This window comes from Nomascus leucogenys, unplaced genomic scaffold (assembly GCF_006542625.1).
Source record: "Nomascus leucogenys isolate Asia unplaced genomic scaffold, Asia_NLE_v1 Super-Scaffold_349, whole genome shotgun sequence".
Taxonomy (NCBI): Eukaryota; Metazoa; Chordata; class Mammalia; order Primates; family Hylobatidae; genus Nomascus; species Nomascus leucogenys.
Genome location: NW_022095771.1, coordinates 238768 through 308771, shown reverse-complemented (window position 1 = coordinate 308771; position 70004 = coordinate 238768). Strand labels below are relative to the sequence as shown.

The 70004-nt window shown below is 38.5% G+C and overlaps 1 pseudogene; it reads left to right on the top strand.

Annotated features, from left to right (window-relative positions):
* Window positions 1-19351: 19351 nt before the first annotated feature.
* Window positions 19352-35632, top strand: LOC100589581 (annotated as a pseudogene).
* Window positions 35633-70004: the final 34372 nt, after the last annotated feature.

The following is a 70004-nucleotide window of genomic DNA, read 5'->3' as shown; positions in this document are numbered from 1 at the left end:
AGAAAGAAAGGAACAGAAAGCTTATTTAAAGAAATAATGGCTGAAATCCTCCTAAATCTGGGAAGGGAAATGAACATCCAGATTCAAGAAGACCAGCCTACCTCAAATAGGCTACATCAAAAGAAGTCCACAAAGACAAGAGAAAATTTTGAAAGCAGCAAGAGAAAAATGATTCACCATATACAAGGGACTTCCAATACATCTGTTAGCGGATTTCTCAGCAGAAACCTTGAAAGCCAGGAGAGAGTGGGATGATATAGTCAAAGTGCTGAAAGAAAAAAAAACTGTCAACCAAGAATACTATGTCCAGCAAAAATATTCTTTGAAAATTAAAGAGAGATAAAGACTTTCTGAGATGACAAAAGCTCTTCAAGGACAACTACAAACCACTGCTCAACAAAATAAAAGAGGACACAAACAAATGGAAGAACATTCCATGCTCATGGATAGGAAGAATCAATATCGTGAAAATGGCCATACTGCCCAAGGTAATTTATAGATTCAATGCCATCCCCATCAAGCTATAATGACTTTCTTCACAGAATTGGAAAAAACTACTTTAAAGTTCATATGGAACCAAAAAAAACCCCACATAGCCAAGACAATCCTAAGCAAAAGGAACAAAGCTGGAGGCATCATGCTACCTGATTTCAAACTATACTACAAGGCTACAGTAACCAAAACACCATGGTACTGGTCCAAAACAGATATATAGAGAATGGAACAGAACAGAGGCCTGAGAAATAACACCACACAGCTATAACCATCTGATCTATGACAAACCTGACAAAAACAAGCAAAGGGGAAAGTATTCTCTATTTAATAAATGGTGTTGGGAAAACTGGCTAGCCATATGCAGAAAACTGAAACTGGACCCCTTCCTTACAACTTATACAAAAATTAACTCAAGATGGATTAAAGACTTAGACATAAGATCTAAAACCATAAAAACCCTAGAAGAAAACCTAGGCGATACCATTCAGGACATAAACATGGGCAAAGACTTCATGACTAAAACACCAAAAGCAATGGCAACAAAAGCCAAAATTGACAAATGGAATCTAATTAAACTAAAGAGTTTCTGCGCAGCCAAAGAAACTATCACCAGCATGAACAGGCAACCTACAGAATGGGAGAAAATTTTTGCAATCTACCCATCTGACAAAGGGCTAATATACAGAATCTACAAAGAACTTAAACAAATTTATAAGAAAAAAACAACAACCCCATCAAAAAGTGGGCAAAGGATATGAACAGACACTTCTCAAAAGAAGAAGAAAAAAGTGTTTTAGGAATGCTTTTTTTTTTTTAAGTGTGTGTCAGGAACGCTCTTACACTTTTGGTGGCAGTGTAAATTAGTTCAACCGTTGTGGAAGACAGGGTGGTGATTCCTCAAAGATCTAGAACTAGGCCAGGCGCGGTGGCTCACGCTTGTAATCCCAGCACTTTGGGAGGCCGAGGCAGGCGGATCATGAGGTCAGGAGATCGAGACCATGGTGAAGCCCTGTCTCTACTAAAAATACAAAAAAAAAAAAAATTAGCCGGGGGTGGTGGCGGGCGCCTATAGTCCCAGCTACTCAGAGAGGCTGAGGCAGGAGAATGGCATGAACCTGGGAGGCGGAACTTGCAGTGAGCCGAGATTGAGCCACTGCACTCCAGCCTGGGTGAAAAAGCGAGTTTCCGTCTCAAAAAAAAAAAATACCATTTGACCCAGCGATCCCATTACTGGGTATATACCCAAGGGATTATAAATCAGGCTACTATAAAGACACATGCACACATATGTTTACTGCGGCACTATTCACAATAACAAAGACTTGGAACCAACCCAAATGTCCATCAAGGATAGACTGGATTAAGAAATGTGGCACACACATACAGCATGGCATACTATGCAGCCATAAAAAAGGTAAATTCATGTGCTTTGCAGGGACATGAATGAAGCCGGAAACCATCATTCTCAGTAAGCTATCACAAGGACAGAAAACAAAACACTGCATGTTCTCACTCATAGGTGGGAGTTGAACAACAACAACACATAGACTCAGGGTGGGGGACACCACACACCTGGGCCTATTGGGGGGTGGGGGCTGGGGGAGGGATAGCATTAGGAGAAATATCTAATGTAAATGTCGAGTTGATGGGTGCTGCAAATCAACATGGCACATGTATGCCTATGTACCATTGTGCACATGTACCCTAGAACTTAAATTATAATAATAAAAAAAGGAATATGAAAATCATGTCAAATATCTTTTCCAACCACAATGGAATGAAATCTATGACAGCAAAACTAGCACGAATTTATTTTTCCTTCTTCACAATTTCACAGATAGATTTTTTTCTCGTGGTATATCATATCAAACTCAGCATATGGATTTTTAAAATTCCTTTATTAAGTAAAAATCTTTTACCTTTTCACTTAAAGCACTTTATAGCTTTGCTTTGGCATATCCAAATTGCCAGCATTACTAGTCTTGTGCTTTGGGTCTGTTATTAAGTAAAATAATGGTTACTTGGACACAAGCACTGCCACACTGTGACAGTCAGTCTGATAACTGAGACAGCTACTAAGTGACTGCAGGCAGATAGCATATGCAGTGAGGATATGGTAGACAAAAGGATTAATCATGTCTTGGGAGAAATGAAGTCAGATAGCATGAAATTTCACCATGTCCCACTAATGGTGCACAATTTAAAACTTATGTATTTTTTATTTTGGAAATTTCTATTTACTAGTTTCTAACTGTGGTTGACCACAGGTAACTAAAATCTTGAAAAGTGAAACCACAGATAAGGAGGACTAGCATACGCTCAACTGATCTTCAACAAGGGTGCCAAAGTACACAATGGGGAGAGCATAGACTTTTCAACAAATGATGTTGAAAAATCTGTATATCTACACGCAAAGGAATGAAATTGGACCCTTATCTTTCACCACACACAAACATTAACTCAAAATAGGTTAAATACTCACACCTGTAATCCCAGCACTTTGGGAGGCCGAAGCGGGTGGATCATGAGGTCAAGAGATTGAGACCATCCTGACTAACATGGTGAAACTCCATCTCTACTAAAAATGCAAAAAAAATTAGCCGGGCGTGGTGGCAGTCGCCTGTGGTCCCAGCTGCTTGGGAGGCTGAGGCAGGAGAATGGCGTGAACCCAGGAGGCGGAGCTTGCAGTGTGCCGAGATTGTGCCACTGCACTCCAGCCTGGGTGACAGAGCAAGACTCCGTCTCAAAAAAAAAAATGGTAAAACTCCTAGAAGAAAACACAGGGGAAATCTTCATGACATTGGTTTTGAAAATGATTTCTTTGGTATGATGTCAAAAATACAGGTAACAAAAGCAAAAATAGACAATGAGTCTACATCGAACTAAAAAGCTTCTGAACAGCAAGGGAAACGACAGAGTCTAAATACATCCTACAGACTGTGAGCAAAATTTTCAAACCACAATTCTGATAAATGGTTAATATCCAAAATATAGAAGGAACTCCTATAACTTAATATTGATAGCAAATAAGCAAATAACTCGATTTAAAAAATGGGCAAGTAACCTGAACAGACATTTATCCAAAGAAGGCATAGAAATGGCCAACAGATATATGAAAAGATGCTCAATGTCACTAATCAGGGAAATGCAAATCAAAACCACAATGAGAGATCACCTCATCCCTGTTAGGATGGCCATTACTAACAAACAATAAAAACATACAAATGACAATAAAAACAAACAAGTGACAAAACAAAAAAACCCAGAAAATAAGTATTGAGGATGTGGAGAAATTGGAACTCTTGTGTACTGTTGGTAGGAACGTAAAGCAGTGTAGCCACTATGGAAAACAGTGTGGAGGTTCCTCAAGCCAACAGGTAGAAACCACCTTAATGAACACTGATAGATGAATGTATAAAAAAAGTTTATACATACAATGGAATATTATTCAGCCATAAAATTAAGGGAATTCTGTCATATGCCACAATATGAATGAACCTTGAGGGCATGATACTAAGTGAAATAAGTCAGTCACAGAAGGAAAGATACTATATGATTTCACTTGCACGAAGCATCTAAATTAAACAAACTTATTGAAGCCAAAAGTAGAATGGTAACTGCCAGGAGCTGGAGGATGAGGAAATGGAGAATTGTTGAATGAGTATAAAGTTTCAGTCATGCAAGGTGAAAACAGTTTAGGTATTTGCTGTAAAATATTGTGTTTATAGTTCATAATACTGTACTGTTCCTTTATCAATTTGTTTGGGGTTGGATATCATGTTATATGTTTTCTTTTTAATCATAATAAGAAATGCATGTAGAGGACAAAAATGAATGCTTGAGAAATGATGCAGAGTTTACTGGTTGATGTTCTCGGTGAAATATTCCATTAAATTGGCAGTATACATGGATATATCACTCTGGAAAACAAGGAGGTATTATTAAAGTTGAATAGATACATATTGTTGCATGACCCAGAATCTTCCCCTTAGGTGGGATACGCCTAAAGATACACATGTTTATTTGTACCAGGATATGTGCTCCAGAATGTTCACAGAAGTATTCATTTAAAATGCCTTAAACTGATTGTATTAGCCTGTTATCACAGTGATATGAAGAAATGCCCAAGACTGGGTAATTTATAAAGGAAAGAGGTTTAGTTGACTCACAATTCTGCATTTCTGGGGAAGCCTCAGGACTTACGATCATGGTAGAAGGCAAAGGAGAAGCAGGCACCTTCTTCACAGGGTGGCAGGATGGAGTGAGCACAAGCAGGAGAAATGCCACATACTTATAAAACCATCAGACCTCGTGAGACTCACTCACTGTCATGAGAACAGCATGGGGGAGGCCGGGCGCGGTGGCTTACGCTTGTAATCCCAGCACTTTGGGAGGCCGAGGCAGGTGGATCACGAGGTCAGGAGATCGAGACCACGGTGAAACCCCGTCTCTACTAAAAATACAAAAAAAAAAAAAAAAAAAAAATTAGCCGGGCGTAGTGACGGGCGCCTGTAGTCCCAGCTACTCGGAGAGGCTGAGGCAGGAGAATGGCGTGAACCCAGGAGGCGGAGCTTGCAGTGAGCCGAGATTGCGCCACTGCACTCCAGCCTGGGCAACAGAGCGAGACTCCGTCTCAAAAAAAAAAAAAAAAAAAAAAAAGAACAGCATGGGGGAAACTGCCCCCATGATCCAATTACTTCCACCCTTGTTCTGGCCCTTGACACATGGGGATTATGGAGATTACAATTCAAGATGAGATTTTGGGTGGGATACAGTCAAACTATATAACTGAAATTAACCAAATGCCCATTTATAATGGAATGGATAAGCAGATTGTGATATGTTCACACAATGAAATACTATATATCCCACTGGATGGGAACAGACTCTAGGTACACACAATAACATGGATGGTTCTAAAATCATAAGGAAGGGCAAAAAGCAGAAATTCATATGTATGATTCCATTTTTATAGAATTAAAAAAAAAGACAAAACGAATCTATATTACTAGGGATACATATAATGATGGTAAAAATATAAAGAAAAGCAAAGAAGTGATAACTGCAAATGTCAGATTGTTGGCCACCTCTGAAGAGAGAGTAAATTGTGACTGGTAAGTGATTCAGAGGGACCCTGATGAGCCAACAATGTCCTGGCTTTCTTGTCCTTGATAGCCAGTGTTTTATGTATGGTTCTGCAGGTTATAATAACAGTAAAAAATATTGTTAAAAAAACAGTCTAACGTCTGACCATACGGTTTCAAGGCAATAATCTAACTCTCTGTTTCTTCTTTATTAATGCTTATCTTAGTCTTAATTTTCTGCCACTGCTCTTTTACTTTCCAATTTGATTATTTCAAATTTTAAAAATCAGCTAATATGATGTCAACTTTGACTGTGGTTCTGTTATACAAAAATTTAACCCCAAAGTGTTTACAAAAATGTAGCAAAAGAGCTATTTTCAGGCAACACAGATAAATGTGACTGACTGGCTGAACTCATTGAAGAAATTTGTATGGAGAAACATTCAGTTAGTTACCTCATGTTGTCTTAAAAATAACTGATGTGGCTCTTTTAAAAGTCAAAATGATTAATTTATTTTAATTTTCATTTCATTGTTCAATGGAATACTCATGTTTAAGAAAGATTTGGCATACACAAAAATCTATGTTTTGTAGTTATAAAATGTAAGATAACCAGAGAAAGTTAACTTTTATGACACTTGTTTTTTAAGCACTTCTGTAAGTTTAAAAAAGAAAATATGGATCATATATGCAAATGAATAGGTTTGGGAGGCATATGCATTTTTGAAAATGATGACTTAAGTTAAAGCCATAGGCAAACTTTTTCCAATGAATTATGTATAGCAAATTTTATGATCTCACAAATCATTTATGAATTTCAATATCTCTTCTCCAAATATAATCTACAGGAAGATAGCTCCCCACATGTGTTTCTAAGACTAATGGCTTCATGTCATAAGATTTGGGAGTATAATATATTTGGCTATGTATTAATTCTTTGAATGCTTAACCAAAAAGAATTGCAGTCAGAAGACTTATTTGTTATTGACAACTCCCAGGCAAATGAAATCTCAGCCCAAAGCTTTGTAGCCTCACCCTTCCACCTCTCTATACAACTTGCTTTATTTATTTTCCAGCTCTCAAGTCCTTTGAGGAAGATGGGAGCTTCAAACAGTAGAAAAGAAAGAAATATGTTAAATAATACTGTGTGTGGAAAGGACTTTGAAAGTAAACTGTAACCTTTTTATCCTTGAATACCTGAAAAAGTAAGAACTCTTTTACCTTAGCTGTCATTGTTTTTCTTTGGTGTCAATTAAAACTTCATGTTTACCATCTCCTGTAAATGTTGGAATTTGAAGTAAAGGCAAATTGGTGTATCAATGGAAATTCATCATAAATAGAATTGTGTAAATCCTCGTCATATTTGTAAGAAATTCGTTGCTTTATTAACTTAATATAATTTCAAATTGAGAAACTCACCAAATCAAATAATAAATCCATGTCAAGAAAAATAACCTACTTGTCTTTCATCTTGTTTTGTGAACTGTGGCAGGTAGCAGCCTGCCTTCCTTCCAGGTGTATGGCCACTAAACTTGAAGAGTGAATGCCCAGCAGTATTTGGTACTTCACAGGTTCAGTAAGTACCGTATTCTTATCTTTGTGTTTTTAATAGAATGTTTCATTACTTAAATATACAGAAACAAAATATTAATTCACTGATGTTGTTAAATATCAGCTATTGAAAGCATTTAAGCATTAGTATTTAAATTATATTCATAATTTTAATTATTGCTAATATTTAATCGAAAGGTTATTTTAAAGAATCTTTTGTATAAAGAATCTCTGAATTCTCCAGTATGATTTCATTATATCTAGGGGCCATTTTTATCCAGGAAAACTCTCCGTAATTTTATAATGAAAGCCAATGCTAAATAAGATTAACTGCATAAACTCCTTTGCAAAAACCCCCTTGCCCTGTCTCTCCATCCGTGCTCATGTGGTACCTTTGGGTTGAACCCATCCACCCTAAATATTAAAGAAAGAAGTAATTTTTTTCTGGATACTTTTCTAAGTATAAACCTATTTCTCGTTCCTTAAATTTCAAGTTATGACACTTACTTGAAATATGACCCCAGAAAACAGGTCTTAAACAGTTGAGTCTTTTGGTAGCAAGATTGTTTTTCTTAAAAAAAAAAAAAAGGAGAGAAATTTATGCTTGTGAGGTTGGTGTTGAAAGAAGATTGACAGTGTCAGCTTAATGTATTCCGATTCACATCGTTCATCTATATACACTGACATCTTCATACATACACAATTTATTCATGATGACTAGGACAAGGAAAAGGAGAAATGCATTTAAAGAACATTAGGCTTTTTAAAGCAAAAAGACAGCGTTAAGAAGTCTGAAAAGGGATCTCATTTTTCACCTGATCCACCCATCTCCTTACATTCTATTCAACCTCTATTTGTGAAATCTGTATTTCAATGATCTCAAGGCATACTCGATTGTATGTCATTCATTCACTTAATACACATTATAGTGTCTATAGCAAAGAATTTGGTTTAGTAATCTCTCTTAGTCTCAGGTTCCCCATTGATAAAACAGTAATAATAATAGTATCTATCTCATAGTGAGGTTGGGTGATTAATATGATAATCAAAAACAGTGTTGAGAATAATGTGTTCTAGTAAGTGTTCAATTAATATCAGTTATTACAATAATCATCGTGATCATCATTATGCACTAGATTTTGTTTACTGGGGGTATGGAACCCTGGGATGGAGAGGAGGTGGTGAGAACTGTAGGAATGAGTTGTGAACCAAGACAGGGCTGAGGTTAAGGCTCTCAGTTTTTAGTCCTTAATCTACAGGGAATGGGTTTAGAAACACAGCACCAGCTTTTAGTTCAAAACACTTCAGACAGTGAAGAGAACCAGAGGAAAGTGGATCACTCCCATAACCCCATCTCTATATATTGATATTGTTTAGAGAGCAGCTAGAATGACTGGATTTAGATATGGGGAAATTAGGCTTGGTCACCTCTCATAGCTAGAAAGCAAGCTAGGGGTGATTCCACCTCTTACTTCTCAGTTGCCCACATATCTCTAAGTGACACGGAGAAGCTAGACAGAAAAGACTAATGGAGTTTATCCTAATGAGGAATACACCATCAGTTGGTGATCATGATGTAAAATTACAGTCATATTGGCTGGAAATGTATTTTAAACATACTCGCTACTTTGTTTCTGCCTCTTACCCACCTCCTTAGGATAAGTAGTGGCTAAACATTTAAATCAATATAGCTTAAAGAGCTGAACTTCATAATAATTCTTGACTGACAGAAAGGCACTTCACTTTTCAATCGCAAACATTCATAGCATCCTTCATTTGAATTATTATTATTTTTTTAAATTTTTATTTTTATTGTTATACTTTGGTTTTAGGGTACATGTGCACAATGTGCAGGTTTGTTACATATGTATCCATGTGCGATGTTGATTTCCTGCACCCATTAACTCGTCATTTAGCATTAGGTATATCTCCTAATGCTGTCCCTCCCCACCCCCAACCCCACAACAATCCCCGGAGTGTGATGTACGCCTTCCTGTGTCCATGAGTTCTCATTGTTCAATTCCCACCTATGAGTGAGAACATGCGGTGTTTGGTTTTTTGTCCTTGCGATAGTTTACTGAGAATGATGATTTCCAGTTTCATCCATGTCCCTACAAAGGACGTGAACTCATCATTTTTTATGACTGCATAGTATTCCATGGTGTATATGTGCCACATTTTCTTAATCCAGTCTATGGTTGTTGGACATTTGGGTTGGTTCCAACTCTTTGCTATTGTGAATAGTGCCACAATAAACATATGTGTGCATGTGTCTTTATAGCAGCATGATTTATAGTCCTTTGGGTATATACCCAGTAATGGGATGGCTGGGTCAAATGGTATTTCTAGCTCTAGATCCCTGAGGAATCACCACACTGACTTCCACAATGGTTGAACTAGTTTACAGTCCCACCAACAGTGTAAAAGTGTTCCTATTTCTCCACATCCTCTCCAGCACCTGTTGCTTCCTGATTTTTTAATGATGGCCATTCTAACTGGTGTGAGATGGTATCTCACTGTGGTTTTGATTTGCATTTCTCTGATGGCCAGTGATGATGAGCATTTCTTCATGTGTTTTTTGGCTGCATGAATGTCTTCTTTTGAGAAGTGTCTGTTCATGTCCTTCACCCACTTTTTGATGGGGTTGTTTGTTTTTTTCTTGTAAATTTGTTTGAGTTCATTGTAGATTCTGGATATTAGCCCTCTGTCAGATGAGTAGGTTGCAAAAATTTTCTCCCATTTTGTAGGTTGCCTGTTCACTCTGATGGTAGTTTCTTTTGCTGTGCAGAAGCTCTTTAGTTTAATTAGATCCCATTTGTCAATTTTGGCTTTTGTTGCCATGGCTTTTGGTGTTTTAGACATGAAGTCCTTGCCCATGCCTATGTCCTGAATGGTATTGCCTAGGTATTGTTGTAGGATTTTAATGGTTTTAGGTCTAACATTTAAGTCTTTAATCCATCTTGAATTAATTTTTGTATAAGGTGTAAGGAAGGGATCCAGTTTCAGCTTTCTACATATGGCCAGCCAGTTTTCCCAGTGCCATTTATTAAATAGGGAATCCTTTCCCCATTGCTTTTGTCAGGTTTGTCAAAGATCAGATAGTTGTAGACATGTGGCATCATTTCTGAGGGCTCTGTTCTGTTCCATTGATCTATGTCTCTGTTGTGGTACCAGTACCATGCTGTTTTGCTTACTGTAGCCTTGTAGTATAGTTTGAAGTCAGGTAGCGTGATGCCTCCAGCTTTGTTCTTTTGGCTTAGGATTGACTTGGCGATGCGGGCTCTTTTTTGGTTCCATATGAACTTTAAAGTAGTTTTTTCCAATTCTGTGAAGAAAGTCATTGGTAGCTTGATGGGGATGGTATTGAATCTATAAATTACCTTGGGCAGTATGGCCATTTTCACGATATTGATTCTTCCAACCCATGAGCGTGGAATGTTCTTCCATTTGTTTGTATCCTCTTTTATTTCATTGACCTCTCCTTGAAGAGGTCCTTCACATCCCTTGTAAGTTGGATTCCTAGGTATTTTATTCTCTTTGAAGCAATTGTGAATAAGAGTTCACTCATGATTTGGCTCTCTGTTTGTCTGTGATTGGTGTACAAGAATGCTTGTGATTTTTGTACATTGATTTTGTATCCTGAGACTTTGCTGAAGTTGTTAATCAGCTTAAGGAGATTTTGGGCTGAGACAATGGGATTTTCTAGATATACAATCATGTCATCTGCAAACAGGGACAATTTGACTTCCTCTTTTCCTAATTGAATACCTTTTATTTCTTTCTCCTGCCTGATTGCTCTGGCCAGAACTTCCAGCACTATGTTGAATAGGAGTGGTGAGAGAGGGCATCCCTGTCTTGTGCCAGTTTTCAGAGGGAATGCTTCCAGTTTTTGCCCATTCAGTATGATATTGGCTGTGGGTTTGTCATAGATAGCTCTTATTATTTTGAGATATGTCCCATCAATACCTAATTTATTGAGAGTTTTTAGCATGAAGGGTTGTTGAATTTTGTCAAAGGCCTTTTCTGCATCTATTGAGATAATCATGTGGTTTTTGTCTTTGGTTCTGTTTATATGCTGGATTACATTTATTGATTTGCATATGTTGAACCAGCCTTGCATCCCAGGCATGAAGCCCACTTGATCATGGTGGATAAGCTTTTTGATGTGCTGCTGGATTCGGTTTGCCAGTATTTTATTGAGGATTTTTGCATCAATGTTCATCAAGGATATTGGTCTGAAATTTTCTTTTTTGCTTATGTCTCTGCCAGGCTTTGGTATCAGGACGATGCTGGCTTCATAAAATGTGTTAGAGAGGATTCCCTCTTTTTCTATCGATTGGAATAGTTTCAGAAGGAATGGTACCAGTTCCTCCTTGTACCTCTGGTAGAATTCGGCTGTGAATCCATCAGGTCCTGGACTCTTTTTGGTTGGTAAGCTATTGATTATTGCTACAATTTCAGAACCTGATATTGGTCTATTCAGAGATTCAACTTCTTCCTGGTTTAGTCTTGGGAGGGTGTATTTGTCGAGGAATTTATCCATTTCTTCTAGATTTTCTAGTTTATTTGAGTAGAGGTGTTTGTAGTATTCTCTGATGGTAGATTGTATTTCTGTGGGATCGGTGGTGATATCCCCTTGTTCATTGTTTATTGCATCTATTTGATTCTTCTCTCTTTTCTTCTTTATTAGTCTTGCTAGCGGTCTATCAATTTTGTTGATCTTTTCAAAAAACCAGCTCCTGGATTCATTAATTTTTTGAAGGGTTTTTTGTGTCTCTATTTCCTTCAGTTCTGCTCCGATTTTAGTTATTTCTAGCCTTCTGCTAGCTTTTGAATGTGTTTGCTCTTGCTTTTCTAGTTCTTTTAATTGTGATATTAGGGTGTCAATTTTGGATCTTTCCTGCTTTCTCTTGTGGGCATTTAGTGATATAAATTTCCCTCTACACATTGCTTTGAACGTGTCCCAGAGATTCTGGTATGTTGTGTCTTTGTTCTCGTTGGTTTCAAAGAACATCTTTATTTCTGCCTTCATTTCATTATGTACCCAATAGTCATTCAGGAGTAGGTTGTTCAGTTTCCATGTAGTTGAGCGGTTTTGCGTGAGTTTCTTAATCCTGAGTTCTAGTTTGATTGCACTGTGGTCTGAGAGACAGTTTGTTATAATTTCTGTTCTTTTACATTTGCTGAGGAGAGCTTTACTTCCAACTATGTGGTCAATTTTGGAATAGGTGTGGTGTGGTGCTGAAAAAAATGTATATTCTGTTGATTTGGGGTGGAGAGTTCTGTAGATGTCTATTAGGTCCACTTTGTGCAGAGCTGAGTTCAATTCCTGGATATCCTTGTTAACTTTCTGTCTCATTGATCTGTCTAATATTGACAGTGGGGTGTTAAAATCTCCCATTATTATTGTGTGGGAGTTTAAGTCCCTTTGTAGGTCACTCAGGACTTGCTTTATGAATCTGGGTGCTCCTGTGTTGGGTGCGTATATATTTAGGACAGTTAGCTCTTCTTGTTGAATTGATCCCTTTACCATTATGTAATGGCCTTCTTTGTCTCTTTTGATCTTTGTTGGTTTAAAGTCTATTTTATCAGAGACTAGGATTGCAACCCCTGCCTTTTTTTTGTTTTCCATTTGCTTGATAGATCTTCCTCCATCCCTTTATTTTGAGTCTATGAGTGTCTCTGCACGTGAGATGGGTTTCCTGAATACAGCACACTGATGGGTCCTGACTCCTTATCCAGTTTGGCAGTCTGTGTCTTTTAATTGGAGCATTTAGCCCATTTACATTTATTGTTAATATTGTTATGTGTGAATCTGATCCTGTCATTATGATGTTAGTTGGTTACTTTGCTCGTTAGTTGATGCAGTTTCTTCCTAGCCTCAATGGTCTTTACAATTTGGCATGTATTTGCAGTGGCTGATACCGGTTGTTCCTTTCCATGTTTAGTGCTTCCTTCAGGAGCTCTTTTAGGGCAGGCCTGGTGGTGACAAAATCACTCAGCGTTTGCTTGTCTGTAAAGTATTTTATTTCTCCTTCACTTATGAAGCTTAGTTTGGCTGGATAGGAAATTCTGGGTTGAAAATTCTTTTCTTTAAGAATGTTGAATATCGGCCTCCACTCTCTTCTGGCTTGAAAATTCTTTTCTTTAAGAATGTTGAATATCGGCCTCCACTCTCTTCTGGCTTGTAGAGTTTCTGCCGAGAGATCAGCTGCTAGTCTGATGGGCTTCCCTTTGTGGGTAACCCGACCTTTCTCTCTGGCTGCCCTTAACATTTTTTCCTTCATTTCAACTTTGGTGAATCTGACAATTATGTGTCTTGGAGTTGTTCTTCTCGAGGAGTATCTTTGTGGCGTTCTCTGTATTTCCTGAATCTGAATGTTGGCCTGCCTTGCTAGATTGGGGAAGTGCTCCTGGATAATATCTTGCAGAGTGTTTTCCAACTTGGTTCCATTCTCCCCGTCATTTTCAGGTACACCAATCAGACGTTGGTTTGGTCTGTTCACATAGTCCCAAATTTCTTGGAGGCTTTGTTCATTTCTTTTTATTCTTTTTTCTCTAAACTTCCCTTCTTGCTTCATTTCGTTCATTTCATCTTCCATCAGCGACACCCTTTCTTCCAGTTGATCGCATCTGCTACTGAGGCTTCTGCAATCTTCGCGTAGTTCTCAAAACTTGGCTTGCAGCTCCATCAGCTCCTTTAAGCCCTTCTCTCCATTGGTTATTCTAGTTATCCATTCTTCTAATTTTTTTCAAAGTTTTTAACTTCTTTGCTATTGTTTTGAATTTCCTCCCGTAGCTCAGAGTAGTTTGATCGTCTGAAGCCTTCTTGTCTCAGCTCATCAAAGTCATCCTCCATCCAGCTTTGTTCCGTTGCTGGTGAGGAACTGCATTCCTTTGGAGGAGGAGAGGTGCTCTGCTTTTTAGAGTTTCCAGTTTTTCTGCTCTGTTTTTTCCCCATCTTTGTGGTTTTATCTACTTTTGGTCTTTGATGATGGTGAAGTACAGATGGGTTTTTGGTGTGGATGTCCTTTCTGTTTGTTAGTTTTCCTTCTACCAGACAGGACCCTCAGCTGCAGGTCTGTTGGAGTTTACTAGAAGTCCACTCCAGACCCTGTTTGGCTGGGTGTCAGCAGCGGTGGCTGCAGAACAGCGGATTTTTGTGAGACCACAAATTCAGCTGTGTGATAGTTCCTCTGGAAGTTTTGTCTCAGAGGAGTACCCGGCCGAGTGAGGTGTCAGTCTGTCCCTACTGCGGGGGGGTGCCTCCCAGTTAGGCTGCTCAGGGGTGAGGGACCCACTTTAGGAGGCAGTCTGTCCGTTCTCAGATCTCCAGCTGCGTGCTGGGAGAACCACTACTCTCTTCAAAGCTGTCAGACAGGGACATTTCAGTCTGCAGAGGTTCCTGCTGAATTTTTGTTTGTCTGTGTCCTGCCCCCAGAGGTGGAGCCTACAGAGGCAGGCAGGCCTCCTTGAGCTGTGTTGGGCTCCACCCAGTTCGAGCTTCCTGGCTGCTTTGTTTACCTAAGCAAGTCTGGGCAATGGTGGGCGCCCCTCCTGCAGCCTCGCTGCCACCTTGCAGCTTGATCTCAGACTGCTGTGCTAGCAGTCAGCAAGACTCCGTGGGTATAGGACCCTGTGAGCCAGGTGCGGGACACAGTCTCCTAGTGTGCCGTTTTCCAGGCCGGTTGGAAAAGTGCAGTATTAGTGTGGGACTGACCCAATATTCCAGGTGCTGTCTGTTACCCTTTTCTTTGACTAGGAAAGGGAACTCCCTGACCCCTTGCACTTCCCGAGTGAGGCAATGCCTCGCCCTGCTTCGGCTCGCACATAGTGCGCTTCACCGACTGTCCTGCACCCACTGTTTGGCACTCCCTAGTGAGATGAAACCGGTACCTCAAACAAATGCAGAAATCACCCGTCTTCTGTGTCGCTCAGGCTGGGAGCTGTAGACCGGAGCTGTTCCTATTCGGCCATCTTGGCTCCACCCTCCCATTTGAATTATTTTACCAAGTGACTAGACAGAAATTTCTGTCCACTGGAATGATGCGGGAATTGAATCTCGCAGTTTATGGGTGGGTATGCAGACAGTCAGGAGCAGGTACAGGATTTGTGGATTTTTCAGCTTATACAACTAGGGAAAGGTCTTTAGGAAAAACACAAATTTACAAACACAAATTTAAGGGCAAAAAAGATACGACAGCACATCACAAATTTCAAAAAGTTAAAAATATCCCAAACATAAAATCCAGGAAAATAATATAGTATTTTGATTAACTGCCTAACAAACCTATATCTTTCTTCTACATGTTTGGGTTGCATAACCTTTAGTTATCTCTTCAAACGACAATGATAATATAACATCCATTTCACAGTTCGGAATCTATAGCCTTAGGAAACTATGTGATTTTTGCACAAGTCTCAACCTTTTTATGTCTGAGCATTTTCAGCCTATATGAAAACCAGCCGTAATCTGGTAGGAACCAATTATGTGCAGGGGCATCTCCAGATGGCATTAGTGTCCTAGGAGATGAAGCCATGGATGGTGACTGATGGTGCGAAGGAGCAGGACTGCTGTAGGCTCTAGTTGTGTAGCCACAATTGCACCACAGCTCATCTCTCAAACCACCATCTATCTATGACTTTTGGTCAAGCTACTCCAGGTGTGGTTGCTGCAAGCCAGCCACATCTGTCTACTTTCATGGAGCACCACCTGGGGTTTTTTTACAGCACTCCCTAGCTACCTCATGTTTGCCAATGCACCCACCTGACCTTCAGGCATCTTCAAAACCCTGTTTCTTACTTCAGTTCACCTTTGGACACCTGCTTTTGCACCGTCCCCATCCAGCCCTGCATAGGGACTGCCTAAGCCTTGCTATAGTAAGGCCTGCTGACTAGGAACTAGGGTCTACTTCTCAAATTCCAGTTTTGCCTTTAGGAAATTGACGTCCTTTGTTGACATTCTTGCGTCACACACTTGCTGGCCCCTTGCCACAGGTATTTCTTTGCCAGCAACTCATACATTCCATAGCATCAAAAGCAAACTTAGATGTATGGAGGCCAGAATGTCAATATTTACCTGACCTGCTGATTCTCTTTTGACTTCATTTTTATAACAAAGTTATATTTTAGTGAATTTGGTTTGGCATAAGTAAATACTTAGCTTTTGATTAGCAACTGGGGTCTGAGATGCAGTCTGACATGTTATCCTACTCATTCAGGAATCACTCTGAAAATGTGTGCATGAAAGTTAATTTTCTTCTGTTCAAGCAATATCTAACATTTTAATTAGCATGTTCAAAATCTCCTTTGACCTTGAACTGTATTAGCTGGAAGGGAAAGTTCTCTGAGGATTTGAAAACAAGTTAGGGAGCTCAGACTCAAGTTCTATGCCTTCTAAGACCTATTAGATTCTTAGGAAAACTCCAGCTCATCATTTTGCTAGAGAAGTTTTTACACATACTATATGGTTCAACCATGAATCGCATTTCAAGTGGTCATAATATTGAGCAACTGAATACTAATCTAATCAAATGTATTTTTTTAAAAACTCTACTGGGGGATAGGGCATTGGAAGTGGGGGCAGTAGAGTGAAAGAGTCCTATAGGATTGCTCACTGGTGAGCCAGCACTTCTCTTCTCTGGTTACCTGGCAACAAGCCAATGGGACCAGTGCTCCTCTCCCCACAGGGTCTATCAGAACTGGTTTGCCACTCCCCTAGGCAGCTGGTATCAAGCTGCAAGGTGTTGGTCTCCACTGGCAACACTTTTATGTATGTAAAAGCCCTATTGTCACATTGTCTGCCCCACCCACCCAACCCCATATGCAAAGAAAGCAAGAGGAGCTACAGAGGCATTTCTCCCCTAGAGTACAAACCTGGCCCAAGTACACCTCTCCATGTGATGCCAAGGGGCTGCAGGCTGGGGTCTCCATGTATTCTGCCAGTTCTTCTGCCTCTGAGTTCCAGCCTGCACTGCTTGATTCTTGTGACATTGCCTGAGCCCTTCTGCGAATACTTTCATTGTCGGAAGTCAATATATAGTGCCTAAAGCAAAAAACGTGGGACTATAAGCAATTGTTTACAGTTATTTAGAGGCATTGACATAAATGCCAACAATCAATCAGTGCCTTGGGGAAGAAGGAAATGAGAAGCTGGGGTGAAGGATTGCTATTTTTCATAACACATATTGTAGAACTATACAAAACCTTCATAAAGATAAAAACATGTTTTCAAAAAGGTTAAGCAAGTTGCTTTACTGTCATACTTCCCAAATGCTTAGGTAAGTAGAAAAATTCTAAGGGTGGAATAGCGTAATCAGCATTCCCCAATCTTACTTGATTCTAGAATCTTCAAAAAAATTATTTCTTAAAACAATTACTTACTAATATCTACAAAGGCAGAATTGTTATATCCCTGTATAGTAAAGTACACAACTTTATAAAAAGCAGAAAATACCAAGGTCTATAGGAAAGACATCATCTAGCACTTGCTGTGTGCCCACCTGCTCTTGTCCTGGGCATTGTGCTAGAGGTCATAGTGTGTGCTTGCTCATTTAATTAGCTTCTGATCATATCTGATGCTTTAATTTTGAGTCAGCCTCACAGCTCATTAATTCAAGAGAAATTCAGTGAGTGCCTACTATATGTCAGGCACTTCTGGGGAAATTACACAAAATACATGTGGTCCCTGACCTCACCAGAGAGATTCCACAGTACTGAAGAAGAAAAAGAGAATGGCCTTCCTTCCTCTTTCTTTTTCTGGGAAGAAGTGAGGAGCACCTCTGCCCGGCCACCCATCGTCTGGGAAGTGAGGAGCACTTCTGCCCGGCCGCCCATTGTCTGGGATGTGAGGAGCGCCTATGCCCGGCCGCCCCATCTGGGAAGTGAGGAGAGCCTCTGCCCGGCCGCACCGTCTGGGAAGTGAGGAGCGCCTCTGCCCGGCCGCCCCGTCTGGGATGTGGGGAGCGCCTCTGTGCAGCCGCCCCGTTTGGGAGGTCTACCACGGAGGCCAGACACAATGTGGGGGCTGGACGTGGTGGCTCACGCCTATAGTCCTAGCACTCTAGGAGGCTGAGGCAGGTTGATCACTTGAGGCTAGGAGTTTGAGACCAGCCTGGCCAACATGGCGAAACATATGAAAAATACAACAGACAAACCAACCAACCAACCCAGCAACAACAAAACAGGTCTACCCTGGAGTCATACTCTAATTTTTTCTATTTTCCTCCCTTTCTGATCCTTTATCCCACTTTCTTTTTCTTCCTCTTCTTTCTTCTTCTTTGTCAAATAGAGGATTGGGTTATTACCATTGATCCATACAAAGTCCCTCTCTTATTTATTTTCTTTAATTCCTACTCCCCATTTCTATTCCCCATCTTCCCATGTGCAACCTTCCTAATATGTTTGATATGCATCGTTTTGTTTGTATTTTTAGAAAATGTTTATTGTTTTGTGTGCAAAAAAATTAATAATAAAACTGGCATGTCTTCAGGAAATAAAAAAGAGAATGGATATATACATATTCAGACAATCCATCACTGCACATCATTTTGCATTTCATTTATGGAATCCATTTTTGTAGGCTCTAAAGTAACTTTTACATTAGCTTTCAGCTGCTGCATGATTTGCTACAAGCCAGCTCAGCCCAGGTAGGTTAGAGCCAAACACTATTCTCTTAATTCAAGAGGCATGCCCATTTGCATCCTACATTCAGGGCTTCAAGGGTGGAGGGTATCTACAACTTAAGCTGTATTCTCCTTCTTTAGTTCTCTGAAGTTTAGAAACCACTGCTATACAGTAACGTGACTGAGTTGATTTTATCATGAAAGCTCACAAAAGTAACAATGAGATCTCTTCAGGACATTTCAGCTTTAGCTTTTCCCAGTGATGGGCCTGAGTCCTGTTTTCCTTAGACTTCAGTAATAGCTTAAGACATAAACTGATTTTACTGAACTCCTGAAACCTACTGAAAGGCAAGGACTCAAATTATAAAAACATCAAAATTCCTTTTTCTTTGTTAGAGTTTACTCAATTATTTTACCTACAAAAGTTACATTTGTTTACTTGAGCACATTTTTAAAATTATAGCAAATACAATTAAAATAATCAGCTCATATAGTCCCTCATCTAAAAAGATCCATCTTGATGCATTTTCTTACAAGATAAAAAAAAGCCTTTCCCATATAGATAATTGTCTTAATTTCTAACAAATTAAAAGAACAATGGCCTTGTGGGAAGCCACTGGTGGAAAAGCTGCAGGTACACACTGGGCCACTTTTCCAGGCCATGACTTACAGTGCACTTGATTTCCAGGGAGAAATGCATGCCTCATCACTGTGTTGTTAGAGGCTATGGATCACTTTATGACTGTGAGCATCTTCCTTTTGGATATAAGTAATGCAGAGAAACAAATCATTAGAGAGAAAGAGAAGCAGATGTGAGTTTTAATTGCTAAAACACAAAAAAGATATAGACTGCTGGAGCTGTGCTTTGCGGCATAGAGACCTGCTCTATCCCAGGAGCTAATAGAGTGCAGGGGCAGAAGCGCACCTGGGACGTCAGCTGTCTGTCAGGTGGGGGAAGGGTGCAGAGCTATATGGATTCCTCAGCTAGGGGTCTCTAGGGGCCCTTCATATGCTACAGGAGAAGAACGTTTAGCAACTGAAAACAGCTATGCTGAAAAACATGCCTTTCAATATAGTTCTTTGGCCTTTCTCCATTGTTTAGTGCTTCTAACATGCCATTTAATGTATTGATTTTCTTATTCAAACTACAGGTTAAGCATGTTCATCACAATCAGTGTTCATTTCTTCTTGGCTAAAATAACTCACCATATTTTTTAAATAATAAATGAAAATGATTTTTTTCACCCTTAATATTTGAAATCATTATAAATGTCTTGTGCCTTTTTCTAGGTTACACTTTAAAACAATTCTAGATAGCCAGGGTTGGGAATAAAATTATTGTGGAACTGCTTTACCATTTTTAAAAAGCCAGCACCAATTTTAATTTGACTACTTGCTAAACAATTACAGTTTATAATATCATTATAGCTCTGGTTATAATAACATTCAGTTAAATCTTACTCCTCCAACAGGCATCACCATACCTATACTTCATATAAAGGTGGTGAGAAAGCCAAGAATGAGAAAAGACAAATAATTTTACCTTGATTGCCATAGAAGGATACCTAGGAAAATCTCTTTTGGGATACTATGCAAAGGACCCTAAAACAAATACCTCTTTGTTATAAAACTTATTTATTTGGTCAGTGAACTATGCCTTAAGTTGGATGAAGCCAGCAGACCTCAAATATAATCCAGCTAATGTAACTGGATTACAATGCAGCAGTTTGAATATAGTCACCGATGCCATGCTTAAAATATGAGTGACTTCCATCAACATAATATAAAAGGATTACCTCTTCCTCAGTGGTCCAGTTCCAGAATGCATGGTCACATTTCCTACACCAATTTGACACCATTAACAAAAAAGACCCAAAGGCCATGTCTCCATCAAAGTTCAAGACAACAGGACAAACACTGGGACGGTGCTGCTATTACCGCACATACCAAGAGCTGCTGGTAAAAGTGATGTTCTTCCAATCCTGATGAGGCAACAGTTTCCACAGGGACCCAAAGGTTGCTGGAACAATGCTGACACCTCTTTTCTAAGGGAAGTGGATTGAGTCCTTCTCAGGTAGAGTTGCCAGTTAAAATACAGGACATCCAAATATTCCATAGGACATTCTTATACTAAAAAATTATTCATTCTTTATCTAAAATTCAAATGTAAATGGGTGTCCTATATTTTTCTTTGCTATATCTGGCAATCTTATTGCTGTGCTAGGGAGAAATTACTTCCCTTTTTGGATAGAAATCCTCCATTTTTCTCTTTGCTGAGTTTAGGGAAGACAGGAAGGGATATAAAAATTTTGCTCACAAGTCTGTGTTCTCCACTTGAAGACCCACTTATTTAGAGGAAAAAGAACTTAGAAAAAGAGTTTCTTTATTTTTATTTTATTTTATTATTATACTTTAGGTTTTAGGGTACATGTGCACAATGTGCAGGTTTGTTACATATGTATCCATGTGCTGTGTTGGTGTGCTGCACCCATTAACTCGTCATCTAGCATTAGGTATATCTCCTAATGCTGTCCCTCCCCCCTCCCCCCACCCCACAACAGTCCCTGGAGTGTGATGTTCCCCTTCCTGTGTCCATGAGTTCTCATTGTTCAATTCCCACCTATGAGTGAGAACATGCGGTGTTTGTTTTTTTGTCCTTGCGATAGTTTACTGAGAATGATGTTTTCCAGTTTCATCCATGTCCCTACAAAGGACATGAACTCATCATTTTTTATGGCTGCATAGTATTCCATGCTGTATATGTGCCACATTTTCTTAATCCAGTCTATCATTGTTGGACATTTGGGTTGGTTCCAACTCTTTGCTATTGTGAATAGTGCCACAATAAACATACGTGTGCATGTGTCTTTAGAGCAGCATGATTTATAGTCCTTTGGGTATATACCCAGTAAATCACAAGCATTCTTGTACACCAATCACAGACAGAGAGCCAAATCATGAGTGAACTCCTATTCACAATTGCTTCAAAGAGAATAAAATACCTAGGAATCCAACTTACAAGGGATGTGAAGGATGTCTTCAAGGAGAACTACAAACCACTGCTCAATGAAATAAAAGAGGATACAAACAAATGGAAGAACATTCCATGCTCATGGGTTGGAAGAATCAATATCGTGAAAATGGCCATACTGCCCAAGGTAATTTATAGATTCAATGCCATCCCCATCAAGCTACCAATGACTTTCTTCACAGAATTGGAAAAAACTACTTTAAAGTTCATATGGAACCAAAAAAGAGCCCACATCACCAAGTCAATCCTAAGCCAAAAGAACAAAGCTGGAGGCATCATGCTACCTGACTTCAAACTATATTACAAGGCTACAGTAACCAAAACAGCATGGTACTGGTACCACAACAGAGACATAGATCAATGGAACAGAACAGAGCCCTCAGAAATAATGCCACATATCTACAACTATCTGATCTTTGACAAACCTGACAAAAACAAGAAATAGGGAAAGGATTCCCTATTTAATAAATGGTGCTGGGAAAACTGGCTAGCCATATATAGAAAGCTGAAACTGGATCCCTTCCTTACACCTTATACAAAAATTAATTCAAGGTGGATTAAAGACTTACATGTTAGACCTAAAACCATAAAAACCCTAGAAGAAAACCTAGGCAATACCATTCAGGACATAGGCGTGGGCAAGGACTTCATGTCTAAAACACCAAAAGCAATGGCAACAAAAGCCGAAATTGACAAATGGGATCCAATTAAACTAAAGAGCTTCTGCACAGCAAAAGAAACTACCATCAGAGTGAACAGGCATCCTACAGAATGGGAGAAAATTTTTGCAACCTACTCATCTGACAGAGGGCTAATATCCAGAATCTACAATGAACTCAAACAAATTTACAAGGAAAAAAACAAACAACCCCATCAAAAAGTGTGTGAAGGACATGAACAGACACTTCTCAAAAGAAGACATTTATGCAGCCAAAAAACACATGAAAAGATGCTCATCATCACTGGCCATCAGAGAAATGCAAATCAAAAGCACAATGAGACACCATCTCACACCAGTTAGAATGGCCATCATTAAAAAATCAGGAAACAACAGGTGCTGGAGAGGATGTGGAGAAATAGGAACACTTTTACACTGTTGGTGGGACTGTAAATTAGTTTAACCATTGTGGAAGTCAGTGTAGCGACTCCTCAGGGATCTAGAGCTAGAAATACCGTTTGATCCAGCCATCCCATTACTGGGTATATACCCAAAGGACTATAAATCATGCTGCTATAAAGACACATGCACACGTATGTTTACTGTGGCACTATTCACAATAGCAAAGAGTTGGAACCAACCCAAATGTCCAACAACGATAGACTGGATTAAGAAAATGTGGCACGTATACACCATAGAATACTATGCAGCCATAAAAAATGATGAGTTCATGTCCTTTGTAGGGACATGGATGAAACTGGAAAACATTCTCAGTAAACTATCACAAGGACAAAAAACCAAACACCGCATGTTCTCACTCATAGGTGGGAATTGAACAATGAGAACTCACGGACACAGGAAGGGGAACATCACACTCCAGGGACTGTTGTGGGGTGGGGGGAGGGGGAGGGACAGCATTAGGAGATATACCTAATGCTAGATGACGAGTTAATGGGTGCAGGAAATCAACATGGCACATGGATACATATGTAACAAACCTGCACATTGTGCACATGTACCCCAAAACCTAAAGTATAATAAAAAAAAAAAAAACAGAAGTCTACTGTCTGCTGAGGAGTACTTTTCCCTCTCCAGTTGCACTTATCTCCACCACCACATTCCTGGTGCTGCTCCTGAATTTATCACTTACCCAAACAATTTTTATTAACCTAAGTTTCACCAGTAGCGTATTAAAACATTTAAGTATTTTTCTTAATAGAGAATGAAGAAATCATTTATGGCACAAATCCTGCTTTGTGATGTCATGAATTTTCATTTGTCTGGCATACATCTGATTGTTGCAACTGCATTATTTCATGTTATCATCTTTTTTCTTTTCTTTTTGGAATGTAGAAAATATTAGCCCTGGAAGTGGTTAACGTGATGAAAACCATATTAGAAAAAAAAAATTCACCTCAATCCAAAGTGATGGCATTAAGTGGAATCCAGTGTATCATGGAGCACCTAATGCACACAAGATGTGGAGCGTGTCCCCTTGTCAGAACTTTTAAATACTAAGTACCAATAAATGGGAGAAATAAATCAAATGGGAGGATAGCTGGAATAATAAACGGTGAAGATGCTTCATACTCACACTCCAGCAAAGCAAGACGAAAAAGTGATCCTGGTTGTCATGAGCTATTACTGAATGAAGAACTTCATTTTAGCTCTTCTAACTTGAAAAATGGAAAAAAAGAACGAAACAAAAGAAAAGAAAAAGAAAGAATGCTGGAGGAAAATAGCTTTTTTTTCCCTTGAGTCTGTCAAACTTGTTGTCAGTAAAACAAACTGCTATGTATCATCTGTTTAGTGACAGAAAATACATATATTGAGATCAAGGATAAGGTACACCTGGTTATTATTTGTAAAGACTTAACTGTAAGTTTTTAATGATTAATTTATCTGCCACATAACACTTTAATAGATCATATGAAACATCAAGGGAGGAATGTGGTACTGCATTTCTAAAGCCTCCTTCTCTGTCTCTGAATCATAATAGGCATGGGAGTCATCATTAGTCTTGTTAGACGATGGTTCCTTTAGGAATCTCTATGTGTTACCTTTTAGAGGAAAGGTCAAAGAAGCCACCCCTGGGGACTCTCCTGCAGGATACAACTAACACAAGCATCAACTGTATGGAAATAACTAAATTGTCTTTACTGAGACCTTGATCTTTTGCATCAATCAAGTCTTTCTGAACTCTGAACTAGTAAAACAGATAAGCACCCTGGGTGGCAAAATGTTACTATCCTTATGCTTGTCATGACTGGCACTACAAATTTAACAATAAACAGGCAGTTATTTGTCTTACTTCTTTAAAAAAAACAAAATAGGTGTGCCGAAAGACATACAGTTGCAAGGAAAACTCATTTTAATGGTGAAGAGAGAGACGAAAAAAATTGCTAAGTGGATTTGGTGTCACTCTCTTTCAGTGCTTCCTCAAAATACTCTGTATTCAGAAATCCAATTGTAACTGCTATCAGGGCACATGGAGAAGGTAATACGAATCTGACAAGCCAAAACAAAGCAAACCAGGACCCCTTGGCTGCCATGTGGGAGGAGGCAGATTTATCCACCCTCATATCTCAGCTTCCTGAGAGTGGAGCCTGTGTCAATGCCTCATCCTGACACCTAACTCATGGGGGAATTATAAGTCATCAATACCAATGACTGTAAAACACTTTGTAAATAAAAATGGCTTAGAAGTTCCAATTAACAACAGAAAGTAACCCTCTGGGATGTACCAGAGAGAAATAACCACAGCCATAAATAAGCAATGGTGAGTACAGGTTCACTTCTTATTTCAATGCCATTAAAAATGGACCTCCTTCCTTGGGAGGCTGACGCGGGTGGATCACGAGGTCAGGAGATCAAGACCACCCTGGCTAACATGGTGAAACTCCGTCTTTACTAAAAATACAAAAAAATTAGCCGGGCACGGTGGCGGGCACCTGTAGTCCCAGCTACTCAGGAGGCTGAAGCAGGAGGCTGAGGCAGGAGAATGGCATGAACCCGGGAAGCAGAGCTGGCAGTGAGCTGAGATCACGCCACTGCACTCTAGCCTGGGCAACACAACGAGACTCCGTCTCAAAAAAAAAAAAAAAAATGGACCGCCTTCCAATCTCCAATCTGAAGACTCAGCTATGATTTTTTTTCTCATTTACACTATACAAAGTCATGCTCATGAGTGGAAGCATTGAGGAAATACAGGATTGGGCATTCCCTACTATTTTAATATGAGTATTAAAAGCATACATACTCTTATCTACCTTCATGTCAAAACAAAAACAAAAAACAACCAGGAGTAGTATAACTTAACTTAGCTAACTGTATAACCACCACAGATGTGCCATAAACAGGGAGCATAGCAGGCCTAAGAAGTGGCTGCAGTGCACACCCTTAGCGTACTTCATGCTTGCCCCATTTAGAATTTTCACAGGCTCACACGACGGATTATCAGTCTGACCCAGGAAGTATCCACTGAGCCTGTAGCACAGTGTCCCAGGCACTGTGCTAATCACTGCCAATATATCTCACTTATGCCTGTGAGGAAAAGAGGCTTGGGAAGCAATTTGATATGACCAAATTATAATTAAATTAATAGCCATATAATACTAAATGTCATGAATTATTCTAAATGCATTATAGAAAAGTCAACCCGTTATTACTCAGAGTAGCCCTGTGAAGCAAGTACTACTTTTATCTACATTTTAAGATAAAGAAACCCAGAGAGATTGAATAATTTGCCTAAGGTCACAGAGAACTGAGACTTGAACCTTGGCAGCTGGACTCCAGAGTCCATGCTTTTAACCACTTCTCAACCTGGAAAAAGAGCCCAAGTTTTTGGTTCCACACTTAGGGTCTAGGGTCTCTGCTTGATTTTAAAAATTAAAAAATAAATAAATATGGTAAGACATGACAGCTTTTCCTTCGGGTCCTCACATGCCTGTGCAATAACAGACAGGCAAACAACTATAGGGTGGTAGAAGTCACAGGAATGTGCAAAATAGTCAGGAAATGTAAATAAGGGAGCATTTAGCTCAGATTGGGGCCTTCAAAGAAATCTTAGAAGAAGATAATGAATTGTGGTTGCCATTTCCTTAGAAAATCTAGTTATATGTGCCCCTATTTTTTGGCAGGCATTCTTGCAACTTTTGGCCTAAGTATGCACAGCATGTCCACAGGAACAATTTCAAATATAATATGAAAAAAAATTAGTGCCACCTTTAGCTTCTATTAAGTCTATTGTAAGATCAGGGTCCATAGTGGCAAAACTCAGGATGTCAGAGCTTGACCAGAAACCAGGGACCAATCCAGGCTACTCAGCTGCCCCTCTGAAAAGATGTTAGCCATGGGGCATCTCTAGAGCAGCTTTAGTTGCCTGGTGAGTTTGGCTGACTCTCCAATCATCACAAAGGTCCTGATGGGCAGAGGTTCTGACTATCCTGCCCAGATGAAGCATGAGGGGAGGGCAGCAGTTGTTCTACCCTGCAGGGACCATCTCTACAGCAAACATCACCTCCAAATCAGAGCTCCCAACCTTGCAGAAAGACCCCAGTTACAGGAAGATAACTCAGTGGGGAGAAGGTGTTTGGGGAAGATGAATTGTGGGAGGAGGAAGGGAGAAGGGAGTGGCAGATGCAGGCAGCATCCTCAGCTTCTGCTTGGTCCTTGATTTGTCTCTGTAGAGGAGATTGACCTCCAGGAAGAACAGACCTCCCTTCCCCCTCCACCCCTTCAGCACAGCAGTGATGCCTGCACAGGGCCTGTCCCTGCCATACACCTACCAAGAATACACCAAAGCCATTAAACATACCGATCTTTACTGACTAAAGGGCTGCCATCCTTTTAGCTTTTGTCTGTGATTGGTGTACAAGAATGCTTGTGATTTATTGGGTATATACCCAAAGGACTATAAATCATGCTGCCATAAAGACACATGCACACGTATGTTTACTGCGGCACTATTCACAATAGCAAAGACTTGGAACCAACCCAAATGTCCAACAATGATAGACTGGATTTATTGACATGGAAACATGTTCACTATGTATCACTGAGTGAAAATAAATAGGTTATGAGAAGTAAATACCAAATCCAATTTTGTAAATGGTTATATACATATAAAAAGACCAGAAAAATATGCATCAGGATATTTACAATGAGGGGATTATTACAAGTATTTTTCTTCCTTGTTCTATCTGTCTTCTTTATGAAGACTATGTATTATTTATTTATTTACTTTTTTGAAAGAGCTATTTTATCTTTTCCTCAGGAAGAGGGAAATTTTTATTTCTTATTTTTTATTTTTTGGAGACTCTGTCTCCCAGGATGAAGTGCAGTTTTCTGAACACAGCTCACTATAACCCTGACCTCCTGGGCTCAAGCAACCCCCCGACCTATGCCTCCCAAGTAAAAGGGACCATAGGTGCACACTGGGACCATAGGTGTGCACCACCATGCCTGGCTAATTTTCTTTTCTTCTTTTTTTTTTTTTTGATAGGGACAGGGTCTCCTTATGCTGACTAGGCTGGTCTCAAACTCCTGGCCTCAAGCAGTCCTCCCACCTTGGCCCCTGAAAGTGATGGGATTTCAGGTGTGAGTCACTGCGCCCAGCCAGGAAGTAGGAGATTCTTAAATAGGTGGTAGTAGTATCAGTTATTATCAGTCTTAGTGGTTCGATTTGATTGAAATAGCTCAGGCTAAGGAACAAGACTTTAATGGCAGGGAGAGAAGTATGTTGATGAACTGGATTTGTCAGCTCTTTCCTGATGACTAAAATCAAATGTGAAGTGGTTATTGCCATTTAGCACATCCCCAGAATTCAGACTTTATGATTTCCCTGTCACTCACCAAATCAAAATCAGAGTATCCCAAAGTAGATATGTTAGAAGAAGAAAAACCAAAAGATTGGGTAACTAAATCAATTTGGGAAATGTTGAGCTAACCAGTGTTAAATAGTCATCTTTCTTGCAGGATTTCTGAGAGCTTCATTACGCTAATGTACATTGTGTATTTCCCACAAAATAACAGTCTTCCCAACTTTATATTTATCCATGGAATTCATTTTTGCCAAAGCATCACATGTGACCAGTGACAAGTGAACGCTGCATTACTTGGCAACACTGTTCTAAGTAGTAATTTAGAAACACCTGTAAACACATATACTAACTCCCTCAGAGAATTTTTAAATGGTTTAGCAAATATAAATCTATTATTTTCATCAGTGATGCTCTAATTTCAGAAACTATGAGATTAGTCATGATATTAAGTCAGTTCCACCAGGTTGCTTCACCAGAAGCACCGAAGAGTTTCATATCAGTGAATAAATGTCTGAATTCAAAATCTGTGACATCACTTTCAAGTAAAGGGGACCATTCTGTAAACAAAATAAAATGTACACCTGTCACTGCCATTCTTTTGAGTCATTACAGTTTATAAATCTATACACCATAAAAAGCTTTATTTATGTTTATATGGTGTGAAAATTGCAAGAAAAACTTTAAATTAATTACCTTTTTTTAAAGAAAGCAACTGAAATTTATCACAGCCAGTAAGGGAATTTATTTACATGCCATAAAGTTTCTGAAAATACAGTCATGAAATATGAGTTAGGAAAAGTAGCTCATGCCCTCACGTGTCCTGAAGATGGAAAAGTAAGTTAGCCGGCCATAACTGCAAACCACAGTCTTGTGGCTTTGGTTTCTCTCCCCAGCTTAGCTTTTGCAGGATCTCAAAGGCAGACTTGACTCAACAATATGATCTTTTCTTTTGGGTTTACTCAAAAATTTCGCCCAGAATCTACATGATCTGCTCTTAAAACAGGAAGTTGAGCAGTTAAGACAGTTTATCATAGTTTCCCGTCACACCTCAGGAATAGACACCAGTCGAAATACATCTCAGAATCCATTTAGCTGGAGGTAAGGAGGGATGCTTCTAGGACTGGGTCTTTTTTCTCTCTCTTTTAGAAGTATCATTTTATTTCACTGTGAAATGAGCTGATTGGTATGTAGAAAAGCAACAGTCCTTTGATTTCCACAAATGCGTTTTGATTTTTTATCCTGGGCTTCAAGTCTTTCCTGCATACATTTAACTGCAGCCCACTACATCAAAGGTACATTTACTGGGCTGAGGGTTTGAGGGGTGGGCTCCTCCCTGGAATCTTGCTTACATTTGCATGTGAAAAGAAAGAAATGCTTTTGAGTAATTAGTCATCTGAAATTCTGCACCATGAGGAAAAAAATTGCTTTTGGATATTTATGGAGAGAAAAATCCGTATGGACAATGAATACCCTATTAATATGTTGGGGGGAAAGGGACGGGGTGTAGCACATTGTGTTGAATTTCATCCAAACAATGATAAAAATAATATTGCCACTTTCTTATAAATAGTAGCTACAATAGAAAGTAGCACAAAGCTGTCTTATTCACAACTTAAATTTCTTTTTTTTAATTTTACTTTCAGTTTTAGGGTACATGTGCACAATGTGCAGGTTTGTTACATATGTATCCATGTGCCATGTTGGTGTGCTGCACCCATTAACTCGTCATTTAACATTAGGTATATCTCCTAATGCTATCCCTCCCCCATCCGCCCACCCCACAACAGGCCCCGGTGTGTGATGTTCCCTTCCTGTGTCCATGTGTTCTCATTGTTCAATTCCCACCTATGAGTGAGAACATGTGGTGTTTGGTTTTTTGTCCTTGTGATAGTTTGCTGAGAATGATGGTTTCCAGCTTCATCCATGTCCCTACAAAGGACATGAACTGATCATTTTTATGGCTGCATAGTATTCCATGGTGTATATGTGCCACATTTTCTTAATCCAGTCTATCATTGTTGGACATCAGGGTTGGTTCCAAGTCTTTGCTATTGTGAATAGTGCCGCAATAAACATACGTGTGCATGTGTCTTTATAGCAGCATGATTTATAATCCTTTGCTAAATTTCTTATATTTATTCTATGATCTTAAAAAGCCCTTTCTTTTTGATCTAATATGTTCATGCCATATTGAATAAACTCATGATCAATATGTATTGATTTGATCACTAATTGCATTAATTTTGCTTTAGAAATTAGAAAGGCTGTAATGAAAATGTGAAGTCACTTCAAGATAGTACATTATGGGCAGGCTAATTTAGCTGGGCTCTGTGCATCAGATTATTTCATTATGAACCTTCAATTACCATACAAACGAATGAGATAAATAGCCTTTCCTGAGCAGATTTACATTTTTGAATTCGTCTATAAATTTCAAGAGCTGAAGTTAATTTATAACCTAACATCATATTTAATATCCAAATAGTTCAATCATGAATGCATTATCTGCGTAAACCCTTACTCTGGCCCTTCACATTATGCTTTGAACAACATTTGAAAGAAAAACTGTTTTTTAAATACTTGCTTGTACTACATTTAATCTCTTAAACAAAAATGTGAAAAGAATATTTTTGTTAAAATCTTGCATATTATTGCTCAACAATTGGCGCAATGAAACCAAGTGATGAAGAGGTACGCTGTTCAAGATTTATAAAACTCTAGAAATGTGAAATAGTCAAGCTGATTTTGAAATTGAGTGCAGATGCTAAAATAACATCCCAAGAAAGAAACAAGAGAACATAGAGCCTTTTAAATTCTTAATGTATTTCTGCTGTTTTAAAAAACCTACCTGTACAATTGAATTAAATAAAGACACCAGAAGTAGATATCTTTACCATAAGATTCTATCTAATTTGGTCTTGGGGTGGATTGGTATTGTGTTAGATGGGAGAAACATGGCCAGAAGGCAAAAGTAAAGATAATTTTAAGGGGGTGCCCAGAATTCTGAGATATCTTGAAGAAAAGCAATGCATCAAAATAAAATCTAGGTAATATTTTGCAAATAAATATTAGAAAGTTCATTCTGTTCTCAGGGTGTGCATTTATATACACTGAAGAAAATGAAATAGCTAGCACTAATGGATATTTCATGTGGGCCTATAAAGTTTTGAAGTGGTGTTGCTAATAATAATGGACAGAACATGCCATCTACTTTTGCTATTTAGAATTTCATGATAAAATCATGAACACACAGTCTTGGCATCTAATTCCTACAGTTATTATTACTGTACACTTAGGAATTTTAAAACCTCTACAATAGTCCTATGGTTCAATTTATACCGTCATTCATTATTCTTGTTCACTGACATTATAAGACCCTTATGACATGATAATCAAAAATCAATGTATTATCACATAATTTAGGATAAAATATATTTCACAAGCAAAGGCCTTATGAGAGAATATCAGGACTGAGGGCAACGAGCCCCTTGGCACTCAATGTGCAGTCTTCGATGAGCACCTGGGAACCAATGTGGACTCTCTGGCTCCACCACAGACCTTTGAATCCAAATCTAAATGTAGTATGATGCCCAGGAAATTCATGTGCATGTTAGAGTTTGAGAAGCACTTGTTTAGTCTTCCATTATCTTTTTATAAACATGGCAACTAAGGTGAAGAAAGCTTGAGAATGCTGCTCAAGGTGGCAAAAATTAACTCTTATCTATGGCTGAAAGCTATGGTGGTTCAAGTATGGTGCTATGTAGATCCCAGTCATGGGTCAGGTCTGCAAAGGTTAACTTTGCTTAACTCCCAGCCAGCTTTGGGAATTGCTTGTAATGGTTATAAAGAACATGTTTGAGAGTATGTTGATGGATGAATACTAGTGTAGTACCATTCCAAGAACAGTCATTCTGAATTTCTATTTTTCAGAATAATTTAATCAGTCCAGTTCACAAGCAAATGCCAACATCCATCTACCCTGAACTAACTTCTACAGAAAATTCAAAATAAGAGAGAATAGTTGTATCCTCTATTTACCCATTCATAGAAAAAGTGTGAGAGTCAAGCATGACACGTTTGTTAATATTTCACCACATGAAAATTAAAACAGCAAGGGATGATAACAAGTGGAGGAATTTTTAGTGTGGCTACCTGCAGCTGAGTATGTAGAAAGCAAGTAAACAGTGGCCTAGTATAGACAGAGCTGAGGGCACTTAATTAGCGACAATTACTACATGGTTCTAAGCTGCCTGCAACCTTGCTCTCTCCCTTTAGATAAACTCATTTAAGTAAACACAATGTCAAGAAAATGGACAAGCCCTTTGACTTGCTAGAGAACCATGAAAGTGCTGTATTCTATCAATTAAACATGATTTTTTCTGTTTATTAAGGGGAATTAGATCTAACATTTGCTTCAAAATTTCATACAGCTATCCACACATTATGTATATTAGTTCTTTAGTGTTAAATGTGTAGCAAATAGATTTTTCTTTTCAAAAATTTATACTGATAATTATCACACACTAAATCTTAATGGTTGGAGCCTTTCAGAAATTACTTACCTAGAAATACGTTTTAAGAAATGGTTTTGCAACTCACTGATATAAAATATTTTTAAAGGGATAAACAATTTGGATGCTTTTCTAATTCATCATGTTAAATGAGAATGGTGTCCAGGAAATAGTTTGGAAACGCTTTGGAAAAGTCACAAATGAATTACCTTTTAAAAGTTTTTCACTTAACAAGCATTTATTCAGAATCTAGTATATAAATCTTTATTTAACCAACCTCCTTTTAGCAACTAGTACATGCTAGATGCTGTAAGCAATAAGACATTGTATCAGCCTTTAATGAACTTATAATCAAAAAAGGCAAAAAGAATAGTGTATAAATAACTGTTATACAAAGAGGAAGGCCAAACTACAAGTCCAACTTCTTCAGTCCTACAGCCACAGAATTCTCAAGAGACAAGGTCTAGGGCATTTCGTTCTCCTCTAACATCTGCACCAAACAACTCCTATGATATCTGTGAGTCACGGGATGGTGACAGTAGCTCCTCCAGCTCCCTGCCTCCTGCAAAAATGAGCAGAACCTTGTGCATTCACCCTGACAGATAAATGTCTTGAATTTGCTGTTTTTTTCTGGGAAATATGGTGCATGTAAAGTGAATATGCTTTTATTTGGGGCGTTAGTCATGGAATGTGGAGGGAGTAGGAGATGTCTGACCTACTTAAATATCCTTAAGTATACAAGTTAATTTCCTCACAAACTATTTCCAAACTTCTTTTGTTTGACTTGGCATGAGACCCCAGGTGACACCAGGCACACACAGGAACATGGGAAACAAATGCTTTATTGGTGGTGGATTCCCTCATGGTTTCACAAAGAAAAGGCATTAAAACTCAAGGAAGGTTTTAAGACTCAGTGTTTAATTTATGAAACCACATTTTAAAAATCGAAGCAGAGTAGTCATTTAATGAGTTCAGAGAGTAAGCTGTAACAACTTTAAGCTGGAATTTTACTGTTATTCTATCACATGAAGAAATGAACATTTTCTGTCTGTTGAGGATTTCAGATAAGCACCTCCCACTAGTTGATACCTGACCCTTGCAATCAGCTCACAAGAAACGGGTGCTGCATCTAAAGCTACATTAGCTCTTCAGTAACAGCTCAATCTCACTTACCCATGAAGTTCTGTCCATGACGTTTACAAGCACTAGGAACATTTCTCCTAGTTACACACAAGAGTTCTGGCCCTGAGCCCCAAATTACACGTGGATCTGAAGCAGAGGAAGGCCTCAAATCTCTGGAATTCACCCTCCTCATCTGCACAATAGGGGCTGCAGTGCATGATCTAGCTCCCTCATGGCCAGGGCAGAGAGTGAGATGTCCCTGTGCCAGTGGTATAGCTAGCGCTCACTGCTTGCTTGACTTCATTCCTCCTCTAGATTAACCATGTCAAAGCTACACGATGTCAGGTTGCTGTCTAAGTCTCCTGGCAGGGTAATGTATTGTGGTTTTCCACAGTCTTCACAACCAGCAGAAGGAGTGAAAGTGCACAGTAAATCAACTTTAATGAAGTGTAAAATCTCTTTAAAAACTCTGTTTCATTAAAATAAAATCTGCTAAATGTGTCTGGGTTGAGAATTTGACATGCCTGGTATATTTGCCTGCTGTCTGTTAGTGTTTGTGTGTGGGAAGTCAGAATTTAAAAATTATGGCCACTATAGTTAATAACAATATATTGTGTTCTGGAAAATTGCTGAGACTGGAAGCTTCCACCTGCACTGAGCTCTGCCTCTGCCCCCAGTGATTCCTCACACTGCCAGTCAAGTCCCTAAGGAACTTGTCTCCTCAGGATGCAAGTGCATTCCATCCTGAAGAAGTCTGGTTGTGATAGGAGCCCTGTTCTTGTAGGGACAGAAAAGAAAAGGAGTGGAACACGGTCCAGCTGCCAGAAGAAAAATTGGATTGATGAAAAGGTCTCCAATTTGGGCTGCTGCCTAAAAGGCTTTGGAAATTTTAGTTTTACTCCAGTCCCCACAGATGAGCTCTTCAACAATCCAACAGTGAATCTGTGCCAAGTGGCCCAGCCAACCAGCAACAGGCTGAGCTGGTTAGCAGAGCAGTGTTGTCTGGCTACAGCCGTGTCACAGTGAGAGGAGACCACAGCCTGGCAATTAGTACCATTAGTGGCCATGCCTGAAACTGCCCAGACCTTTGTGTCACTTGGGTTGATGCCCAGCAGACATCAGTACACCCCTTACCACTTCATCAGGAAATCTCCATGGACCATCAGTTTCATTTCTCCTCAGAGAACTACAGGGAAAGGTACCAGAACTTCCAGGATTTCCCTGGACAAACCTTGTATGTCTTCCCCAAGTACAGTGTATTCTAGTCTAGGAGATGCGGACCCTCTGGAACATTTTTTTTAAAAGAACAACGATATCTAGTATTTTTCCATGAGAGACATTGATCCACTTGGTACCCAGAAGGTCATGCAAGAGAAATTTGATCTGCTGATTAGGAAAAGACAAAGGTCCGTCCATCTGAGTTTTCATATCCATGTATTTGACTCTACACTGGCTGCAGCCACAGGAATCCCTATTGTAGGGGGACGGACCTTTCAAGAAGGCATCTATATTGCTGAGGAAATACATAGTACAGGGTTGCTGTCAGCACTGGATCTTGTTGAAGTCAATCCTCAACCAGGTACTTCAGAGGAAGGGGTAAAGGCCACAGCTAGCTTGCCAGTAGATGTAACTGCTTTACGTTTGGGTCAGACAAGGGAAGGAGGGCACATTGCCTATGGCCAGATTTTCAGTTTCCCAGCCAAGTCAGAAAATGAAGCATGTGTGAGAATTTAGGAAACTGTGCACTGTCTTGTTTCACAGTGGGCATTCCAGAGCTGTAAGGCATTTGAGAGGACAGGTATTAAGTGGTTATCTGGGTTAATATTGCCTTAATGAGAACATTTGCCCATTCTCACAATTGTAAAGTTTCCCCTCTTCATTTTGGTGACTAATAATACTACTGTAAATGTATATACATATATGTATAATATATATATTATTTTTTGCAGTTCACTGGGTATTAATGCACTGTAGTGCTATGTAAGTTTAAAATTTAAAGATGCATAAGCAGCATTTGTTACCTTGGTATATCAAAAAAATGATAAGAGAGGAGATTTTTAAGTGTTTTCACCACAAAAAAATGATAATTATGTGAGGTCATGCATATGGTAATTGGCTTGATTTAGCCATTCCACGATGTGTACATATTTCAAAACAATATGTTGTGCCTGATAAATATATACAATTTTTATTTGTCAACTTAAAAATTAATTAATTGAAAAAATAAAAACCAAAAAGCCACAAGAGGAAGGAGATTAAGTCCACCCACACCTACTATTCTGCTGTCTAAAGATAAAGGAGGAGCCAGAGGATGCTGGGCCTGCAGGGAAGGAGACACGTATCAGTGTCCTGGCTGGGAACAGAATTCAAGCCTCTTGAGTGGACCCTGCTTTCCTTTTTCCACTCATTTACATGAAAAAAGGCTTGGGGTCAGTAAGAATAATTCTGCTCAAGCTTTCCAACAGAAGAAAAACAGAGTAACCAACTGTGTTCTGCAGCCCTCACAGCAATCCTTCCCTCCAGCTAACTTGGCTTCTCATCTGTTACTTTTCATGAAGATAACATACTCCCTCATCTCATGCTGAAAGTTAAAGTCTTTAAAGTTGTCCGCCGGTCACTACACCATATGGCCTCCCTTTGCCCCATGTACCTCTGGATCTCCTCAATTCTCCCACAGCACCAGTGGCCAGTGTGCCTTTCCTGAAGCATGTTAGGCCACTTCCCACTGAAGCCTTTGAACTCATTGTCCCCAGAACACTGTTCCCCCGGAAGTCTGCACGGCTTAGTCCTTCTTTGTCTCCCAAATGTCAACCTCCTTGATGCCCTATTTTAATTGTGAACTATCTGCTTTTCACTTTTCCTCCTCCCTTATTTTTCTCTACCTGACATTCAATACATATTATGTCTTACTATTTTCCTCATAAGTTCAGAGGTTTCTATCATTTTGCTCACTGTCATTCAATGAAGGAATAAATGAATGAGTGAATGAACTTTAAACTTAATTACATATGCAGCATTTGAAAGAAAGAAAAACAAGTTTCCTTTAATGAAGGTATCATTATGTGCATATTATGGTTCTTTTGGCCTTACTCCCAAATAATTTTTTAATCAGTAGCTTCAAGATTGCTACATTGATTAAAATTCTAATTATTTGACTGTGAGCACAAGTGTGCTCATAACTTTATCATGTTGCCATAAATATCAATTATTTGGTAAGATAATGCTCCAGTCACCTCTTCCTACTATAATGTCTAATTATCTCTCTTGGCCTCTCACATTCCATTGTGAAAAACTAACATTAGCTCATATACAATAGTCATTCATAGTCTTTGCATGTTTAGTATGTGTGACGAAATGCCCTTTAATAGGTTCCGTACTAATATTATATGAATATTAGTGATTCATCTAGTGTAAATTTCTACAGCGCCTCTTAAGTAAATATGTATTTAGTTGGTTATTTTATGCATATTTAGAATTTGTTTGCATTATCCAGCTTCACATGTTATATTCACCTGGTGGGAATATTTAGCTTTCTGCCACTCTACTTTAGCCTATGTATAAATTCACATATGTTTTATAATATTCTTAACACTAATCCACCAAATGATCTTGATATCTGGTATATTATCATTTTCTTAATGAGGTGTTATCTACAGCAAAGCGTTTGCTTAATCATTCACTTTTTGTTTGATTGGTTTTTGCCGTTCCTCACTAAAGACAAGTATCGGTTGAAAAAAAAGGATGTCTCCAGAAAGTCAGTGAGTCCTATAAAGAAAATTGTAGCAGACATTTTCTGAAGAAAAACAAATGTGCCCAAGGTAAGTAAAGCATAATTAATTTCTTGAAAGTTTTTATTTTAATTTTCTTCCCCAGCTTATAAAAAGAAATCTCTCTTGTATGTTGGTCAGGTTGAAACCTAATTGCATAATCTACATTATTTCATTCTCAATTGTAGTTGAAACAACCCAAATTGATAAGTGTTTGCTTTCTATTTTCACATTTTTAAAATCTGATCTTTTGTTTAAAATGTTGAGTCTAAAGAACTAAAATTTGGGGCAATTTAGAAGCTAAAGGGGGTGGATTAATAATTTGGTTACATTTTGCTGTCCAATCAGTATCTCATGGGAGTTTAGAAATAATTTTAGTTATTTGCTTTTAGCCCTTCTTATGTAAGGCTAACATAGTGGACCTATCATAGGCCGTTATTCCAACTAGTCTGATGGTTTGTTTGCAGACTATTTCATTATGTTCTTAAATTTTTTCATTAAAATCTTTATGAAAGCTAAGTGGCAATTTCATGTTGGAGAAATGAAGCAATGAAAATAGCTATCATACATCCATCATTTAAACACAGTACTTGGGGTGCCATGTTCCAGCACCACAGCTTAGTGCACCAATACTGTGTAGTATAAATATTTCTTAATAGGTACCTGGGGCTGGAGTTTCTCTACTGTGTTTAACCTAAATGAGTACATGAGATTGCTATTGAAAGTGTTTTTTATATCTGTTTGGAATCCAAATAAATTTATTGTTATGGAGTCTTTGTCTTAGAAAACAGATACTTAGGGTCTCTAAACTTTTATTTTGAAATATCTATAGACGACAAGCAGTAGCTAAAATAGTACATAGGGATTCTGTGTACCCTTCGCCCAGCTTCACCCATATAAAAAATCCTGTGCAACCATAGTGCTTTATTAGATTTTTAAAAAGATATTATTTTCTTAGAACAGTTTCAGATTCACAGCAAAATTAAGAGGAAGGTATGGAGATTTCCCATACACTTCTTGTCCTCCTCCCACATGCATGGCCTCTCCCATATCAACATCCTCCACCAGGGTCATACATTTGTTAAAACTGATAACCCTGCACATCATAATTGCCCAAAGTCCATAGGTTACATTAGGGTTCACTCTTGGTGTTGTGCATTCTATAGGTTTGGGCAAATGTATAATGACTGGAATCCACCATTACATGACTATTCAGAGTAGTTTCACTGCTCTAAAGTTCCTCTGTGTTTTGCTTATGCATCCTTTTCTGCTACCTTCAACCCTTGGCAATCACTGATCTTTTTGTTGTCTCCATAGTTTTGCCACTTTTGGAATGATTTGTAAAGTGAGGAGACTTTTGATGGGCCTGTTCCTTCTGAGGCAGGATAGTTATAAAGATAAAAAACCAAGCCCCACTGATTATCTCTTAGAACTGGCAACTAAACCCCCATGATTCCTTGGGCAGTTGCAAGATTTCAGGTGCAGTATTCTTTATTCATATTTGCTTTGCTTAAATGTATCCAGACTATAATTTAACAAATCAGCAAAAGAGAAAAGCAGAGAGAAATTAGCAGAGATATCTTCCCCCAATTCCCTCCCCATCTCTTTTTTCCTCACCCAAAACAGCACTCCTGGAGAGATGTTTATGAGATCTGTAATTTCTGGGCCTATCAAAAGTGTTAATTTGTGAGTTTCTGGGTCTTTGTTCTCACTGTCCTTCAGAACGGGCACCCCAGGAGCATGAAGGCCAAGTCTGTCTCAGATCTGTCTATCATCTAACGAGTGTCTTGAATTTTATAGTCAAGTATTACATAACTTTCTGTATTAAAGATTGTGGGTTTTTAAAAGCTGATTTCTATTTTTTCTTGAATAGGATAGAGAGAGTTATTCTCTCTGAGAAGATGAGTTCTCCCTTGTCTGGTGAACTTCAGAACTTAAAAATAAGGCTGATTTGAAAGTAAATTTGCTGTCCTCTTTTGATTTTATTTTTTGGTTCTGAGCCCAGGAACCTTTACCCTTTCTCTTTTCTTCCCTCATAATGAACCTGGTCTCTTGTCTCATTCTGTATGTAATCCCCTGGCTAATTCCTAGCTTCAGCTCCAGACTTGATGCCAAAACCTGTGAACAGAGGAATTAAAAGCAAGCTGTACTCTCTCACCAACTTTCTCTGATTTCTAGGCATCTTTAGACTGGACCCCAGGCTTCTCCTACTTCCTGTCCACGTGCAAAAAATGCAGCTCAGGCCGGGCACGGTGTCTCATGCTTGTAATCCCAGCACTTTAGGAGGCCGAGGCGGGTGGATCACGAGGTCAGGAGATCAAGACCACGGTGAAACCCTGTCTCTACTAAAAACACAAAAAATTAGCCGGGCATGGTGGCGGGCGCCTGTAGTCCCAGCTACTCGGAGAGGCTGAGGCAGGAGAATGGCACGAACCCGGGAAGTGGAGCTGGTAGTGAGCTGAGATCACGCCACTGCACTCCAGCCTGGGCGACAGAGTGAGACTCCTTCTCAAAAAAAAAAAAAAAAAAAATGCAGCTCAGCTAGTTCCTGAGTTGCTACTGCCCCACCCCCATGTCCATATGCTGGTCTAAAAAGAGGGCAGGCATAAAAAAAAGATGAGTTCATGTCCTTTGTAGGGACATGGATGAAGCTGGAAACTATCATTCTCAGCAAACTATTGCAAGGACAAAAAAAGTTAAACAAGAATGATTTAAAAATATAAATTCAAGAAGCTACACAAATACTCATAAAAGGTTATACAGTGTGATGTATTTTTGAGATTACTTTTTTTGAGCCTTTTAAGTCAAAGAGTCAGTTTAATGATTTAAATATGTAAACTGAGAACACCATAAAATGATAGACTGGATTAAGAAAATGTGGCACATATACACCATGGAATACTATGCAGCCATAAAAACGATGAGTTCATGTCCTTTGTAGGGACATGGATGAAGCTGGAAAACATCATTCTCAGCAAACTATCGCAAGGACAGAAAAACCAAACACTGCATGTTCTCACTCACAGGTGGGAATTGAACAATGAGAATACTTGTACACAGGAAGGGAACATCACACACTGGGGCCTGTTGTGGGGTGGCGGGGGGTGGGGAGGGATAGCATTAGGAGATATACCTAATGTAAATGACGAGTTAATGGGTGCAGCACACCAACATGGCAAATGTATACGTATGTAACAAACCTGCACGTTGTGCACATGTACCCTAGAACTTAAAGTATAATAAAAAAAAAAATATATATATATATATATAAAGAAGAGGGCAGGGATATTGAGAAAGCAACAGGGAAAGGGCAACAGTGACCATCTCTGCCCAAGTGTGAAGGCCTCCCTGGCACTCCAAAGAGATGTACAGACTTGATGAGGAGATGCAAAGGTCCTTCTGGGTGTAGGACTTCAATTTTGATCTCTGAGGATCTGCCTCAAAATAAAGTCCCCCATATTGAAAATCACTGATCTCATTTCAAAGGATAAAAGTAGTATTTACTAGAAAAGTCACACACACACACACACACACACACACACTGCCCCCCTGCCACACACACACAATGGTAACTATGGGTGGTGATAGATGTGTTAATTAATTTTGTTGTAATAATTATACAATGTATATGTAATTAATTCATCCCATTGTATACCTTGAGTATATGCAATTTTTGTTTATTATATATTTTCTTAAGGTCTCCTTAAAGTATGTCTTTTAACTCTTCTCTTTAACCATTTCAGCAATATCATCTTTTCTTTCCTTCATGTTCTTATTCTTTCCCATTCAATTTTAAGATAATTTTTCCCTCTGTCTTTTCAGGAATAACAATCTTAAAGGTTCTCCCTTTTTCCTTTAAAAGCAATGATTGCAGATAAAGAAGCTGAAATTTTTGCTCTTACGATACAAAACAGTATGACTTGTAAAGAATTTTCCAGTGTCATTTGCCCGGGAGGTGCCCTGTCCCCTCCAATTTTGTACCAGCTCTGTATTTTTTCTCTATGACCTTGACAACAATTCTTCACATATTCATTCAATACTTCTTAAATTCCTGGGTGTCAGGTAAGGCCCTGAGGACACAATGGTGACAACATAGATAATTAAGGGAAGCTTACACTGTAGTTGGGGGAAACTGTTCATAAATGAGTAATTGAACAATAAGCAAGATACTATCAGAATGAAACTAAGATCATGAAGAAAATGAATCAGAATGATTTCAAAGAGCATTTGAGGACAGGGGAACCTGGGACTCTTTTAGATGGGTGCATCTAAAAGAGGGAAGGCCTCACGAACATGTAATGTCTGAGCTGAGTCCTGGATGACAAGACAAAACAGTCATGACAACATTTTCTCTGAGAGCATGAGAAACAGGCTGCAGAGAACATTAACTACCTGCCTTCTTCAGACATCTTTTTCCCCACAAATAGCATCTATTTTACCTGCATAGAATTTTGCAGTTGTTCTCCTTCCCTCCCTCTGCCTCTCCCTCTCTCTCTCTCTGCCTTTCCCTTTCCCTCTCCCTCTTCCTCTCTCTCTCTCTCTCAGTGTGTGTGTGTGTGTGTGTGTGTGTGTATGTGTGTAAATCTATGAAAAACACTTCATCTGAGAAGCCAACATATAAGTTAAATTTAAGGTAAATATAGAGGAGAATAAGATTTGAGGGTGTAACAGAGGTAAAATAACCTTGTTTGATTAGCATTTTATTTCTACCTTAAATAAAAAGAAAAAATGTTTCTATTTAGAATTATTTGATACATTTCTGTAAGTGCATAAAAGCCTATAAGCTATCAAAGTTCATTCTATTAACTAAGGAGAAATCTTAAGGGCTATATCTGGATAATAATACAAATTCATCAATTAGTAATTTATAATTCTGATCACTCAGCTGATCCACATGGGGACATCTGGCAATCAAACTAAATATTCTCATTTCCAGATGCAAGACATAACTAACTGATTAATTGCCTTAAAAATTTTGGCCTTATGGTTTATTTTTTTTAAAAAAACATTAGAAAATAGATAGATGATGAAAAAATGTGGTTCCAAAAGTTTTTCATTTTTCTGAAAAATACTTCCATTTTCACTATTTTTAGCAAATTTGATTTAACAATCTTTTTTTTCGTAAGCTTTGAGTTAGGGGAAATTTTAAAAGACCATAGGAGTTGGGGGGATTTTAATATCAACCAAAAGGTTTGAATCAGAGAACTAGGATAAGAAAGGAAGTGAAGGGTGAGTAAAGGTCTCAAGCCAAATGGGACAGAAGAAAGAGCCCAACTAGTTGTGACAAACAGAGAGACAGCAGCTGCTGACCAGCCTCATGACCTTATTTATTACATGGGGAAGAGAGTTGGCCAGTGATGGAAAAGGAGGAAAACCATATCCTCCCTTGGGGACAAGGTATAAAGATCAAGGGATCTGTGAAGTCTAGCATGTCCCACAATGATAACGATGGTGATAATGACCACAGCAGTCCCTAGTGTGTGACACCAAAGCAAAGGGGAGGACAAACATACTCGCACGGAAATGAGGAGCACGGTGCAACAGACAGAAAGCCTTCATTTGATTTCAAGCTCTTTTGACAGGAGACCTGTGCCTATTCCAGATTGGAATTGTCTCTCTTCTCATCACATCCTTTGGAGAGAGCAAAAGTTAGGGAATGCCCATGGGGTTTTTGTGAAGATTCTTTGTTCTGAGGGTGGGATGTACCGATGCATTGTCAGCTCTTCACTTGCCCCATGAAAATATACTATATCCCTCTCAAAAAAAAAAAAAGCAGTGAGAAGAAAGTTGTGGTAGAGGTTATTATCATGATGCCAAAGTTATTGTAAAGAAAAGAAAAACTCACTTCAGAAGTATGCTCGCTCTTTACTGTACAAGGTGTCAGAGGAAGCAGATGTTTTGGCTATTACTCAATCTCCTACTCTTTCTTTCTTTCTCTCCTTGTCATCTTCCCCATCACTTCTCCATCATAAATCATAAATTAATAACAGCATTGACCAATTTTATCATGTTTTGAATCAATTTTCATAGATCCATCTGTTTATTTGAATAAATGTCTCTGAAATACATCATCTTACAAAGACCCCAAAATGTAAAACCTTAAGAAGAAAGGCATGTGGAGAATTTGTGTTCCAGAACTAATGCTATTATTGTGGATTTTTTCCAGAAGAGGCTGAGGTGTGCACACCACAAGATAGACTCAGGGATAGGGCTTTATTTGTTTTTATTTTTTGGTTATTGCAAGGAAATTAATTATGAAACTGGGTAAAATTTTGTCTCTTATTTTATAAACAATAATACCCATAAAGCATGCTAAGTGTGAGTAACAGGAAGCCAGCCATGCGCCGATATGTAATATGAAATGAGGACCCCACAATCTATGCTTCCGATGTGAGAGCATACATGCTGGCTGAAACGGTTTTAAGATCCGAGATACAACTAAGATGAAGAGTTTAAGGAAGGCGGTCACAGCCAGTGTTATACTGGGCCTAGAAGCTGCCGCTGAGTCTCTACTTGTGAAAGGTGTGAAAGCAAAACTAAGACTTTAGTTCCCTTAGCCACAGTCTCCCTGAAGGGCAGCAGTTGGCATCAAGAGTCACTTTTGCAAGTGACGTGACTCACACTGAGTAGAAACAGTCAGCCAGGGCAGGAAGGTCTGTGACTCTTCATCAGTATCTCAGGGACTTTGGTCTCCTTCCTTCCTCTCCTAAGATAAACCATTTGGAAAAGTCTAGATGTTTTCTCAGTATGATAAATTAAACTCCTGAAAATAAGCACTTAATTTATATCTCTCCTAGCATAATTCCACTTTGGCCTTTCTTATAGTAGTATCCTAACTGATAAATCCTAACGAATTTATGCCTAACTTTACTGCAGCATTTTCACAATATATTATTTTATGTACTACCCTAGACAAACTTGTCTCCCTACCCCACTGAGAACTGAGTTCCTATCACCCTCCTAGAAATATTATTCTTAGATAACTACTAAATTTTGTCAAAAATTAAAATTAAAAGGAAGGAAGGAAGGAAAGAAGGAAGGAAGGAAGGAAAGAAGGAAGGAAGGAAGGAAAGAAAGAAAGAAGGGAAGGAAGGAAGATTCATTTAATAATAGGGAAATGGTAGTGTATTTATCCAATGGAATATTATTCTGTCATTTACATCTAGCCATAGAGGAGATGTTCTGCCTCCTGAAGCCAGTTCGTTCACTTGTACTTTAGATTTGGCCCCTTCTCCTCTCTCAGAAGCCATGCATTACCAATTATACCCTTTCTCCTTAACTTGCCCACTTCCTCTAAAATGGATTCTTTCTTTGGCATTTAAATACTTCCTCTTATTATCCTAAAAACAGCCTCTCTGCCCAAGAGCCTCCTCTAGCTATGCCCTACCCCCTTAACCAGTATTATTCAGTGGGATGATGAGGGTGATTAATTCAGTACTAGCCACATCTTCTGAGTTTCTTGTATGTTCGATCCTTGGAACCACAATCTGATGTGATTGCATCCAGTCCCATGGCTTTAAATACCATCTATATGATGATCTCTATGATCATCAACCACTCTCCTTAACTCCGGAAGTGTGTATTCAGTTTACACCTCTTCTTTGTTGCTCCAGGCTTCTGAAACATAACATGTCTAAAACTGAACTCTTAATTTTCTTCCTTAAACCTGCTTCTCCTGCAGTAAATGGCAACCCCATCCTTAGAATTGATCTACCCCAAAATCTAGGCATCATTCTTGATCATTTCTCATGATTTCACTATTGACCTTGTCTAAGCCAATATCATCTATCTTGTCTACACTATTGCAATAACCTTTTACCTGGTGTTCCTGTTTCTGTTCTTACTTTCATCCCTTTCAGTATCTTCATAGCAGCAATATACTTTTTAAAAAAGTCATGTCACAGCATTCTTCTGCACAAAGTCTTTCCATTTTTTTTTATTTCACATGGAATAAACTAACGTTATTTCCTAAAGGGCCCTCCATCACATTGGACAGTCTCTGATTTTATCTCTCATCTACTCTGCTTTAGTCACTTGGATATGGCTATTCTTTGAAAACAGCTTCACACTCCCCTGACTCAGAGCCTTTGTATCTGTTATTTCCACTTCCTAGAATCTCTCCCCAGATATTGGTATGGCTTGCAGCTTTACTTTCTTCAAGACTTTGCTGAATGCTGTGTAGAATATCATACCTATATCCTGTTTACTCTGTAGGCACCATCTTTTTTTTTTTCATAGCACATACCACCACCTGATATATTCTATATATTGATTTATTTATGTGATTTTTGCTTGCCTTCTTCCACTGGAATGTAAACTCCCTGACAGCAAGGACTTTCTTTGCTTTTTGGTTTTTAAATAACTGGGCACACAAATATGCTTGAATGAATAAATGCATTTCTATTAATCTAGGGTTCTACTAAAACTGATATGTACATCACCTCATCTGACAGTCTGTTTTACACTTAATCGTTTTAATATATAAATATGTTCACCTTATTTCAAACTTTAGCAAAGTAAAAAGATAATAATACCTTGAAATAGTTGGTGTTAGAATGCCTTTGAAGAAAATAACTGTCTTTTGTTTGGGAAAATAACTGATAAAACTGGTTGGGTTGAAAAGTGAAATCATGACCGCAAGGTTAGGCAGAAGGCAAGCAACAAAGGGATTAAGGTGCTATGCAATTGCAATTTAGAGTGATGAAAAGACAAATAAATAGAGTGGGGGAGAAACAGAAGAGTATAAATAAGTAACAGTTGGGTGAATTGGGAGGCATGGCAAAGGGTTTATGACATCTAATTGTTAAGTTTACGTGGCTTGAGTTTTTCTGGTATAAACCATTATCTCCCCCAAAACCTTCTATAAAGTCTGCTGCTTCCGCCAGAGAGAAAGGTCGGGTTACCCACAAAGGGAAGCCCATCAGACTAACAGCTGATCTCTCAGCAGAAACTCTACAAGCCAGAAGAGAGTGGGGGCCAATATTCAACATTCTTAAAGAAAAGAATTTTCAACCCAGAATCTCCTATCCCGCCAAACTAAGCTTCATAAGTGAAGGAGAAATAAAACACTTTACAGACAAGCAAACGCTGAGTGATTTTGTCACCACCAGGCCTGCCCTAAAAGAGCTCCTGAAGGAAGCACTAAACATGGAAAGGAACAACCGGTACCAGCCACTGCAAAAACATGCCAAATTGTAAAGACCATCGAGACTAGGAAGAAACTATAGCAACTAACGAGCAAAATAACCAACTAACATCATAATGACAGGATCAGATTCACACATAACAATATTAACGTTAAATGTAAATGGGCTAAATGCTCCATTCAAAAGACACAGACTGGCAAACTGGATAAGGAGTCAGGACCCATCAGTGTGCTGTATTCAGGAAACCCATCTCACATGCAGAGACACACATAGACTCAAAATAAAGGGATGGAGGAAGATCTATCAAGCAACTGGAAAACAAAAAAAGGCAGGGGTTGCAATCCTAGTCTCTGATAAAATAGACTTTAAACCAACAAAGATCAAAAGAGACAAAGAAGGCCATTACATAATGGTAAAGGGATCAATTCATCAAGAAGAGCTAACTATCCTAAATATATATGCACCCAACACAGGAGCACCCAGATTCATAAAGCAAGTCCTGAGTGACCTACTAAGGGACTTAAACTCCTACACAATAATAATGGGAGATTTTAACACCCCACTGTCAGCATTAGACAGATCAACGAGACAGAAAGTTAACAAGGATATCCAGGAATTGAACTCAGCTCTACATAAAGTGGACCTAATAGACATCTACAGAACTCTCCACCCCAAGTCAACAGAATATACATTTTTTTCAGCACCACACCACACCTATTCCAAAATTGACCACATAGTTGGAAGTAAAGCTCTCCTCAGCAAATGTAAAAGAACAGAAATTATAACAAACTGTCTCTCAGACCACAGTGCAATCAAACTAGAACTCAGGATTAAGAAACTCACTCAAAACCGCTCTACTACATGGAAACTGAACAACCTGCTCCTGAATGACTATTGGGTACATAATGAAATGAAGGCAGAAATAAAGATGTTCTTTGAAACCAACGAGAACAAAGACACAACATACCAGAATCTCTGGGACACATTCAAAGCAGTGTGTAGAGGGAAATTTATAGCACTAAATGCCCACAAGAGAAAGCAGGAAAGATCCAAAATTGACTCCCTAACATCACAATTAAAAGAACTAGAAAAGCAAGAGCAAACACATTCAAAAGCTAGCAGAAGCCTAGAAATAACTAAAATCAGAGCAGAACTGAAGGAAATAGAGACACAAAAAACCCTTCAAAAAATTAATGAATCCAGGAGCTGGTTTTTTGAAAAGATCAACAAAATTGATGGACCGCTAGCAAGACTAATAAAGAAGAAAAGAGAGAAGAATCAAATAGATGCAATAAAAAACGAAAAAGGGGATATCACCACCGATCCCACAGAAATACAATCTACCATCAGAGAATACTACAAACACCTCTATGCAAATAAACTAGAAAATCTAGAAGAAATGGATAAATTCCTCGACAAATACACCCTCCCAAGACTAAACCAGGAAGAAATTGAATCTCTGAATAGACCAATAACAGGTTCTGAAATTGTGGCAATAATCAATAGCTTACCAACCAAAAAGAGTCCAGGACCTGATGGATTCACAGCCGAATTCTACCAGAGGTACAAGGAGGAACTGGTACCATTCCTTCTGAAACTATTCCAATCGATAGAAAAAGAGGGAATCCTCCCTAACACATTTTATGAAGCCAGCATCATCCTGATACCAAAACCTGGCAGAGACATAACCAAAAAAGAGAATTTCCGACCAATATCCTTGATGAACATTGATGCAAAAATCCTCAATAAAATACTGGCAAACCGAATCCAGCAGCACATCAAAAAGCTTATCCACCATGATCAAGTGGGCTTCATCCCTGGGATGCAAGGCTGGTTCAACATACGCAAATCAATAAATGTAATCCAACATATAAACAGAACCAAAGACAAAAACCACATGATTATCTCAATAGATGCAGAAAAGGCCTTTGACAAAATTCAACAACCCTTCATGCTAAAAACTCTCAATAAATTAGGTATTGATGGGACGTATCTCAAAATAATAAGAGCTATCTACGACAAACCCACAGCCAATATCATACTGAATGGGCAAAAACTGGAAGCATTCCCTCTGAAAACTGGCACAAGACAGGGATGCCCTCTCTCACCGCTCCTGTTCAACATAGTGCTGGAAGTTCTGGCCAGAGCAATCAGGCAGGAGAAGGAAATAAAAGGTATTCAATTAGGAAAAGAGGAAGTCAAATTGTCCCTGTTTGCAGATGACATGATTGTATATCTAGAAAACCCCACTGTCTCAGCCCAAAATCTCCTTAAGCTGATTAGCAACTTCAGCGAAGTCTCAGGATACAAAATTAATGTACAAAAATCACAAGCATTCTTGTACACCAATAACAGACAAACAGAGAGCCAAATCATGAGTGAACTCCCATTCACAATTGCTTCAAAGAGAATAAAATACCTAGGAATCCAACTTACAGGGGATGTGAAGGACCTCTTCAAGGAGAACTACAAACCACTGCTCAATGAAATAAAAGAGGATACAAACAAATGGAAGAACATTCCATGCTCATGGGTTGGAAGAATCAATATCGTGAAAATGGCCATACTGCCCAAGGTAATTTATAGATTCAATGCCATCCCCATCAAGCTACCAATGACTTTCTTCACAGAATTGGAAAAAACTACTTTAAAGTTCATATGGAACCAAAAAAGAGCCCGCATCGCCAAGTCAATCCTAAGCCAAAAGAACAAAGCTGGAGGCATCACGCTACCTGACTTTAAACTATACTACAAGGCTACAGTAACCAAAACAGCATGGTACTGGTACCACAACAGAGACATAGATCAATGGAACAGAACAGAGCCCTCAGAAATGATTCCGCATAGCTACAACTATCTGATCTTTGACAAACCTGACAAAAACAAGAAATGGGGAAAGGATTCCCTATTTAATAAATGGTGCTGGGAAAACTGGCTAGCCATATGTAGAAAGCTGAAACTGGATCCCTTCCTTACACCTTATACAAAAATTAATTCAAGATGGATTAAAGACTTATATGTTAGACCTAAAACCATTAAAATCCTACAAGAAAACCTAGGCAATACCATTCAGGACATAGGCGTGGGCAAGGACTTCATGTCTAAAACACCAAAAGCAATGGCAACAAAAGCCAAAATCGACAAATGGGATCTCATTAAACTAAAGAGCTTCTGCACAGCAAAAGAAACTATCATCAGAATTAACAGGCAACCTACAGAATGGGAGAAAATTTTTGCAACCTACTCATCTGACAAAGGGCTAATATCCAGAATCTATAATGAACTCAAACAAATTTACAAGAAAAAAACAAACAACCCCATCAAAAAGTGGGCAGAGGACATGAACAGACACTTCTCAAAAGAAGACATTTATGCAGCCAGAAAACACATGAAGAAATGCTCATCATCACTGGCCATCAGAGAAATGCAAATCAAAACCACAGTGAGATACCATCTCACACCAGTTAGAATGGCCATCATTAAAAAATCAGGAAACAACAGGTGCTGGAGAGGATGTGGAGAAATAGGAACACTTTTACACTGTTGGTGGGACTGTAAACTAGTTCAACCATTGTGGAAGTCAGTGTGGTGATTCCTCAGGGATCTAGAGCTAGAAATACCATTTGACCCAGCCATCCCATTACTGGGTATATACCCAAAGGACTATAAATCATGCTGCTATAAAGACACATGCACACGTATGTTTATTGCGGCACTATTCACAATAGCAAAGAGTTGGAACCAACCCAAATGTCCAACAATGATAGACTGGATTAAGAAAATGTGGCACATATACACCATGGAATACTATGCAGCCATAAAAAATGATGAGTTCGTGTCCTTTGTAGGGACATGGATGAAACTGGAAAACATCATTCTCAGTAAACTATCGCAAGGACAAAAAACCAAACACCACATGTTCTCACTCATAGGTGGGAATTGAACAATAAGAACTCATGGACACAGGAAGGGGAACATCACACTCTGGGGACTGTTGTGGGGTGGGGGGAGGGGGGAGGGACAGCATTAGGAGATACACCTAATGCTAAATGACGAGTTAATGGGTGCAGGAAATCAACATGGCACATGGATACATATGTAACAAACCTGCACATTGTGCACATGTACCCTAAAACCCGAAAGTATAATAAAAAAAAAAAAAAAAAAAAAAAAAAAAAAAAAAAGTCTGCTGCTTCCAAAAGGGTCTTTCATTAGTGGCTAGTGTGTGTGTGTGTATGTCTGTGTGTATGTGTGTAAATAACGAAACAGATTGCATTGTGTCTGGGCCATGCCAGGGTGAGAGTAGAGGAAGGGGAGAGTATGGTGGGAGAACAGAAAGCAGTGCAGGCAGGACATAAATGCCATAGATGACCCTGAGTGATTGAGCCCTGCTGGAATCAACAAGTATTTTAGTAAGAACAATGGGGTCTGAGGCAATTTTCCATCATACTTACAGGGCAGAAATGCCTGAGGAACCCTCTGTGTTCCCTGACCAAACTTTCCTTGCATTTAAAGATTCTCCTTTTATTTATGCTAATCTTTACAGAAATGTAGTGACTTGAAGACAGAAATTGTTACTCTTGAATCCATTCCAGACTAAATAAATAAATAAGGACTAATTTTGCCATTATCATCTAGGAAGTTCTTTTTTTTCTTTCTTTTTATTTTTCCTCTGTACTTGCTTCAATACCTTCAGGCTCCTTTTATTTCCCTTAAAATAGAGAAGAAAGTTAGAGTGAATATGCCACAGCAGGTCTCAAACTGAGTGCATGAGGACTATTTCTCATTGCCTACGTATATCTGTCCCTCATAAAAGATAACAATGGACTTTTCACGTATTACAAATGGTCTTGCCTTGCCAATTCACGTGTAACTTTTAGTCCTAGTCTAATTATTAGACCTTCTAATTAAATCAAGAGAACTATTTTTCTAAAAATTAGATGTGTAAACAATATTACTTTACTACCCCATCCATAACAATGTTCCCCACTAGAATTTTCATATGAACTGTGTAGTAAACTTGTGAGTAATTTGAATCTCATTGCAGCAAACTCTCTGGAGACTTTCTAGGGAAATATAATGGGAAACATTATTTGAAACAAGCATGCCATTGTCTGGAGCTCAAAAATCTACTTTGAAATAATAGACGTTGCTGCAAAACAATTTGATGCCTTAATATGTTTAAAGTCATAGTTAAATACACTTAACCCATCACACATTTCAGAATTAGATAGTGTCTATATGCCACGTTTATACTATTGTTTAAAAATACATTGTGTGACTTGAAGATCTGCAGAGGTGGCTTGAAAGAGAGCCTCTTCCCTCTTCCCCGTGTGTGAATTGCGCTGTTGATTAGCTGCTCCATGAGCCTAGAAAAGCTGCCAGTTAATGCCAGGGACCCCAAAGCTGAAGGAAGAGTTGCAGCTGTGACTGGCCTAGATTCTGGCAGTGCCAGGCTTGTGATCTGTTGGAGCTGCCACTGCCTGTGCTGCCTCTTCTAGTATTTTTGAGTTGGAAAGAAGATGGAACAGGGAAAGCTGGGGATCAGAAAAAGGAGGCTTGGCTCACATAATAGCTATTCCCTTAATCTATGCAGGCTTGATATCTTCCCTTTCTTTAAACCATTCATTTCCATGACCGCCACTGCCCCACTGCCAGCATTGACCCTAACAATTCTTTTTTGTCCTCATTTACATGGCCCTCCAACTTAAGAAATAAAAAATTTAGAACAAAGCCATATTTCCCCACTTCCATAAAACTTTCCTCTTTGTGCAGTGCTACCTATTAGAACACTCTAATCCAAAGAAGAGTGGTTGAAAAAATTCAGTTACTCAAAATGGCATCTTGATTTTTATCAGTTGGCTTTATTCTGAAATTAGATTCTTCCATTGATCTATGTTGGACTGAAACCTCCTGCCCACCAAATAAGGTCATATTTAATCACCAAATTATGCCCTATGGTCGTGAAAATCACGACACTTGTTTTCATAGGTAGGCTCTCAAATGTCCAAATCTTAATTTGGCTGAATTATATCTGTTTGATATGTTTGTCGGTTTATATTAAACTGAACTGAATGAGGAATGAGAGATCTGGTCCTTTACTTATTGTCACCATCTGTAAACTATTTCATCTATAACCAAAAAAAAGACAACACACACACACACACACACACAAGTCATTACTCCGCTCATTATTTGAGGGACAAGAAATTTATTAGTTTATTATTAACTTTATTATCCCCAGTTGAAAACCTTAAATCAAATTAGACAAATAAATTCAATCTCTCAAATTAAAATTAGTAGGAACAAAATAAAACTTCATAATTCATAGACTGAAAATCTTCTAGATTCAAATAATAATTTTTGTAAATAATAATTTTTTTAAAGTGTAGCAATATTATTTTTGCTTCCCAGCTTTAATTCTTTTAGGGACATGAAAGGAGGAGGTCACATTAAAAAAAAAGTCAATTTACTTTTGAAATGTTTTCAAATGATAAGAGGAAGGAGACTACATTATGAAAACAGAATATTGAGCTCAAACGAAGGTGAGTATAGCTGTGGCACCAAGGGGTGTTGGTTCTTGGAAGCAGCATGGGGGCAGGTTTTATTTGAAAACATGTAATGAAGTTTGCCAGAATACAACCACCTGGGGACTATAATTAAGAGGTAGCATAATAATAATATTGATTTTTAAAATTGTAATAATTTCTCTCTTGGTAAGCCCTGCAAGACAAATTACCAAAACTCCAGACAGCTCTTATTTTCCGTTTCTTCTGAGTAGATTCGATCATGAAGATCACTCACCCGTTATCGACTCTCCATCTCTTAGAAGTTCCAGGAACATGCAGTGTGGCTTTCCTGGTCACCACCTCTTCAGCAGCGTTCTCTTTATGCTGTGACATAGCCATTTGTTCCCTGTTGCTAATCCATCTCTCCAGGAATGGTCCTAGAGACCTTTCCTCTCCATTGGGCGCTATCCTTTGGTGGGATAAGGCTCTTTCTTCAACCAGAGGTGAAATTCTCTGGACCAGAGGAAAACATGGAGCAGATTTAGGGGTCTCAGTCTCCAGCAGAAGCCACAGCATTAAAGTCCTTTATCTGAGTCATTCTTTCCATTTTTTAACAGCAACCCATCTCCCTAGAAAATATATACAGTCTTCTGCAAGGGTTATATGAAAGTAACATTGATTTGTTCATTAATTCTTCATTATACAATGTTGGTTTAGAACCTACTATGTGTCACGCTCCTTCTCACATCATTGAACAAGACAATAAGCTCCCTTAAAGCTTATTTTCTAATGAAGGATAGCTGGTAGGAAAAAAAATTCATTAAAATGATCCAAATAGTGACATATCCAATGTAGGAAATTAAGTATGGAAGGAGAACTTTCAAGGGAGTAGACGTGCAGAGTCTTCGAATAGGTAGACAGGGAAAGCATCTCTGAGGTGCACCAGTGCTGAGGCCTGGGGAAGAGCAGGTGGCAGCATGCCTGCAGCTTTCCTTTGAGAAGCAGAAGGTAGGTTAGTGTGGCTGGAGAACAGTGAGGCAGAGAAGGGTGCAAAAGGAGGTCAAAGCAGTCCAGACCAGAGTCTAGGAGGCCATAGCAGGGAATTTGATTCTTGGTTCACAGTAGTGTGAAAGAAGAATAACCATATCAGCTAAATCAATATGATTATATTACGAAGACATTTCGAAAGAGAATTTGCCAATAGGTTTACATATCCGTGCACGGACTGAGCTAATGCCACACCTGAGCAATTGTGCCCCTTATCAATTGCCACATTTTAGCATTTCTTAGAAAATGTATATAGAAAGAGTTTCAGGCACAGGTCAGCTGAGGTTCCTATTCAAAACAAAAGAGCAAGAAAAAAATAGAAATAAAATTATATCCTTTTTCATTGCATAGGGCAAAAAGATAATATAATTTCATTTTTCAAGAGCAAGGTTACATGCATCAGTCTATGAATTGGCATAAGAAAGTATAGTCTCTACAAAATGTGTCACATACAGTAAAAATTTTCATTCATTTAAGCAATGCACGTCAATATCACTGAAAAACATGTGCCAATGTGCAATGCCATGATGTACACTAACCAAGAAAGCCCTAGGTTAAGCTGTCTTCACAAAGGAGTAAGTCACAGTTTTGACTACTGTAACAAAAAGAATGTTTTTAAATAGAGCATGTCATTGGGCGAATTTTGTTCCATTAACTACTACTTCTGCCTATGAAGGAATGCTTATACAAAAACTGTTCTTCCAACAGCTTGAGGTGATTGGGGAAAGGAGATCCCAAAATTTAGATCAAATTTTGAATTTTTATTTTCTCCATCACTTCATTACTATTTGGAAAGCCGATAAGTAACAACAAATATTCTGAAGCACTCTAAGAGCTTTCCTGCAATGTTAAACTAATGAGTATTTAGGAAAAGAAATATAATCCACATGTTCCTGATTGGCTTATAATTAAATCATTTGTAAGAGCCATTTGATGTCCAAAATGCCTTGTAAGATTTTTTTATAAGCTTTGTTTCCTTGAAGCAAAAAGATCTATTATTGTCAAGAGTAAACAAAGCTTAAAGGCACATCTACTTTAACAACAACAACAGCAACAACAATAAACCCTAAAAAACAAATAACCAAACAAAAAACAAAGCAACAAAAACAAAAGCCATTCGATAGCATGATGAAAATGCACTGTACCTCAAAAGGAGACAATATTCCGGCTCTAGAGCCATGCACATTGACAATCCTCTAAGTTTTGACCCAGATATAAATTGCTGGCCAATCTCATCTCATTTACCCTTTTATGATTGGATAGGTAGGACATGGAACAGAAACTTAACTTTAAATGCAAACAGCTGCTACAACTGACCTAACCCCAAACAACTCCAGAACACCTACTCTCAGACCTTGCTTTGATCTTAGACCATTAACAATAAAACTAAGAAATTTTTGACAGGGAGACAAATAGAAATTTTCTCACATATGTAATAAAAACAGAGTTTTTTTTTAAACTATACTTTTAACTATACTTTTTTTTTTTTAACTTTGTTCCTTGCAGGAACAAAGTAGGAAGTATTTATTTCACTAAGTATGGGACTTCAGAGTAGATGGTCCTAACCAACCCTAAAATTTAATAATCTTCTTGTGACCAGCTTGCCAATAGAAAAAGCATCTTATAGATTGGCCTGTAAGTGAACTTAGGCAATGAAACAAATACAGGGACAAAGATTCAACAAGAAAGTTGAATCTTTTTCAAAAATAAAGAATATGATTGCCAAATATTTAATGACTCAACGTTTAAAATTGAATCATTGAATATGTTTTTGGTAAAGGATATAAGTAAAACTTAACACTAAATATCCTATATTTTTAAAATAATGTATACAAAAACAAATTTTTAAAACCAAATTGTTTACTATTCATGTTGAAAGTATTTGCAATTCACTAGAAACCTAAAAATACTATTTTCAAAGTATTACATAACAAATTCCTATTCATTGTAGAAAATTAGGAGATACAAATAAATTTAAATAAATAAATTCAGATCACCTGTATTTCCACCATCTTATAGTAACTATTATTAACATGTATATATGTATGTGTGTATTATGTATATATACACACACACACACATACACAGACTTTTTTCCACTCATACTTATAAATGTAGATTTTCTTAACAAAAATAAGATGTCACTATAAATGTTTTTGTAACTTAATTTTTTTCCCTTCATTCCATAGCCTTTCAACAAATATCAAACTTTCCCTTCTTTACAAGATGGTGTCTGAGTACAGGGGTAGCTTATGTATTCAGACAGCTCTACGATCCATAGAGACCATCTTTCCTGTCCTCCAGTCTCTTGTACCAGTTTGAAGTCATGCAACCCCACTTGCCAAGACTGCAGATGATAAACCCTTGATCTATTTTCTGGCAGGGCCATTCCCAGGGGTAGGTCTTGTGGCTTGATGATGCCCCACCCTTGGCACAGTGATGCTTACCTCTGAGTCCAGCTTTGGACTGCCTGTTTGCCTGATATCACCTCTACTCCTTTGAAGACAAAATGTCTTTTTTTTTTTTTCTTTGAGACAGAGTCTTGCTCTATCGCCCAGGCTGGAGTGCAGTGGCGAGATCTCGGCTCACTGCAAGCTCAGCCTCCCGGGTTCACTCCATTCTCCTGCCTCAGCCTCCCGAGTAGCTGGGACTACAGGCGTCTGCCACCACGCCTGGATAATTTTTTTGTATTTTTTGTAGAGACGGGGTTTCACCGTGTTAGCCAGGATGGTCTCGATCTCCTGACCTCGTGATCTGCCCCCCTCGGCCTCCCAAAGTGCTGGGATTACAGGCTTGAGCCACTGCACCCGGCCACCTGAAGACACAAAGTCTTTAAAATTAAGACTTTAATTCTCAGTTGTGCCCAGTGTTCTTCCCTGGGCCTATCACAATCTCTGGCTCTTTGTCAACCACATACAGCCTATGGAGCCCTGACCCCTCTCTGCTTTAAGCTAGCCATGTTGCCATTTCTACTCTCCTGTTGGTGCAGGACACTCTGCAATTCTCCTGAAGGGGTAGCAAATGAGAATCAAAGCACATGCTTTTGGCTTTGCATTCAAAAATGTACTCTTTCTGTGGTGTTCAATCCATAAAAAGGACATTCACATCGGACTCCTTGCAGCCCCTCCCTTTGTCTCTGCATCCTCCTCTCTGGCCCCAGGAAAGTCTTATATAATTTTCCAGATTTTTTTCTGCTTTATCATCTACTCTGTAGTCAGTCCTTTAAACTCTGACTCATTGAAACGTGCAATTTTTCCCATTTCTCATTAAAGCCTGGCTTTTGAAAATCAAAAGTATTTGCTTTTAAGCTCTTAACTCTCTATGGATTTAATAACCTCTGTTTTGAAACTTAAAGTCAAGCAATGATTCCCTTATTCTTGGCAGCCCCCCCACCCACTTCCACATGGCAATGAATTTGTCCGATCCGTTGGGTAGGGCAGCTGCCAAACAACTCTAAAAGGGGATTACCACAAAATACATTGGTTTGATATCTCAAAAATGACATCCCTTATATCATTGGAAGTGAAATTGTTGAGTCAAAGAAAATGTATATTTTAAAGACTTTAAGTACATGTTAATTATCATCCAGTAGACTATTATGAATGGTCTTTTAAACCTATAAAAGTTAATATAAAATATGAGTATTAGCGTATTTTCGTATTTGTCAAATAAAAAATAATAGTATCTTATTTTAATTGCTAAAAGCATGAACAAATTTGATAGACAACTTGGTAGTTATATTAACTCAATTATTTGATAAATATATATAGGTTCTATATGTGTGTTAGGTAATTGGAAAAAAAATCTACAAGACATACTCTGTGACTATCTTCGAGAGGCTCACAGGCTAATGGGAACACAGCTTATAAATAAGCAATTGCTTCTGGTCGTCAAAATGAAGAGTGATAGGAATAAACTTTAACATATTCAATGTTTTTAAAAAAATCCATGAGTCATCGGGTGTGGTGGCTCATGGCTGTAATACCAGCACTTTGGGAGGCCAAAGCAGGCTGATTGCTTGAGCCCAGGAGTTCGAGACCACCCTGGGCAACATGGCAAAACCCCCATCTCTACCAAAAATACAAAAAATTAGCTGGGCTTGGTGGCAGGTGCCTGTCATCCCACATATTCAGGAAGCTGAGGTGGGAGGAGCACCTGAGCCCAGGAATTCAAGGCTGCAGTGAATCTAGAGCATGCCACTGTACTCCAGCCTGGGAGACAGAGTGAAACCCTGTCTAAAGAAAGAAAGAAAAAGACATTCCATGAGTCCAAACTGATACTTACAAAGTTTTTTTCTTTTCCTTTGCTTTTAGGGATGGAGAAAGGAAAAGTTTTCTTTATTCTTTTAAAAAGACAACTAATAAATGTAGAGGGAATTAAAAAACAGGAAGTAATTCATTTACTAGCATCTAACATCATAACAATAATTGGTTCAGTTAGGAATCATCATTAGATGCTAGAATTATGGGATGAAAACTTGTTGAGAGCAGTATATGGAAAAATTGAGTTGAGGGACACTATTATTAAATCACCAAATTTAACATCAACAGTAATGGGAAAAAACTGACATTATGTACCTTTGATGTGATGCCATAAAGAGTATACAATATCATCTATGTATATTCTTGCCAAAAATGTTTAACCTAAATTAATCATAAAGAAACATTCAAGTCAGACAAATTGAAATGGAAGCACATTCTGTAAACAACTGCTCAGAATTCTTTAAAAATGTCAACACCACAAAACCTACTCTGTGTCAGTCCACTTGAGTTACTATAAAGGAATACATGTGACCGGGTGTTTTATAAAGAAAAGAGATATCTTTTGGCTCATGGTTCTGCAGGCCATACAAGCATGGCACCAACATCTGCTCAGCTTCTGGTGAGACCTTAGAAGCTTACAATCATGGCAGAAGGACAAGGGGAGCAGGAATATCACAAGGCAAGAAAGGGAACAAGAAAGAGAAGGGGAAACTCCTAGACTCTTTTAAATAACCAAATCTCGTGTGAACTAAGTGAGAACTCACTCATTACTATGGAGAGGGCACCAAGCTCTTCAAAAGGGATCTGCTTCCATGGCCCAAACACTTCCCACCAGGTCCCACCTCCAACATTTGGAATCACCTTTCAAGATGAGATTTGGAGGGGGCAAATATCTGAACCATATCACACTCCCATTATGCCCCCTCCCAAAAGGCTATGAAACTCTTCTAGATCAAATAAGACAAAAGATATATACCAATAAAATACAACAAGTGACTATTGATTGGATCCTCAATCCAAAAACAGCTTTAAAGGAAATTATTGGGCAATGGAGGAATATTTAAATAGGAACAAGTATATTAAATAATAGTTTTGTCTCAATATTAAATATTCTGAATGTGAAGGAAAATATCCTTGTTATTAAGAGATGCACTCTGAAGTATCTAGGGGTGAAATAGAGTGACATTTACAAATAACTTTCAAGTGGTGGAGAGAGAAAAAGAGGAGATGGAGGGAGAGAGAAAGCAAACAGCAAACTAGGTGAATCTAGGTGAAGGGTATATCCATTATACTATTTGGTCACGTCCCATACTTCTGAATTATTTTGAAATAAACACTTGAGGAAAAAATTAAATGATTGTAAAAAAATTAATTCCCATACACCGTGAAAATGGCAAGAGAAAGGCAGTAATTATGAACACAGATAGTATCAATCTTTCTCCTCTTTTCTTCTCCGTGTACCTCTACTTCTTGGTGACAGTACACTATCCTGTGCCTGAAACACCATCTGATGCCAATGACTGCCAAAGTGATAGCTTTAGTTCTGTCTTGTCTCTGAATTTTTTACTGCTGAATCCCCATTGCCTGGTATCTAGTAGGTCAAATGCTTGAGAATGAATGAATACATTCTGCTTGGAGGAGAGAAGGGCAATGTCATTGGGTAAGAGATTCTTTATCTAGATCTTTAAAAGTGAGTAGATGCTCATAGTAAGGTGACTGGGAAGATGGCCTGTACATCCTTAGTTGACTCTTTCTCCAATGACTTGGTCTAGACAATAAATGATCAACACAAGCTGAGGCAGAGAGGTGGGGCAGGGGGCGAAGTGAAGTGTGCCCGTCCAGTATGATAGTAATGACAGATCCTCAGCTAGTTGTTTTCTGTGGCAAAGTAGACCAAGAATTTCCAACTCTGATTTTAAGAAGAAACTGAAAATCTACAGATTTCTGTGAATTTTCTCAATTATTAAAAGTCTTATCTTTAAATTTATTTTAAGTTCTGGGATATATGTGCAGGATGTGCAGGTTTGTTACATAGGTAAACGTATGTCATGGTGGTTTGCTGCACCTATCAATCCATCACCTAGATATTAAGCCCCTCAGGCTCAAATAAAATAAGTATTCTGGATGAATGACACAGTTTGCAGTCCCAGATCTGAAACATGATTAGTAGCAAAAGATAAGAAGTGTCAGCAGAAAGAACAAATCTTGGAGACTCTTGTGAAAGATATGCTATAAGAGATAGAATCTGGTTTTAGTGGAAGATTAAGTATGTTTGATGAGAGAGACAGAAAAAAGTGATCACCGGTCAAATCAGAAGAAGGGAGACAAGTCCTAAATAAGACGTTTAAAAAAAAAACTGTTAGTCATTGGGGCACAAAAAGCCATAACCTCAAAAGAGGGTCACACAAACATACACAAGATAGCTTCACCTTTACAAGTGAGCCCAGTACAATGTTAGCTTCCCAGAGCCCCTCTGCTCTGGAGGGAACTGGAAGTGCAGTGGAACCTGGCAGAAGGGGTGTTTGCAGTAGGAATTGGAGAGTGGGGCCTGTCCAAGTGGAGCTGGAGCAAAAAATTCATGTTGAATATCCTGGGTTCACACAGATCGTTCAGGAATTCTGCTTCCACAGCAGAGGGCAAGAACTGAAAAGCAGTGGGCACAGGCACTGGAGCTTGACAGCACATTCCCAACTCTGTAATCTTCCCTCAATCACCCCTCTCACCAATTTTGCCTTTTGTTTTCCCTAAGAAACATAGAAATGTTTGTTTAACTGGAGGAAACATTGATAGCATCTGTAATTAGCATTATTTTGCTTTTTTGGTCTCCATATTTACAACTACTCAATGACTGTTTTTGAGCCTCTGCTTGGTGCCAGGCACTGTGTTAGGTACTAGAGACACAGCAAAGAGCAAGACAGATCATTAAATAAAGATATTACTTGTATATAAAAATAAATCCTATAAATGTCAAGGCATGATTTTCTCAGGAAAAAAATAGAAGTATGTTTAGACAAAATCTATAGGAAAAGAAGATTGCAGTAAGTCAGAGAACACCAATTTAAATTGTCATTCAATCATTCACTATTTTTACAATAATTTATTGATTATTGACTATTGCTCAGTTGTAGAAGATACTAGAGAGAAAAAACAAATTTTTACTGTTTGAGAGTTCACATTCTAAGGAGGAAGTTCAACATTTATATAAATAAATGATTATGATATGTATAATAATAATAGAGGTTTGACCAAAGTGTTCAGGATCTCAGTGAAGGAAGAAATTAATTCTACCTAAGGGTGTGAGAAGTCTTCTCTGAAAAGTAGAGAAGAAATCTGGATTTCTTTGGTGATGTACTAAGAAATGATCGTAAATTGTAAATACTGAATAGAAAATATGTTAGAGAGACCTGTAGAAATTAAGAACTGAAGGGGAGTGGTCTTGGGAAGTAGTTTTATGAAGTGGAAAAGAGGGCCTGTGCTGTACAGTACTAGCAAAGAGACAAAGTTGACTGTGGGAACTGTACATAAATGGAATGTCTGGCTTTACCTATCAATCACATGTGAGATCTTTGGAACAAAATGTTAATAGAAGATGTGGAGATATTGATACAAATTATATCCTGGTAACTTGGGAAACAATTTGCGTATCATCATTTTAAAATTCCCGTAATATTCTCAAATCAGGCAGAGAACCCTCAGGATCTGTTACACTTGTGTAAGAAGGTGGTGGGATACAACTCCCTGTGATGGATTCAGGCAGTCTTTTCCCACACTCAGTGGAGTACCAAAGGTGAAAGGCAAAATAGCCTTTAATGCAGGCAGGAAGAGGCTGCATTGTAGGGAATTTTTTTGAAAAATAATAAAGCTGGCCAAAAATTAGTTCACTTTTTATTATCACCACGAGTGCACAATTCTTACCCATGTCAGTGATAAAACACTTCTTCCCAAAATATGTTCTATAAGTTCCAAGCAATTACTGTGATTGCTGTTTAAGTTCTAATGTGAAAGCTACAAATGATCACATTTTTTGTTACTCCTCATTTAATAGGCATTATTTTTGACATGGAAATTAATATAGAGTTCCCAGTTTTACAGCTATACTACAACACACACACAGACTCAGCTATACATGTTCATTTAAAAAGTAGTTCATAACAGGTTAAAATTATTTGAGCCTGTGTAACTTATGTCTGCAACCCCTAAGATACTATGAAGTCTTTCATTTAAATAGTAGATATTAACTAAACAGGGATAGCTGTGTGGATTTTTTCCTTCTCTGATTTTTTTTCATTGCAAATGAGGTTAATCACACACACACCAAATTTGCAAATAGCTAGCATTAGTCTTGAACGATGAGCAGTGAAAACCAAACTTTAAAATCCTTTCTTGATTGGCTCACAAAAATTTTGAAATATTCCATTTACCATTTCATAAAAAAAGAGAATCAAATTTTGAGAACAAAATTCTCTTCATTGTCTATGTTTATTTTCTGGCCATGATTTATTGTTTATTTCTTAATTATTCTGAAAATAATTATGTTGTGAAGAGGAAGGGATGTTCATAAATGATCCGCTCTGAGTGTCAAGAATGCTGGGCACATTAGTACCTATTCACAAACTTCTCTAGCAGTGAGCTGAAGCAGCTACAGGAAGTTTAAGCCAAAGAAGCAAAAATCAGCTCTTCCCCAAACGTGGATGTCTTCAGACAAGTTGGTTTCCTAGAACTTATGGACTCAAAGGTGAATGTGGTTGGGGGACTCATGGTTTTAGTGGAAATTGAGCATTAAAATTTTCAAAACACTTGAAACTCCATTTGTAAAACTCTGACAGGTGGACATTCCATAAATGAAAGAAGTTAGTGTGGTACCATAAATAACTCAAGTTATTATGATTACTCAAGTTATATTGCATGCTGATTTAAGGTACTTTTATCATAGCAGAGAAATAAAAGATCTTTTGCATCAATGAGAATGCTTGAGCAAATCACTCCTGTGAATTAACATGTCACAGAAGAGAAGCAGAACCTTATATAACAGATTCAATGGATAAGGAAGAGGGACAAAATTCTGCATCACCAGTTTGAGATGTACTTCCAAAATTTACCTTCTAATGGACAGAAAAAGCAAGACCATGTAAAAATTGTCTATAACACTATTTAAGAGATACTTTCCATCATTGGTTACATTCAGCATTGATTTGTCATTTTGATTTCATTAGTGGTCCCTATGACTTGGACGCTCACATTCTGCTTGAGGAACTATAATTAAATTTTGTCAACCAAGCTCATTTGATTTTTGCATGCACGATAACTTCCAGATCTTACCTACTTCAAGAGTCCTATGCTGTTGCTGCTGCTTCTACTGCTACTACCACTAATAATGATGTGTTCCACAACTTTAAAGAGTTTTTAAAAGTATTTAGATAAATAATCTCTCCCCAAGTTCCTTAAAATTAGAACTGGGATGATATAAAAATAATCAAATCTAGAGATCTACATATTAAGTGCTCATGCTGGCACTTCTCTTCCCACACCAATGCAGACATTACTAACCACTCTTTAGAACTAAGCTTAGATACCCCTCTGAGTCTTTCATAATTATCAGTGGATGTCCAGGCAGCCACTAGCCTATCATAGTTGTATTGGCATTAGAAGAGGAAATATAGTTTCTATTCCTGATATAGTATAATTTATCAATTTACAGATAAAGAAATGCTCAAAAATGACTGCAGAGCAAATCAGTTGCAGAGTTAGGACAAGAACATGTCTCATCTCCTGACTCTCAGCCCAGTACCCATTCCACTGTCTCATGTGTAGTTTTCCATAACACAACACCCAAATGACTAATCAGATTCTGGTTTCAAAATTTAAAAGCTCACAATGACTTTTAAATTTACTACCTCATCTGGACACCATCCTTTACACAGCAAGTATAATCAGTTATCTCTAGGGGGCAGAGGCTGATTTCAGCAGTTGCTGAAATACTGGCATTTATAAAGACTGCTAGCATTTTTACATCCTAAAAAAATGCACAAAACCAATCCCAAAACATCACCAGCCCTTCAAATAGAATGATTCTAGCTATATGTGACGGGTAGCTGATCTAAGTCAGCTGAGACTAATAAACATGAAAAAGAAGAGCTGAAGAGAAAGACAGATGCCGATGAGTACTTCTTACTATTTAAGACAAATTGTAATTCTAACCATTCTGCTAAAAATAGACAACGGACTGATTGCTATTGTTTTACTGGTTAACCATTCTCTCTGCTTTTTCCCAAAAGGCACCCTGGCAAACTTTGCTTAGTAAATATTGACACCTGTACACCAAGGTGGCTAATGCCATTGGCTCTTCAGCAATCTTCTCATCTGTTGCCTGAGAATTTTAAGCAATGTATTTTGGGACACTTGCTCTCTTTCCATTGTAAACTGTAAAAAATGCTACCCAGAAGCTAATCCGAAAGCCACATGGCCCTAGAGGGGCCTGTGGTAAGTAAAGGGAAATGTAGTCTAATATGTAAAATGCATATCCCACTGGCCTCCGCGGCCACCCCATCTTTAATTAACAGCTTGCTGGGGTAATCTGCTTAGTTACCAAGTGGAGCTTTTTTCCCTCTTCCCCATGAGATCACCCAGACCACAATCAAAGCCCAAACACACTCTCTGCCAGCTCTATTGTTCCCCAGAGTAGGATTAATGACTAATTATGTCGGGTCACTCATCCAGATGGCCTCTCAGATGTTCCTTTGTCATTGTCTGACCTTCCATATGCCTCTTTGACCTTGAGGTTTATTTCCATGGAAACATGAAGCCTCAGTTTCCTTGCTGAGATTGCCAAGAATTGGCCAAAAGGAGGGATACAAGATAATCTACCCACACTTTGGATTCTGCTTCCATCTCATTCTTGTTAAATCCAATGAATACATAAAAAATGCTATCTGGTCCCAGCTGAGTGATGACCATGGTCGTGATTCTATGTTACATGCTATGTTTTTTAAATTAGCTGAAACCTTTATTCATGGAAACGTGCATTCAATTTGAAGAACATCAATCGCCATAATGTGATCTTTTTATCTCATTAATGTTAAGCAAGGGTAATAGAATGGAATTACAAAATATCACTGTGAAAGGAATACAATTCAGAGAATTATAGATATCCTCCATTAAAGCCCTAGAGATGTTTGGATAAGTCAACTTGTTCAGTTTCATAAATTAAAGATTCTTTACTCACTACCTTTTCTGGGGTTTAAATTCTAGCCTCAGATGTTGATCTTAATCTGAAGAAAGATTTTAAGGTGGTTAGTAAAATAGAGAAAATTTCCTCAAAACTACCAAATAAGTAAATAAAAATAGGAGACTGACTCATGAACTCAATTAAATAAGAAAGGTTGGATATGTATTTGCATGGGATAAAATGTATTTCCCTTAATAGTTTAAAGAGGACTAAAGAATAATTTAAATGCCTAAAACGGGGAGGCTAATTCACCTCTTCCAAGTTCATCCAAGAATAAAATGTCTGTCTCTTCTATACATGAATTCATACGAGCCCAGAGGTCTCACGGAAAATGCAAGCAGAGTGGGAAGTACTCACACATTCCCAAGTTTCCCTGGCAGGGTGGCAATTTATTAATCTTCCCTCACCAATGGTCAGAAAGCTGCAGATTCCAGCTGAGAGTTTTTAGTGTATTTAAGAAGAAAATTAGAGAGCTAGGTGAAAGAAAGGATTTTATTCCTTGCATTGTTCTTAAAGGGCCATTTTTGCTTTCTGAATCCAGAAAGGCAGACTGGGTGAAAAGAAAATGTCACCCTGGTTAACGGCAACCAATCCCCTCCACTCCCCTTCCCAGGGCTCTAAGGCCCTTTGGAAGCAGTGACGGTGCCTTGCTCATTGCTAACTACAGTCATCTTTAATACTTCAGTGCCCAGCACAGTGCTTGGCATAATCTAGATTTCTAAGAGCTTGCTGAAGGAGTGAATGTGAGATAAATGTTAGTGCCAGACTAGGTGAACCAGAAAGCTTGACCTTTCTCTTCTTTTTTATTCCAATAACACAGTCAGAAATTGTCTAATTAAAAAATATTTTGTATATCCAAGTTTAGCCTAAAGGAACACAAATTCAACATGTCACAAAGAAATCCTTTCTTTCCACTAAAAGAAGACAACTTTGCTTAAAGAACGGTAACTATACAGTAGATTTCCACAAAGTATAAAAGGACAGTATGTTCCTAATCATTTGAGAATGTGGCCAGGAAACTCCTGCCATGTTTCAGACCCCATGCTCTAGGCCTTTGTAATGTCCCCATGCCGCATGAGATACTCATTATATCTTCTGGGTATGTCATCACCACTCCCAGACAAAGATCCTCTCCCTTCTCAGAATAGCTACATGGTTAACCAAGAGCCTACACTATGGACATAGAGTGGTGGCAGGTGACCTGTTGACAGTGGTACCATAAATCTGCTACCTTCCAGATTATTCAATAATGTAATTAAGTGGTGTTTATTATTTCCAGTATATGGAAGACAGATTCCTCCACGCCCTACTGGGACCATATCTACTGAAGTAATTTTTTAAATTCCCAGGAAGAAATGCTTTGTCTTTCATATGACTCATAGACAAAGAATAATCTTAATAAGAAACATGTCCCAAATGTTGACATTCTACCTCAGTAGAATCATTACCTGAACATAATTTCAAATCTCCCATTATCTGAGGCATCAGATCTGACACTTGTCTAGGTCCCAGTTTCCTCATCTTTAAGTCATACAAATGTACCCTGCCAGTCCTTGCAATAACTACCAGTTGAAATAATTCTCTCAACAGGTCTTAGAATTCTTATGTACTGGAACTAAAATACTCATGATTGCCTAAAAGATTCATGTCAGTCAGCTAGTCTATTAGAATATTGCATCAAGGGGGAAATTACTGTATCAAGGAATAAGGAATTGGAGATCAGTATCATCCAAGTATTGCTTGTTTGATATTTATGGTCCTTGTAAATTGCCTTGTAAGTAGTTTTATATCAATGAAAAAAAATACTTGTGAAGTATCTATAATGTGTCAGGCACTGGCTTAGTTTCTGGAGATACAATAATGACAATTTTAAGTTGCTCCTAGCCTAGTAAGGAAACTAAGACGTAAACCCAAATGCCTTGGGAAAACATGGTACAACTTCCTGGAGAAGGTGATATCTAAGCTGAGTTGAGCCCTAAATAAGGGCAGACATAGAAAACAGAGGAAGAAAGAGTGAGAAAAAGCATCCAGAAAGAGGGAGGAGTTTATGCCAAATTCTTCAGAAAAACATGGCAGGCCAAATTTAGAGATTTGCAAGTCATTCAATATGACTGAGGTATGGAGTGATGAAGGTGAGGACGGGGAGGTGTACAGGAGTCCCATCATCAGAAGCCTCATCTTAGAGAATCTGCAGCAACAAGAGATCAATGCAGGCAATACCAGGGTATCCATAAAGGGAGTGAACTGCTATCAGCTGGAGTGCCTCAGACCCCTGGCTGGAATTCAAGGGAAGAATTTCAATCAAGAGAAAGGGATAACTGGGCCAATCCAGGGACCCAGTCCTAGAAGGCCTAGATTACTAGGCTTTCCAGGCAGAAAGGTGGGCACTCTGAACAAGAGGGTAAAAATTATCATGTGGGGACTGGGTTTTAGGGACAAAGATGAAGCTCAAATCTCACCTACTTCTCCCAGACAAGCACTGGAGGTAACTTGGAGCTGAGTTTCAGAGTGCTGAGTTAGTTTCTTTTTCCTTTTTCTTTTCTTTTTTTTTTTTGGAGTCTCACTCTGTCACCCAGGCTGGAGTGCACTGGCACCATATAGGCTCACCACAACTTCCGTCTTCTGGGTTCAAGCAATTCTCCTGCCTCAGCCTCCTGAGTACCTGGGATTACAGGTGCCTGCCACCACACCCAGCTAATTTTTGTATATTTAGTAAAGACGGGGTTTAACCATTTTGGCCAAGGTGGTCTTGAACTCCTGACCTTGCAATCCACCCGCCCCGGCCTCCCAAAGTGCTGGGATTACAGGCGTGAGCCATCGCACCCGGCAAGCTAGTTTCTTACTCTGTTAAGTGACACCAGCTCACTACATGGTATTTAAGAAGGTTCACTGAAAAAGCAATAAAATGTGTCCTGGTTCCTGGAAAAAAAAAAAAAAAAAATCTCTCCTTTCTAGGACATGAAGAGACACTTCTCAAAAAGACATACACGTGACCAGCAAGCATATAAAAAAAGTTCAACATCACTAATCGCTAGAGAAATGCAAATCAAAACCACAATGAGATACCATCTCATACCAGTCAGAATGGCTGTTATTAAAAAGTCAAAAAATGACAGATGTTGGTGAGGTGCAGAAAAAAGGGAATTCTTATACACTGCTAGGGGTATGTAAATTAGTTCAGCCACTGTGGAAAGCAGTTTGAGATTTCCCAAAGAACTTAAAACAGAACTACCATTCAATCCAGCAATTCCATTACTGGGTATATTCCCAAAGGAATATAAATAATTTTGCCAAAAAGACACATGCACTTGTATGTTCATTGCAGCACGATTCACAACAGCAAAGACATGGAATCAATTTAGATACTCATCAATAGTGGACTGAATAAAGAAAATGTGGTACATATACACCATAGAATGCTATGCATCTATAAAAAAGATGAAATTATGTCCTTTGTAGAAACATGCATGGAACTAGAGGCCATTATCCTAAATGAATGAATGCAGGAACAGAAAACTAAATACCGCCTGTTCTCACTTATAAGTGGGAGCTAAACACTGAGTACACATAGACACAAAGAAGGAAGCAATAAACACTAGGGCCTACTTGAGGGGGGAAAGTAAGAGGAGGGTAAGGGTCAAAAAAACTACTTATTGGGTACTGTTCTCACCACCTGGGTGATGAACTCATTTGTACACCAAACCCCAGCAACATGCAATTTACCCATGTACCAAATATGCACATGTGCTGGCAAACCAAAAATGTTGGAAAAGAAAAAAAAAATCTCTCCTTCCTAGAAAGGGGGATTGAGTGGGGTTGGAGAGAGCATAATGAACTCTTGAGAGTCAAGTGAAGGGGGCCATGGCTGTAAAAAGAAGGGAAAGGCAGAGGCAGGGATTTACTAGGTTTGTCTCTTGCAAGAGTGTGAGACAATGGAACACAGACAGTAGAGATACAGATTGAAATCCTGCATCTGGAGCTGAATAGCCATGTGATTTTAAGAAAATTACCTTCTTTACCTTTCTATGCCTCTATTTTCTCATGTATAAAATGACAATAATAATACTTTATTTGCTGGGTTATTGTGTATTAATAAATCAGAAGTAATAGAAGCAAAGTGCTGGGCATCTGGAAGGCAGTCCATGGTGGT